Source organism: Sphaerodactylus townsendi, linkage group LG16 (assembly GCF_021028975.2).
Source record: "Sphaerodactylus townsendi isolate TG3544 linkage group LG16, MPM_Stown_v2.3, whole genome shotgun sequence".
In the NCBI taxonomy this organism is placed as follows: domain Eukaryota; kingdom Metazoa; phylum Chordata; class Lepidosauria; order Squamata; family Sphaerodactylidae; genus Sphaerodactylus; species Sphaerodactylus townsendi.
Window position 1 is genome coordinate 6567744 of NC_059440.1, and position 53175 is coordinate 6620918.

Below are 53175 nucleotides of genomic sequence, written 5' to 3' on the forward strand. Positions count from 1 at the left end.
AAATACGTATCATTGGATCTAGTAGTATCATTGGATCTAGTAGTAAACTGGGTGGAGCTTGTCAATTAGGAAAACAGGCAACCCGCAAGTGGGGTAGGAATGTAAACCTACTGGCTGAGGGGTCCTCAGGTATGCAGAAAAATATAGATTAATAGAAAAGCCCACCCCCACAAGCCTGGTAAAGACTGAACATGTTCTACGAGGGACTGAATGAAAGCAATTGAGTCATTTAAAAAGATAACGTAGTAGGAGACTTAAAGAAGCTTAAGAACATAAGAACATAAGAACAAGCCAGCTGGATCAGACCAAAGTCCATCTAGTCCAGCTCTCTGCTATTCGCAGTGACCCACCAGGTGCCTTTGGGAGCTCACATGTAGGATGTGAACGCAATGGCCTTCTGCGGCTGTTGCTCTCGATCACCTGGTCTGCTAAGGCATTTGCAATCTCAGATCAAGGAGGATCAAGATTGGTAGCCATAAATCGACTTCTCCTCCATAAATCTGTCCAAGCCCCTTTGAAAGCTATCCAGGTTAGTGGCCATCACCACCTCCTGTGGCAGCATATTCCAAACACCAATCACACGTTGCGTGAAGAAGTGTTTCCTTTTATTAGTCCTAATTCTTCCCCCCAGCATTTTCAATGAATGCCCCCTGGTTCTAGTATTGTGAGAAAGAGAGAAAAATTTCTCTCTGTCAACATTTTCTACCCCATGCATAATTTTGTAGACTTCAATCATATCAATATCCCCCTCAGATGTCTCCTCTCCAAACTAAAGAGTCCCAAATGCTGCAGCCTCTCCTCATAGGGAAGGTGCTCCAGTCCCTCAATCATCCTTGTTGCCCTTCTCTGCACTTTTTCTATCTCCTATCACCCACTTACAAAGGTAGGTGGGGGTGAGAGAGCTCCGAGAAGCTGTGACTAGCCCAAGGTCACCCAGCTGGCGTGTGTGGGAGTGCTCAGGCTAACCTGAATTCCCCAGATAAGCCTCCACAGCTCAGGCGGCAGAGCTGGGAATCAAACCCGGTTCCTCCAGATTAGATACACGAGCTCTTAACCTCCTACGCCACTGCTGCTCCTGAGAGCAAATCCACTGGCGTGGCCACCCCACTGCTCCTACAAGCAGAATCACACACACACACTTTTGGATGGGCCCTCTAAGCCTCCTTCTGCAAACATAAAGGCTAGAAACATTTGAATGTTAACTGACTGAGTTCCAGGATGCTGAATCCAACCTTGCATTTCCAGGGAACGGGGACAGTCTCAGTTTTAGTGATTCCAGGGCCCTGGCCAAAGGTATGCCCCCAAACCCACATCTATTCTCACCTGCCCCTCTCTGAACAATATTATAGTGCCATGTTTGATTAAACAAACCATGAATAGTGCTAAGCAGTTCAATCATATGTGGGTGCCATTAAAAACCTACGAGAATAAGTGAAATAGCTCATGTGTGAAGGGAAGGTAGACATCGGGGACTAACTGCTGGAATTATCTGCCATCAGAGAAATCTGAAACAGATAAAGACACTTATCAGGTTTTTCAATTCTAAACACTAGGTGATGTAATTGCTAGATTCCTCAGAAAGTTACAAAGCTTGTCGCTCCCATGAGCTGTTGGGGCCCTGGACAATTTCTCAGGCTGCCTCGTAGGTAAGAGCACTCCTGCCAGGAAAAAAACACACCACCAGGTTATCATTATTCGTTACAGAAAATTGCTAAATGTAACCAGTTTGCCAAGACCACACAACAGGATTTCTTCAGATGCAGTTTGAAACCCAGATCTTCTTTATTCAACTCATGTGAGTTTGGGATGCAGAGTTTTTGACATCCAAGAAACCGGATCTACAAGCAACCCATTAATGGAGAAAGTCAGAGGTGGGATCCAGCAGGTTCTCACCAGTTCCCGAGAGTGGGTTACTAATTATTTGTGTGTGCCGAAAGGGGGTTACTAATTGGGTCTGCTTTTCCGTTAAAAATTCCATTAGGTCCAAAAATCATAAAGTCCTGTTGTTTCCTATGTGGTTAACGAAGGTAGAAAACGGGATAATTCTCCCTGTTGGGCTGTTTAAAAAAACATGTTTTAGAAATATGGTAAAGTTCCTTGTTTAAGGAAAGTCTCTTTCTTTTGATTTCTACAAACAAAATTAAGTATTTGAAAGTATTAAGTATTTGACAGGCAGTCAATTAGAGGAGAAGTAGTTGTTTCTGTTGGCAGTAGACGATAGGACTTGCTATAATGAGTTTAAATTATGGACAGAAAGATACCAGCGGGAAATTAGGAACTTTTTTTTTTACAGTAAGAGTTTTCTACAGTAACAGAGAAATTATTAATGCCCTGCCCCCAGAATGCCCAGCCACGCCCCCATCGTGCCCCACCCATCCCTATTGGCGTTATGCCATTGTTTGAATCCCACCACCATGGGAACCTGTTACTAAAATTTTTGGATCCCACCACTGGAGAAAGTCCTGTATCTTGAACTTTGTGGATTATTCAAACTTAGCCAGACAACCTATTTAAGCAACAGACATGTCACTTCTGCTGGATATAACAAACCCGAACCCGTTCTAGACATGGGAGATCATTTGTACTGAAGTCACCAAAGATTCTTATAGATGTCTGTGAATGTTCTTTTCAGGAAAAGAAACAGAACTGAAAAGAATAAGTATCTCTTGACAATAAAGCTACTTGATTTTCCAAAGAGACCTTATTCAAGGCACAGAACCTTTTAAAAAAAAAGATATACAATTTTACATTTTGGAGCAAAACATTTTTAATGTCAAGTGTCACATTTTCACCTTTTTAACAAGAGCTCTTGGTGCTGGAAAATTGCCGCTAACGAGAAAGTGCACAGAGTATTTTGCAGCATCCTCCGCTACATGATTGATACAAAAAACAAACCAATTAAGACAGAATAGGACAGAAGGATAAAAAACCTCTAGGACGCTGGACATTTAAGCGTTCCTAAGAGATTCATCCTTCTAAACAATTAGTGCCAGGTACAAGAAAATCCAGACCGTGCCGTCCTTTTCTGGAACAGGTCACCAGCTGTTCATGTCACGTGGGTTAGGACAACAGTTAACAGAGCAATCCACAGGGGGCGTGACTCCAACGCCGGTGTTACTGCCGGTGTATACGCTGGTGTGGGGGCACTTTCACCAGTGCCGGGGAGCCGTGTGGCTCCGCATTGCTGGGTGCCATCGCAGCAGTTGCGTGGTGTTCCCCGTTTGCAGAAGCCCTGCCAGAACCAATGGGAACGATCCAGGTCGGAGCCAGTTTTAGCCGGCTTCCTCGGGCCTTCCAGTCTGAGGATGCCCCCTTTTGCTAGCGTGGACTTCCGTCAGCAAAAAGACAGGTACTGCCCACTGGGGCTGGATACATCCAGTTTCAAACAGGTGATACCAACCTGCCCCTGCTAAGCAAAGGGAAACACAAAACTAGGCAGAGCACCCAGTCCCCGACTTCCTGATCAGTTGGGGATTAGAGATACCCAGGAACTGCTCCGTCTTTTAACGACTGGGGAAAGGGGGTGGCTCAGTGGCAGAGCAACGGTATGGCATGCGGAGGATCCCAGGTACAATCCCAGGTACAAAAGGCCAGGCAGCAGGTGATGTGAAAGGCCTCTGCCTGGGACCACCGAGAGCCCCTGCCAGCGTGAATAGACAACGCCGCCCTGGATGGATTCAGTGTAAGGCAGCTCCATGGGTTCATTTTCCAGCTTTTACTCCTAGCCTTCGGGATAGGAAATCGGAATTAAAACCAGAACTTTCCCAAGCAGGCCTGCTCTCAGAAATGGGTGCTCCATACCAGTGAGTTCTATCCATGATGCTCTTAGTTTTGTGTTGCTACATGAGCCAAGGATACAAATAATCTGATAATCCCACTGCCAAATCAATGCATGCGGCACATGGTTGATGAAATGCGGGGGCGGGTTTCATGGTTGGGAGGTACTAATTGAGAACAAAGGATGCAATCTTATTTTCCTTCCTCAAAGGCAATGGATTTAGTTCGTTCAGGCTGGGGAGCAGGGCTGATTATTTGAACTTGTGCTGGAGCTGAAAACAAAATACAGTGATATCCTACCACCATAGTCTATGCAACAGCTGAATTTCTATTGAACCAGATCTGCCTCGACTCTATAGACACTGTAACAGAAACTACACCTTCGCGTACCCATACTCAATACATGAGTCATACAAGAGTAAATTTCAAATCATATTCAAACGATGTCTCAATTTTTATAATCAGGGATTATTTCCATAAATTCAACAGGCGAAGCTAAATATTGAGGCAATCAAATCTCCGGATGTGGTTTTATTTTGTTATCCTTTTTCAAGCCAGTGTAGGTTATGAGAGCTCTCTAAATGGAACCTGCTGGCATAGAGAACAGCAGTAGGTCTGAGATTAAGAAAAGCCTTCCCTCTGAAACATTACTTTTTACCAGGTTATGATCATAACCTATACTGGCTTGAAAAAGGATAACAAAATAAAACCATATCAGGAGGTTTATTGCTTCAAGCAGCAGTGGCGTAGGGGTTAAGAGCAGGTGTATTCTAATCTGGAGGACAGCTTTGAGAGGTGTACTCTAATCTGGAGGAGCAGGTTTGATTCCCTGCTCTGCCGCCTGAGCTGTGGAGGCTTATCTGGGGAATTTAGATTGGCCTGTACACTCCAACAACCGCCAGCTGAGTGACCTTGGGCTAGTCACAGTACTTCGGAGCTCTCTCAGCCCCACCTACCTCACAGGGTGTTTGTTGTGACGGGGGAAGGGCAAGGAGATTGTAAGCCCCTTTGAGTCTCCTGTAGGAGAGAAAGGGGGAATATAAATCCAATTCTTCTTCTTCTTCTATATTTAGCTTCACCTGTTGTATTTGTATGTAAATAATCCCTGATTACAAAAATTGAGACATTGTTTGAATATGATTTGAAATTTACTCTTGTATGACTCATGTCATGTATTGCGTATTTGAACACGAAGGTGTAGTTTCTGTTACAGTATCTTATATACACCTACCTTGTTAATATGGCCGACTCTATAGACAGCAGAAGAGTCAACCTTCTGATACCCTGCTTAGAGATCGGCTGCATTTTGTGCTGTTAAAAACCTACGGGCACACGACCTTCTTGAGAACTTGTCTCATTTCAAATTCATGTTGCTATTTAACATTCTACATACTCACTTACACAGCCTGGCTACAACGAGGTTAGCAGGCTTACAACGTCCACTAACTCTGTCGGGATGTGGGGCTTGAGTCTTTGCCGAGAGACTGGTCTTAGAATCTAAAAGTCACTTTATGAAGTCACGAACGTGACGTCCCTGCCCCAAGGAACTAACAATAGTTTTAAAACAGTGTGTGTGTGGGAGGGGGGAAGTAGGAGGGAGAAGCCAGCGTCTGAAGAGATTTCCATCAAGAATGCGGATATCAAACGAAATCTAAACTTCTCACTTGGGCCCACTGCGCAGTTACACAGGTGGGGACCAAAGTTTTAATTAAGGAAGAGCAGGTAAGACAAGCCTTGAGCACTACTTTGAAACAAAATCATTTTATTTATTTAATTGGAGTTAAATCCTGTCCAGTCCCCAGATCACAGAGGAGTACAGTCTGGCTCTTCTACAGTCTACAGCAAGAGCAAAGAGGACAAGACAGGAGTTTATTATGTCATTTTACTCTCTGCCAAACAGGTCCCTTCAATCAGGGCAACCAGGATTCCCCGCAGAGGCCCACTCCGCACATGCAGAATAATGCACTTTCAATGCACTTTCAATCCACTTTGCAGCTGTGCAAAATAGCAAAATCCTCTTGCAAACAATTGTGAAAGTGGACTGAAAGTGCATTATTCTGCATGTGCGGAAGGGGCCAGAGGGGCAACTGGGGTTTCCGTTCCTGTTTGCCTTCTAACCAGAAGACAGCTGCATCTTGCCTAGTGGCCTTTCACAAAAACCTGGGAGAGACTGTACAGAAGCACACTTCAGTCTGTGCGTCCCGTACTTCACAAAGTAGATACTTGAACACTCTTAACAGTCTTAGTAATCCAGTTTGCAAGCTGCCCTTCCTAAAAGGAGACCATCATGGTTCATACAAGGTTTTATTCCTTCATGGTATCGTCACAACAACCTTGTGAGGTAGATTATACTGAGAAACTGTGTGACTGGCCTAAACGTTCGAAGTCTATGTCATAAGGAGAAAGGCAAACATACACAGCTTCAGGGGACAGCCTGCTGCAGAAGACCCTGACCTGCAATTTAGACAGACAGTCCTCTCGACTGAGCTGATCTGGGGAGAACCTGGTTTTCGCTTGTACAAGGCTTCTTGCTGACCCTGTGTGTCGGTCACATAACTGCCACCCTCCTCGAGAAGGCAAAGAGCACTGATTGGCTGTCTGGCAGACAGCTCTGTGCCCTTTCTGGACAGATTTTAAAATATTGAGAAGCAGCACAACAGCCCTCAACCCATCCCTGCAAAGTACCAAGCCAGCAGGGCACAATCCAGTGACAGCACCTCTGCCTGCTCATGCAGCGAAAGGAGAGAACGTAAGAACGAGCCTGCTGGATCAGATCAGAGTCCATCTAGTCTAGCACTCTGCTACTTGCAGTGGCCCACCAGATGCCTTTGGGAGCTCACATGCAGGAGGTGAAAGCAATGGCCTTTTGCTGCTGCTGCTGCTCCCGAGCACCTGGTCTGCTAAGGCATTTGAAACCTCAGATCAAGGAGGATCAAGATTGGTAGCCATAGATCGACTTCTCCTCCATCAATCTGTCCAAGCCCCTTTTCAAGCTATTCAGGTTAGTGGCCAGCACCACCTCCTGTGGCAGCATATTCCTGTGTTCTTGCGCACAGGTTCACTTACGTTCACCCAATCTAGCAGGGAGTGCCAAGAACCATATTATTTTTAAAATCATATTGCCTTCGGGCTGCCCAGTAGCTATTTAGAACACATTATCTGCCTCTTCAAAACAAAACACAACACTTAGAATTGGATATCGTTTTCTCCAGTAAACAGCAAGCTTCAAAAAGCCTCCCGGAGACGACTTTTCCATTTGATTCTAAGCTGGCTGTTCAGAAATTCTCCTTTTCTACTGAGGGCTCTAAAAGTAGTAGATGAGAATGGAGGCATTTTTAGATACACCAGCAAAAATATTCAGAGCCAATAGCTCCAAAATGCTTCAACTAAACACGCTGTCGGCACGTCACGTTAGCGCCTTTGCACAATAAACTGGACTGGATATCCCTACGACAGCGCCACTATTGCTAGCTTCAGGAATTGCTTTTGGACAAACATACAGGTTGATAGTCTCATGAGCTATACTGGGAGTCTACCAACCAGGTGCCGGGGCCACATCTGGCTCAAGCGGCTACCCAAAAGACAAGAAAGACAGCAGTGACTGCGTTAAAAATGGGACTTACAGTATCCCATGGGGGATAGAGGAGGGAAATATCAATGGAGGCACAACTTGCCCCCCCCCCAACAAAAGCAGCTGTGGACTGGGGGCTACCCACACTGAGAACAGCACGCCAACAATGTTTCTGTGGAGTGTTGTGGGATTTCCGGGCTGTATGGCCGTGTTCCAGTAGCATTTTCTCCTGATGTTTGGCCTGCAGATGCCACACAGCTCGGAAATCCCACAACACCCCAGTGATTCCGGCTGCGAAAGCTTTTGACAATACAGCTCTAGTTTCCTGCTCTAGTTTCTTCTTGCTACATTCTCGCTACACTCTGGAGCGACCAGATAATATAGTCACTTTAGCCAGTTTACTAGAGACATTTACAATGCAATATCCCCCCCAAAAAGTGACTTCCTGGAATGTTTTCTGTGGGCAAACTTGGTGAAATGTAAGCAATGAGGTCTAAGCGACATACATGGGAAGTTATACCTACGACTTCTACAAGTTACCCTGTCTGCAGGTCTCTTTCTAGACATATCTATTAGGTCGGCGACTGAAGGCCAACCAAGCTATTTACAAAAAGAAAATAAATGTAAACTATCCCATTAAAATTTTAAAATAAATATAGCTGTATACAATCTCTATACCACGTAATGACTTAAGAATGAGGTAATAAAATCCCATCTAGTTAGGTCTGCCGTTATGGGGTGGATGCGCTGCTGGAAAGCTCGGATCGAAGGACCGCCTCCCTCGCCTCGTTCCTGTCCGTTTTCCTGCCTTTGGAGGAACCATCCTCGCCATTCTGTTACGCAGGGTAGTTGTGCAAAAAGTTCTTCAGCTTTGTTGGGTAGTCTGTCATGACCCCGGTCGCCCCCAAGTCAAACGCTCGCTTGTATTCATGCTCTTCGTTTAGTACCCAGATGTACACCTAAAGGGCAGGACAGAGAGGTAAAGAGAAATTTCCATTTCACAATGCAGCCGTCCGTATTTTTCCTCACAGCCTTTGGCTTAGACCTGATCTCCAACTGATGGCAGACTAAAGTACAAATAACAGCACCTTATGTTAATCTCTTAATGGCCTTGCCCCCCCCCCCCCCCCGGTCCCATCCCCCTCCCCAGTGAAATTTCAACTGTAGACTACATAGGACAGAAATCATACATGTTATATATATTTTATATATACATATATATCCAATAGATGGATAAATACACAAATATATCCATATACAGAGCGAAAAACACACACACACACAGTACATGAAGAATGGGAGAAGATGTTAGAAAATTCCCTCCAAATTTGTGTTTCTTCTCCTTCTGATTCATTGTTTTACCGGATGATCACCACCTTCCACTCTCTGTGGCTCTTTAAGCAATATCAGTCCTTGGGCTGGGGTTTTTCCCCCCTTCTGAGTGTGTGTGGCTCATTGTGCTTCTGTAACAAGATGCTAAGATTGGATGACATGTACCAGTGATGGCGAACCTTTTCGAGACCGAGTGCCCAAATTGCAACCCAAAACCCACTTATTTATCGCAAAGGGCCGACGCGGCAATTTAACCCGAATAACCCCCTCGAGCAGGGGCCAGCCTGCTGTAGCCTCCATCAAGTTCCACATGCGCCGCTCTGTGCCTCTCTAGCATCTCTGCCCTCCCCCCCGCCCCCCCCCCCGGGCAGCAGCCACCTGGAGCACAGGCACCAGGCCCGCCAGCTGAGTCCTCCCTGTTCGCTGAGGTGCACGCACATCAAGTCCAGCGGCCCAGGCCAGCCTAGATGTGTGTGTGTGGGGCCAATTCCCCCCACATGACAAACTCTGGGCATGCGTGCCCACAGAGCGGGCTCTGAGTGCCACCTCTGGCACCCGTGCCATAGGTTCGCCACCACTGACATATACCGTGAGGGTAGGATAAGGAAAGAGCCATAAAAATAATGTATGCAACATTTTTCAAGCATTACAAAACAAAACCCCCTCAGAGATGAGAACAGAAGACAGCAGAAACTTAAGAACCTTATATTACTTTATGAAATCTTTGTTATGCCGTACCTGAATGCCTCGAGCATTGAGGTGGTCAAATAATGCTTTCCTCATCAGCAACCTACAAAAACGGGGAGAGTCAGATCGCTTGCATGATTTGCGGTCTTCAGTGCGCAGCATTTAAACCAGCCTCACTCTGCAAGATGCGAAGGAAGCAAAAGGAGCTTTGCCTCCCAGAGACAAGCTGAACTGAGCATTGCCAACATCGGTCATGTCCCTTGAATTTGGGAGAGGGGGTGCTCCAAAGAACATGGAAGTTTCATGGGGCAATCACATTGGTGCTATTTGGGCAGCCTGATTCCACCACAGTGGGCTTGCTGTATGCTGGCAGATAACATACATACATACATACATAAAACCTTTATTAGGCATAATACCAATATAACGACCAGCATCATCCAGACAAATGTTCCATACATAAAACCATCACAGGTATTATTCCAAAGTTCCTAAAAGGAATCTAGCTACAGAATTTAAAATCACAGAAGAAGAGTTGTTGAGTAGGAATGCAACCTTCCCAGCAACAGAGTATTCCTTAAACTTAGCAGGAAGAAGAGTCAAAAGCCTGGTCCTAGCTTCCTCGTATTTGGGGCAGTTAAGCATTATAGGTTCCATGGATTGCACCACTATAGTGCAGTGGGGGCATTCCCTCTCTTGCAAGTCAATTTTAAGAAACCTCCCTTGGAGTACAGAACAAGGGAAGGAATTACAACGAGCCCTTGTGTATATCCATCTAAGCTTGGGCTCTTGGAGTATACTCAGATAGTCAGGCAGATAACATGTGAACTCTGTCCAGGTGTTAGCTTTGGAGGGCAGTCTGCTGCCAAGCCCAGCTCCCCTTCAAGGCCATAAGAGGTCTGCTGGACCATAGGAAAGGGTCCTCTACTCCAGCATTTCCAACAGCAGACAAACAGATGGTTCTTGAAAAGATAGTAAGCAAGCGGGAAGTCAGCACCCTTCCCCATTTATCCCCAGTACCCAGGATACAGCGGTACAGTTCGTTCTAACAAAGGGGCTCCCTTCAGCTACTGGGGCTAACAGCAACCAATGGGTGCACACTTCATGAATTCATCCAGTACTTTTTTCTAAAGACACAATGCCTCCATATAGTAAACATCTGTGGCAGTTCCGTGCGTCAACTGCAAGGAATTCTCCATGTTCTGTCAGGATAGGGAGGACAGTTGCTCTCGGGCAGTGGTGGGATTCAAAAATTTTAATAACAGGTTCCGATGGTGGTGGGATTCAAACAGTGGTGGCGGCGCCGCACACACACACCTCCAGTTCCTATTGGGCAGGGAGGTTGCTTTAGTAACCCCTTCTCGGCACTCAGAAAAAAAATTAGTAACCACTTCTAGAGAAGTGGTGAGAACTGGTTGGATCCCACCTCTGCTCTCGGGTCACTTCTCTCAACCAGCCCACCAAGTCATGTGTCTTCGCATGCCTTCCACTGCGGTTGTCCACTTAGCTCTCCACGTGACTCTCCCACATTCCAGCCAAGAAATATGGAATAGAGGCGCTGACAATCAACAAAAACACCAAGTGATGCACGAGGCAGGCAAAGAGGCACCACTTAACCTTCAACAGAGATGCCAAGGCAGTGTACAACTTGTGATGAAGGTTGAGAACCAGGCCTCCCATTTTTCCTGCCACATGGCTCCCCTTCAGCAGGAGCTACAGGAATCACAGGAGCCTTTGCCCGCGGGAAAACTGATCTTGTGTTAAAGTGTCTTGTCTCTCAACTTCAAACAAAAGCATGTAACAAGGTTTTGGGTAACCTTAAAGACTAATTTATTACAGCAGAAGCTTCCTGATCAGCAACCACTTCAAATGCACGAAAATGTGGCATTTATAATTGATGTCAATTTATAAGAAGCAGCGCACGAGGTGGGGGGACAGGATGCTAATACTCAGAGATGTTCAAGGTATTGGTCTTAACCTTCAAGGCCTTACGCGGCCTGGGACCCTCGTACCTACGAGACCGTCTGGCCCCATATGTCCCACGCTGGTCCCTGTGTTCAGCAGAGGCCAATCTGCTGGTGATCCTTGTCCCCTCTACGATGCGGCTGGCCTCCACTAGGGCCAGGGCTTTTACGGCCCTGGCCTTTGCCTGGTGGAATGCTCTCCCTCCAGCTGTCCGGGCCCTGCGGGACCTTAATGAGTTCCGCAGGGCCTGCAAGACTGAGCTATTCCACCGGGCCTTTGGGGAGACCAGCTGCTGATGTGGGTGCCCGAAACAAGCTAAGACCCACTGTTCCCCTCTGAAGAGGAGTTTTAATAGTCGGATGCCATCTATCTTAATTGGGTTTGATAATTGAATGCTGCATTTTAATTCTTAACTTTGTATTTATTTTGATTCTATTTGTTTGTTAGTGTTGTACACCGCCTGAGCCCTCCGGGGCAGGGCGGTATATAAATGAAATAATAAATGAAATAAATAAAATAAAATAAAAATGTCCGAATTTGTTCTCTTTAGGCACAGCCAAAAGGAGTGGTGGGTATGACAATGGGAGAAGGGCTCAAGAAACAATTACAAAAGCCCAGACAGGAATACATTCTGTTTTCTTTAAGGTACCACTAGATTTCTGTTTTGTCAAGAAACAAGAAAACCTTACATGTCAGTAAACCAGATGGTAAACCGTTGACTTCTTGAGACCTTCTCCGGTTCTTTGAGCCTAAGATTTAGAGGGGGGTGGGGGAGGGGAAGAGAGGAGAGAAGAGAAGAGAACATTCACACAGATCACAGAACTCAACTTTTGTAAAGCACTAGTTTGAAATGCCTGGCTGCACTATTTCAGAGTTTGCATTCAAAGGCAGCCTTCCCTGACTAGGGACCTCTCCCTCCATTCTGTATTTACCTATCCTTCACCCTTACACTTCTCTTCCACCCCCAGATTATTTTTTCCTGGACCAGCTAAAAGATGCCGCCATGACAACAGTCTCTAAAAAAAACCCCATGAGACAGGATGATGAAAAATCAGCAGAAGAGGGGATGGTGGCTGCAGGGGCGTAGCGAGGGGGAACTGTGCCCGCGGCACATGTGTGTGCCCTGCGCCCCTGCCACACCCCGGAACAGTCATGCACTAGCACACACCAGGGGCAAGATGACCCACCCCGCCCACTGGCAGCTACACGTCTGGGTGACTGCAAGAAGCAAAGGAAAATGGTGACCCAGGCAGGTCCTTGGATAATGGGCACGTTCTCATCCAGATCACTTGGAATACATTCGGACTGTACTGGTGTTATAAGATGGGGGGAAAGCAGTTTTGGGAAAGAGCAGGCTGAAGACAGATAAAGGACTATTAGAACACAGTTAAACCACTAGGTCAGTGATGGCGAACCTTTTCGAGACCGAGTGCCCAAATTGCAACAAAAAACCCATTTATTTATTGCAAAGTGCCGGCAATTTAACCTGAATACTGAGGTTTAAGTTTAGAAAAAGCAGTTGGCTCCGAGGCGTGCGTTACTCGGGAGCAAGCTTGGTGGTAGTCGGTGGCTTTGCTTTGAAGCAGTCGTGCAACTCTTCCAACGGGTGAATCACGACCCTAGGAGGGTTTACTCAGAAGCAAGCCCCATTGCCAGCAACTGAGCTGACTCCCAGGTAAAGGATCACACTTTAGTTCTTTGCATGAAAATCAGTGGGGTTTAACAGCGCTTAACAGGGTTACCTATACTGCTTCCCCAAAACTAGAAGGTCTTAGCTTCTTAAGCGCTACATTAATTGAGCCCAGCAGTTCCAAAGCCATTAGCCTGGATGTAGTGGGCTGGCGGGGGGGGGCTCTAAAGTGCTTGCGTCTACAGAGAGGGAGCTCCTGAGTGCCACCTCTGGCACCCGTGCCATAGGTTCGCCACCACTGCACTATGTCATGCGAGTGCTAAAAATGCACTGCCGTTTGGTACTAGAAGCAGAGCAAGACATCAACAGGGCAGCAGCCATAGATTCTAGAGAGCTCTGGGAAATCCTTGTTTCAAGACTTCAATGCCCAAAATAATTGCTGTTAGCAGAGGTGCAAAACAAGCTACTTACTTGAGGATGATTGAAGGCATCGGGATCTCTAAGAAGTCCTCTGGGATGGGAAAGAAAGGCAGGAGCCCCGTATAGAACAGGCCCAGGAGCAGCAGGACGCGACGCAGACAGAAAAGGATGGGAATGTGGGCATTCTGATGAGAGAGGGAGACAAATCAAGCTACGAAACACAGGAGAACTCATTCATGGCTAAGATCATAGTTTCATAGTTTCTTCTATGAATGAACAGAAAAATGAACAGAACTTGGCTGCCAGTGTTGAAAAATACTAAAGTCAAGACAGTGTCTAACCAGCTCCACACAAACATAGGATGACTATAGACAAAAGAAACAAAGGCCAGGATACTTCTATTCAGATGCTCCCACCAGTGACTTTGCCATCTCCATTGTTACTCCCATGCTATAGACTTCATTGTTACTCATACTTCTATTCAGATACCCTCACCTATTGACCTGGTTGTCTTCTTTGTTACTCACAAACAATGTTTCTTCACCCACCCTGGACACTCCAACAGGTATATATACTCCACTTGCTTTCCCAACATCAGATCCTCTGAAGATGCCAGCCACAGATGCAGGCAAAACGTCAGGAGAGAATGCTGCTAGAACATGGCTATACAGCCCGGAAACCACACAGTACCCAAATTCTCTTCCATGTTCTACCATAAGAGGAGAATATACGAAGTTGCTCTATGGCAGGGGTGGCCAGCATATGGTGTTCCAGATGTTCATGGACTACAATTCCCATCAGCCCCTGCCAGCATGGCCAATTGTTCCAGAACGCCATAGGTTGGCCACCCCTGAATACTATCTTGACTGTGTTAGTGGCCAGTCAGTTTGATATCATTGTGGCCCACAGGCCATTCATAAATGCAAATGCACGGTATTATTGTAATAGAAGCGTGATGTTAAAGCACCAAATAATTATAAACTCTCCACTGCAGATTATAACCACATGTGGAAAACATATCAACCAATGCTCAATTAGAATTATTAATAATGTTGATAGGCTTAGACTTAATAGGCAGTGTTACCTTCACTGCAAAGCTAAAATATGTTTTGGGGCTCCACAGTTTTTTCTTTTAGGGGCAGCCTGTCAGAACTGAGCCTGTCGGTGCCAAATGGTCTTCCGCTCAGCGCCCCAGGGTATCCTGGACACAGTTGTTGTCAAAGGAAGGTGTGAACTGTTCCCAGGCTCCCAATGCTTTGTAGTGAGTGCTTTGTAGTTTGTAGAGGAGAGTGGGAGCCGTTTGGCCTCTCCCGGGTGGGAGGGCAAAAGCGGGATATAGGTAAAGGGGGGGTTTGCACGGGGGTCATGCATTCCTTTCTTTTATGGTGTGCCATTTACGCTCAGTGGTGGGATCCAAAGAAATTTTTAGTAACAGGTTCCCCATGGTGGGGTGGGATTCAAACAGTTGGTATAGCATTAACGGGGGGCTGGGTGAAGAACATGATCAGTGGGCGTATTCCGGAGGCGGGGCATTCCTTAAGGCATCTTTTCTAGTGACTGTAAAAAACTCTTACTGTAAAAAAAAGTTCCCAATTTCCAGCTGGTATCTTTCTGTCCATAATTTAAACTCATTATAGCAAGTCCTATTGTCTGCCAACAGAAACAACTACTTCTCCTCTAACTGACTGCCTGTCAAATACGTAATACTTTCAAATACTTAATTTTGTTTCTAGAAATCAAAAGAAGGATACTTTCTTTAAACAAGGAACTTTACCATATTTCTAAAACATGTTTTGAAAAACAGCCCAACAGGGAGAATTATCCCGTTTTCTACCTTCACTAACCAGCCACATAGGAAACAACAGGACTTTATGATTTTTGGACCTAATGGAATTTCTAACGGAAAAGCAGACCCAATTAGTAACCCCCTCTCGGCACACACAAATAATTAGTAACCCACTCTCGGGAACTGGTGAGAACCTGCTGGATCCCACCTCTGTTTATGCTCCGAATTAAAGGCTTTAGAACAAATCTACAGTTTCGGTGATTTCCAGATCCGAGGTCTGACACAGCCCCAAAATACTTTTTGGTAGTAAAGGTTGATGACCCCTGGTTTAACTAGATATGCTAACAACATATCCAGTAGCTTCAGCAAGCAAAGCACATGCTCGCCCACTGAGCTACAACCCTTATGTCAGAGGTGGGATCCAGCAGGTTCTCACCAGTTCCCGAGAGTAGGTTACTAATTATTTGTGTGTGCCGAGAGGGGGGGGGGGGTTACTAATTGGGTCTGCTTTTCCATTAGAAATTCCACTAGGTCCAAAAATCATGAAGTCCTGTTGTTTCCTATGTGGCTGGTTAGCGAAGGTAGAAAACGGGATAATTCTCCCTGTTGGGCTGTTTTAAAACATATTTTAGTAATATGGTAAAGTTCCTTGCTTAAGGAAAGTATCCTTCTTTTGATTTCTAGAAACAAAATTAAGTATTTGAAAGTATTAAGTATTTGACATGCAGTCAATTAGAGGAGAAGTAGTTGTTTCTGTTGGCAATAGATGATAGGACTTGCTATAATGAGTTTAAATTATGGACAGAAAGATACCAGCTGGAAATGAGAAACTTTTTTTTACAGTAAGAGTTTTTTACAGTAACAGAGAAATTATTAATGCCCCTTGGCACTCGGAATGCCTCGGCCATCGTCCTGCCGCCATGCCGCGTCTCCGCCCAGCCCTTCACTGTGGCACTAATGCCACTTTGTTTGAATCCCACCACCATGGGAACCTGTTACTAAAAATTTTGAATCCCACCACTGCCTTATGTAGCAAGGCAGAAGGATGAAAGTTGTACAGCAAAGCGGTCCCAGGCACTTACCTCTTTGTGACACTTGTCCACAATCTCGTGACTGACATTCCCCCACACGGTCAAATGTTCTCTTTGGTACTGGCTCACCAACTGGGAAACCTGGGATCGGTATAAAAACCACAGGTCTCTTACAGATATTTACTGATGGCTTCGATATCAGGGGAATTGTATTAATGCTATTGATTGACAAGTTATTCTTCTGCAGTAGGTATCAATACATTCGTGAGGCACATGGCAAGATTATCAGTACAAACTTTCTTTTTACAGAGGCAAAAAGTACAGAATATTGGACTCATGCTCAGCTAAAGCAAGTTCAGACAAGCCTGACCAAAAAAGGACAGGAATAATTGACAAATTCTCTGCTTCCCGACCGTGCACCTTCCTTTCTTGATCATCTGCCCCCCTTCCCTAAACACGGTCATCTGTGGCATCTTCCTCAGGATAATACTGAATCCAGCATCCTTCACACTGCATCCCACTTTAAACAGCTGTTTTCAGCTGTGTCACATTCATGACTGTCACGGTGCTGGTGAAGGTTCTATACCAATCGTGCAGGAGGGCTCCACCTATTGGATCTTGGCCGATGGATCAGGCTGCTGCCTGTCAAATGAAAGAGCTGACGTCTGCCCGGTTTGACATAACTAGAGCGGACGGCCGTAGCAAGAAAAACCAAGTGAGCAACTCACCTTCTTGATCAGCATGTCGTTGTTAACTTTGATGTCTATGTTGACCGGCGTGTGGGGAAAGGCCTCAAATACTTCCTTCAGTAGTGGAATGCGCTTGTCTTCGCCTTCACAGTGGCACTCTGACAAAGACAAGCAGAATTTGGTTGTTGTGAGAGGCGCTTGCAGGCGACTCCCATTTGAAGTAAGGAGAATCTGGCCTGTTTCATGCATTATACAACAGCCAAGTTGGGTTAGTTTCTGAATCGAAACACAGCAGGGGGACACAGTCAATCCTGCCCCCCGCCCCCCAAGGAACATATCTATCAGGCACACATTCTTTCAATTTCAAATATTTAGAAGCACACTTAAAATCTTCAGGGCCTTGCACGGAGCCTTGAGGTTTTTGGCACAAATATTACATACTACCATCCTGATTCTACTAGCCTGTTAACCTATTAAACTAGAGTAGGCTTGGCTAATTCAGTAAACTTACTCTTAACTACTCTGCAAGCTAATGGCTGCTATTCTCAAATTAAAAGTGGGGGGAACGGAGGCTGAGCCACAGCAATTGTCTCCAAGTCACACGGTAAGGCTAGAGAAAATCAAGGACATGAACACACATTGCCAACGCAGTGAGAAGGCCAAGAGGTTGTAAACTAAATCAGTTTACACCTTGTATCATCCTGTCCCTCCCTCCCATCAACACACATGCACTTTGGATCCTCAAAAAGTACCTCTTCCGCTGTTATCAATTACAGTCAGCAGACTTTGACAAACAGAAGCAACTGAACTGGGATAATGGATATCTTTCTGGTTTTTACATCGCCATACATCAACCAAATGAAAATATTTCACTCCTTCAAAGAAGGTTTCTGGTAATTTCCCCTTATCCTTATCAACCCTCTTTTCTCCATATTTCTTATCTAAATCCTGATTAACAAAACCATTCAAATCTCCCATTATCATTAAATCCTCATGACTATCTATTATTTTTCTAAATACTTTGTCATAAAATTCTTGCTTCCCGGTATTAGGTGCATATATCCCAACTAAAAGTAACTTTACTCCATTTAACATCACTTCTACTATAATAATACATCCTTCTTTATCTTTATAACGTATGTTCGGTCCTAAATTTTTGTCTATATACAATACTATTCCCGATTTTTTTCCTTTTTCTCTAGCAGCTACAAAGTTCATACCTAATTTATTATTCTTTAACAAATTACTGTCTTTTTCAATTATATGTGTTTCATGCTAGCAAGCCACTTGTGCTTTTTGCCTTTCTAAAAAATTATACACCTTTTTCCTTTTGATGGGATATCTGGCTTACAAAAATTTAGATGCAAAAAATGCACATCCCACCTTAACAGCTGTCCTAAAGGTGGCCAGTATGAAGTAACTGGTCAAGTGCTGGACATGTAATAGAAAGATCTAGGCTTGAATCCTCGAGTCATGAAGCTGACAACAATCCTAAAAAACCCTATGCGCAGTAGTTGCTACCCGCACACAACCACCCTGAGCTTACTAGACAAAAAATGGGACACACATGATAATTCACTATGCTAATTTGCACATTGACTGAATCAAAAGGAACTAGTTTCCACACATCTACAGTGGAACCTCGGTTTTCATTGCCTTTGGTTTTCATTGGTTTCGGTTTTCATCGATTTTTTTCAGTGAAAAATTTGTCCCGGATTTCATTGATTCGCCTCGGTTTTCATCGATTTGCAGGGGTTTGTGGAGAAAAATCACCCGGACAAAGCTGTTGCAGGCCATGTCTCTGCAACTTGTTTAATGACAATGTCTTGCCCCATTTCAGACAAATGTTAAAGTGGTGTCAGACACAGACCTCTTTGAACTGCTTTCTGGTGCGGCATTGGTCCACTGGCTCTGAAGCTGGTCCTAGTGTCATTGCTTGTTACTGTTTTCAGCATCAAACACTATGTTTATTCACCAAAAATGTGTTTTTGGTATGTTTTTTGGAGTGCCTAGAACGGATTAATTGGATTTACATTGATTCCTATGGAAAAGTTTGCCTTGGTTTTCATCGGTTTCGGTTTTCATCGATTCTTTTTGGACGGATTACCAATGAAAACCGAGGTTCCACTGTATTATTTGATATGCTGGGGATAATTAGGAAAGGAATTAATAATAAAACTGCACAGATTGTCATGCCCTTATATAAAGCAGTGGTGCGACCGCACTTGGAGTACTGTGTTCAGTTCTGGTTGCCACATCTCAAAAAGGATATCAGAGAGATAGAAAAAGTGCAGACAAGGGCAACGAGGATGATTGAAGGATTGGAGCACCTTCCTTATGAGGAGAGGCTGCAGCGTTTGGGACTCTTGAGTTTGGAGAGGAGACGTCTGAGGGGGGACATGATTGAAATCTATAAAATTATGCATGGGATAGAAAATGTTTGGTCTGATCCAGCTGGCTTGTTCTTATGTTCTTAATGTTGACAGAGAGACATTTTCCTATCTTTCTTACAATATTAGAACCAGGGGGTATACACTGAAAATGCTGGGGGGAAGAATTAGGACTAATAAAATGAAACATTTCTTCATGCAATGCGTGATTGGTGTTTGGAATATGCTGCCCCAGGCGGTAGTGATGGCCACTAACTTGGGCTTGGACAGATTGATGGAGGAGAAGTCGATCTATGGCTACCAATCTTGATCCTCCTTGATCTGAGGTTGCAAATGCCTTAGCAGACCAGGTGCTTGGGAGCAGCAGCAGCAGCAGAAGGCCATTGCTTTCACATCCTGCATGCGAGCTCCCAAAGGCACCTGGTGGGCCACTGCGAGGAGCAGAGTGCAGGACTAGATGGACTCTGGTCTGATCCAGCAGGCTCTTTCTTATGTTCTTATGATTTACCAGCTTTACCAATAATGTTCAAACTATTAAAAATTAACACACTATTAGGGTAGCACTTCAGTTGTCAGTTGTGAAAGCTTCAAGAACAGACTGAAGCTGGAGACATTGTTTTTGCAAAGTATCTACTGTTCATGACTTTACCTTTCTGAAAAGTTACATCCAGTCTGCAGAGGTATGGCGGGAGTTCCTTTAAAAAGAGAGGAAAATATCGTTAGTAGAAACAGAGCTGTGCTGAGTTCTGCAAACTGAACAGCTGTAAAGGTGTGGTTGACTGCATTGTGGGTGGGGACTATCAAAGACCTGCTGGATCAGACCAGTGGACTATTGGGGGCATGCTAGGTCCACGGACAATGGACTCCACCCAGACACTGGATTTGCATTCACTAATACTGTTGTTGCAATAGGGAATGCAAGCACGAATACGTATGTAAATAGACTGAAAACCCCGCCTGCAATACAATGCAGTCAACCACACCTTTGCATAGCAAGTTCCACCCAAACACTTACTGACTTGGGTTCTGTGTGGTTTCCAGGCTGTATGGCCGTGTTCTAGCAGCATTCTCTGCTGACGTTTCACCTGCATCTGTGGCTGGCATCTCCAGAGGATCAGATTTTAAGTCGGTGTTGATCCTCTGATTGGTGTTGATCCTCTGAAGATGCCAGCCACAGATGCAGGTGAAACGTCAGCAGAGAATGCTGCTAGAACTGCCCCGCAACTTCATTGGATGCCCCAGGCTTCAGTATTTTTTTGAAGAAAAAGATTTTATTGCATGAGCCATTTGCCATCACAATCAGTACAAAGCGCATACATTAACAGACATAAACCAAACCAATATTTAAAATACACTCAAAAGATTAGTCTTCTAAATTAAAATTGTACGAAACTAAATAGGCAAAGTTTTTAGAAAAGTATGAATAAAACTTGCAGTTAAAAAAATTCCACTTCATTTCAAATTAAATATAGTATACTGCAAGATGTCTACGGCTAAACAAATATACTTGGCAAGTTTGGACCTAAGCTTTCTGGTGGTGAGTGCAAAGAGCACAACTCTGTTAGACACATAAAAGTCCTTGTCTGACATCAAAAGGACCAGTTTTCAATGGTCAGTGGATTTACCAGCCAAACGTTGTATTCTAATGAATGTATTTCTAGGTTCCACATAAAGTGGACATTCCCAAACGTAGTGGGTAAGATCCTGGCACAGGTGTCAAACTCGTGGTCCTCCAGATGTTATGGACTACAGTTCCCATCATACTGGCAGGGGATGATGGGAACTGAAGTCTGTAACATCTGGAGGGCTGCGAGTTTGACACCTATACATTGCCTCCTTGTCACAAATACATAGGCACTGAGAGAACATGGTTGGCATGGCTTGGAACCTCAGGTAAGAGAAAGCCATCTTTAACTTTAAGGTTGTCAAATTCACTAAGGATGGGGTTCTAGGATGATCCTTTTTAAAAAATATTTGAAGAAGGGGGTAACTTTTGACTGAGGAATGGCACCTCTATCCATTACTGCGCCCAGTATTTCGGGAGAAGGAACAGAAGTTCTCTTTCCACTCTCTACCCTGCTCCTTATTTTATGATCTTCTATCATATCCCCAACCTTAATTGTCTTTTTTTGTAAACTGAAAAGTCTCAGACGCTCCAGCTTTTCCTCCTAGGGAAGACACTCTAAGCGACAATACTCCAACCGCTTAATCATCTTTGTTGCCCTCTGCTGTGATTTTTCCAACTCTGCGACATCCTTTTGAGCGTCATCTGCTTAACTGTCCAATGGTGTGTGCCCCATTCAGTCCCCCTGGTTCTTTCACTGAGCAGCTCAGCTTTCACATAAAAACCCAAACTCCAGTTCAGTGAGGTTGAGCAGGGATATTCAGATCAAATCAAACACTTTTACTGCATTGACTCAGTCATATCAAATGACAGATGCTGATTTATAAAATCAGAGCACAGAGATACACATAGGCCCTTTCCGCACGGGCATTTTATGGCGCCCTGGGGATGGCAAAAACGCCGTCCCCAGGGAGCCATTTGCACAGGGGGCGCAGCGCGAAGTCGGCATTTCTCAACCTTGCTTGGGGAGCGAGGTTGTTGGAAAATGCTGGCTTGGAGCTGCTGCCATGTGAACGGCAGCATCTCCAAGGCACCTTCCCCATCAATTCTTCACCTGGTCTCCGGTTCAGCTGTCATCAAGCCCACTTCCGCCCCGGCGACGCTGAAGCAGGTGCCAGGGCAGGGGGAGTATGGTCCCCAGGTCTCGCGACGCTACCGGATGTAATGTGAGGAACGGTAAGTCCACCAGGTGACGGCACTCCAGCCATACCGCCTTCTCCGGAAATTTCTGGGACCATTCATGCAAACGGTCCTTAGTTAGATGTCAACGGCCAATCATCGTCACCACTGCAGAAGCGGCCATAGTTACATTGCCAGCTATAGCATAAAACTGATAGTAACAGATCAATTTCATATATTTCATAATAATAAACTACATCATAAAAATGTATCATTAACAGAATTATTCATCAGTAGGACTTATATCAAGATTCACTGACTTGAACGGAATTCAGATTGGTCAGTTGAGGACACCAGCAAATCCTTGGAATTCCCGAGAATGTCACTGATGGTCAAGCAAAAACACATTCCTCCTGTCCCGAATACTGTTCGAACACAAACAACTTTGCCCTGAGCCTTAATCTGGTTAAGAGTTGTAACTGGGGCAGAATTAATCCGAAGAGGGTGTGCATTTCCAAGGCTGGGTGCAGCAATATCCATGAGTGGCAGGGACACTCCCAAAGTTTAATCTTTAATCTTATTCTGAACAACCATGGCAATAAACTTTGCCATTTGCAATGTTATCCATTCACCTCTATTCAGGAGGCATTATGTATCTGGCAGTGGGCTCTGGCTCATGAAAGTTCACCTTGAAGTGTCACAACACAGTTCTAATGTTGCGTGTGGTGCCCCCTCTCTGCTCTCTGCTCTTGCACTATTTACATCCGGGTAACCCTCATATTGAGGGGCCCGCCGTTCCTCCTTTTTGGGGAAAGTTTTAAATGTGGGTTTTTCTGGACGCCTCTTATTTATTTAATTATTATCGCTGTTTTATATGAAGTTTTAGAAAGTTTTATTGATTTTTAATTGGATGGAGCTTATGTTATTTGTTTACTGTGTTGTATGATTTGCTCCTTTATTCAACATTGTATGAATTTTATACAGCATAATCGCCTGGAGGCTCCTTCTGGGATCAAGGTATAGAAATCCAATAAACAAACAAACAAACAAACAAATAAACAAACAAAAATAAAATAAAATAATGGCTACATGAAAGCTGAAGTCCTATTGCAGATTTTCGGCCTGGCATCTGTTTTCCCAACATTCTTTAACCAGAGTTCTAGTTTTACCAGGCAAGAAGTTTTGCAAGGACGCAAGCATGACCTGCCCTTTTGAAGATTTTAAAATGAAGTTAAATTCAGATTTTAAATCGTACTTTACGTAAGACTGCCAGTTGTTTTCGAAGCCTTCGGGGACCGGGGAGGGGAAGAAGAGAGTGCTCGCGTTCACTTACCGAGTACTTGAGATCAGATATGTTGACATCTAGTCCCGTTGACCGTTTCAGATTCTCGTCGTGAGACACCACGACTTGTTCATCCTTCGTCAAGTGGCAGTCCAGTTCCAACATATCTGTCCCCACGTTAACTGCACTGAAAGAAGAGAATAGTCCTGAGGATCTTTATACTTTAGTGAGGGGAGCATTTGTTCCTTCCTCCATTAAAAGAGAAAGAAACCACATTTTAGTCCATGTGTGCACGTGTGCAAAGCGCCTGAGTTAGATGCAGTTTCCAGGCAGTTCACACCATAGACGGCATGAAAAGGTACTTAGATGATCCACGCACTTCCAGCCCCAGCCAAACATGCTTTCCAGATTGGTTTATTGTGGTTGATGACCAGGATGCTTCAAGAAGGGCTTCCTGGGCACTGTTAGCTTGTGAAAGGATTATCTGGACAGGGGCCAGCCAACATCCAGGGTTGCCAACATCCAGGCTGAATACTTCTTGAGGTTACAGCTGATTTCCAGGCGATTGAGATCAGTTCAACAGGAGAAAATACTGTATATACTCGCGTATAAGCCGAGTTTTTCAGCCCTGTTTTAAGGCTGAAAAATGCCCCCCTCGGCTTATACACGAGTCCTGCTTACCAGCCGGATCTTCAGGCCTCTGCCGAGGATGGGGACGTGGCCGGGATGACCTCCCTGTGGCTTGTGCAGCCGCTTGTTGCTGCCCTCCTCGGAGGGTGAAGGAGAACCCTGGCTGGCTGGGCTTCATCAAACCCAGGGAGGCAGAGGGAGCTCCTTATTTGGGCAGTGACTTCCCCTGATGTCATTGCCAAATAAGGAGCTCCCTCCACCTCCTGGTTGCCTGGGCTTCCTCAAACCCAGTTGGTGGGAGCTCCTTATTTGGGCAATGATATCAGGGGGAGTCACTGCCCAAATAAGGAGCTCCCCCCTGCCTCCCAGCTTCCCACCTCGGCTTATAATGAAGTCAATATGTTTCCCGGCTTTGTAGTAAAATTAGGTGCCTCGGCTTATACACGAGGCGGCTTATACACGAGTTTATACGGTAGCTGCTTTGGGAGGGGGACTTGATTGGATGAAGGAAGGAAAGTGATCTAGGAAGTTGGACAGCTGGGAGGGGAGCAGGAGCTTCTTGTGTATCCACCACACGTCTGGAGCTCTACTAGCACCCACAAAGAAGCAGACAGAACAACATCTGCTTAGTCTTTGCAGGTGCTGTCCTAGGGTAACCAAACAGTCTAGTTCCTGGGAACTCATGTTTCCAGATACTAGGTCCATTCCCATCAGCCCCTACCAGCATGGCCAATTGGCCATGCTGACAGAGGCTGATGGGAATTGTAGTTCCTGAACATCTGGAGAGCCGCAGGTTCCCTACCCCTGGTCTAGTTCATCATCGGCTTTGAGATATGTATGCCACTTATCCAGTAGAGATGGCATCATTTCGTCCATACCAATTACAAGAAAAAGGTAAACAACAGCTACACACGGGCGATTACCAAATGGCTCTTCAAGGATTTTGAAACAAGGGATTTGAGCCAATTAAGGACTTTTGTTTTCCACTTGTAATCAAGTTTGCTTTGGTGGACTGGTACAAGTACGTCAAATGGGTAGTCATCTCTCTTAACTGGAGAGAATTAATTATTTTAATATCAGAACTTTTAAAGTGCTGCTACTACCCCACCCTGACATTCGGTCTGAAAGGAATGTGAACACGGTACGAAGTTCTGCTGGGCTTCAGAGAGCAGTAGACATTATCTCCTTTAATTCTGATTTTAGTCTTTCTTTGCTTGTACAAGACAACAGATTGATAGACCAAGATTTCTGTTCTAACTGTTCACAAGTCTTAGTAAAGCCATTAGAGAGCTGTCTGATTGAATCGGGGAAAGACAGCAGTGGCGTAGTGGTTAAGAGCAGGTGCATTCTAATCTGGAGAACTGGGTTTGATTCCCCACTCTGCCACTTGAGCTGTGGAGGCTTATCTGGGGAATTCAGATTAGCTTGTGCACTCCAACACACGCCAGCTAAGGACCTTTAAGCAGTCACAGTTCTTAGAGCTCTCTCAGCACCCACCTACCTCACAGGGTGTTTGTTGTGAGGGGAAGGGCAAGGAGAGTTTGTAAGCCCCTTTGAGTCTCCTTACAAGAGAGAAAGGGGGGATATAAATCCAAACTATTTATTATTATTATTATTATTATTATTATTATTATTATTATTATTATTATTATTATTATTATTCCTCTTCCTCTTCCTCTTCACTCTTCTTCTCCTCCATCAGCTATTCCAGGAGTTCAGATGACCTATTACATCTCCCAATATAAACGAACTCCCAGTAAGTGGAACAGTAGAACAGCATACTAGAACCAGGCATACCCAAGTACTCAAGATGCCAAGTGTATGCATAGAGTGTCCATCGGTCTTCCGACTTGTGGCAACCTTATGACCCAGAGAATAATCATAATTTAAAACAACCTAGACTAGAACCTCTCTCCTTGACGTGCTAATCGTTAAGTACCCAATCTTTACACCTTCTGGGCACCAAAAAATTCTGTACCTAACTCTCCATTTTGCATTCATGATGAAGCGGATGTCAAAATGGTTGTGGTCGGGTTTTCCGGGCTGTGTGTGGCGGGTCTGGTGGATCTTGTTCGTAACGTTTCGCCTGCATCTGTGGCTGGCATCTTCAGAGGTGTATCACAGAGGGAAGATACAAAATGGTCTATCACCACATTCTGCTGCATATGTAAACCAGGCCTGAAGTTACCCTGTATTCCGTCTCGCCTCAGAACCTAGAACCAAACTTCTTGCAGTGTTCTAGAAGGGCTGAAACCGTTCCTGAAAAGCAGAGAAGCTGATTTCCCTTCACTGAGACGCCGACTTGCTCATTTCACACAGTGTCACTGTTTGGCTTGGCAGCGAAGAAAACGCAAGCAAAAGCCGTATCTGAAGGGCTAAACAGATTATCACCAATCCTTTTAAATCAAGTTATTTTAATGATGTCACGTATGATTTATGTTTTATCTTCTTTGTGACTTTAATAACCTTGGGCTGTATGTAATAAATGCTACTGTCTGATAACAGACAATCAACCATTCCTCGTGTCTCCTTGCGCAATTCGCCACAGCCCTGCTAAAACAGAACGGGAACAGCCTGCTCTTGAGATCAAACATTTTTAATTTAAAATAAGGTCAGCGCGCTCTGCAGTCTTCCAGACACTTGAGTCATGGATACAGCTCTTTCTCCAGAGATCTGCACCAGATCTGTTAAAAAGGAAAGGATGGAGAGGATTCGGTTGTGTTAAACCCATCGTGCTTAATTGCCATGGAGACTGGAAGCCCTGGGGCACTTTTTAATAACCTTTCGAGGTTACGAAACTGTTGCCACTGCTGTACACTTTCCAAAGAAAGGGTGCCAGCTGTGTAAATGCTGTTCAGGACAAAGATTTTTATTTTTTTAAAAATCAATCCCTTGAAGTCCCAGCTCCCTCGCAAAGAATTTCACGTGTGTTTTCTTGTTCTCAAACCCTGCAGGGAAATCGTTTGTAATTTGCCATTTCATTGCAAGTAATTTGACGGGCCTTAGAAAAATACACTGCAGCACTGTACGGCCTTTGAAAACCAGCTGTTCATGTAGCCCTCTGCTGCCCACTCAACGTCAGAATGCTCTCAAAGTCAATCTCGGTATCTGAGGCGGAACTAGCGCGGCATATGTTGAATGCAAAGCGCGAGCTCCAGTGTTCACACACAGCTATTAACTACGCAGGGAGTTTCTGAGAACCAGCCTATGGTTTATTGTGCCAATTCCATTTTATAGATTTTGAGGGCCATTTTCAAAATTACTTACAGTGAATTGTTGGGGGAAACAAGGTCTTCCGAGCCAGTGTGTGATAGCACGAAGAACAGAAACCTGAACAAAATCTTAGCACATAACACAGATAACTGCCGTAATCTGCGGTATGTACGTACTTGGTAGACGGAACATGGTATCAGTGAAAAGAAGAATGTCCAGAGCTATTGTGAACGGAATGTCTGAGGTATTGTAGGCAAGCATTCCATAATTCAACTATAAAGTGTTCCCCAGTTCCACTCCAGCCAACAGGGGTCTGCAACCTGTGGCTCTTCAGATGTTCATGGACTACAATTCCCATCAGCCCCTGCCATTTTATCTGCTAAGAGGTCTCACTGAATCAGTAATAGTTTAAGTTTGATTGGAAAGTGAGCACTGCACATGTTTCAATTTCCCCTCAAATTTCCTTTTTCTGCAAGAAACAGAAAAAAGTTTTTTCTTCCATGGCTTCAAAATTTCTAGGAATTTTATACCTATAAGGAAATCCATGGACAAAATCTATGCAGTGTAGTTATTTAAAGAACATGGTTGATATCCAAGTACCATTCCTAGCCTGATATCAGGAATTAACACAAGGTTACACCTGTTAACAGGTATCAAATACCCAGTTTCATAAAATGTTTGCAGCTGGGGCTCCAGCTGTACTAAATAGTATATAAACATCTGTAAAGTGGCGTAAGAAGTGGTGTAAAAGTAAATGCTGCTTAATGTTTTGATTTGAAGAAACGTGGTCTCTTGGGCTCTACTCTCAAACCCAAGTGATTGTGGGCAAGTCACAACTTGTATGCCAGGTTTGCTCCGCCACAAGCAACAAGCTTTCGTCAAATAAAAGAACAATTCCTGGGGCTTATCCTTGAATTTCTGTCCTTGCTGAAGCACTGCCTAGCTTGAGGAAGGGGAGGACTCTCCACTGGGCCAGGTTGATGGAACAGGTTTAAAATGAACAGACAGTGATCCCCCTCATACAGTGTATTCTTGTACTACTAGCGTACTTAACTCAAGCAGATCACTACATCAGGCAGCTTTAGAATTCCAGTCTTCCTGGTGGCTTCTGATCCCAAGGATATTAGGTTGATCTTGACCAGAGCCAGGGCCTTTTTGGCCCTGGCAACAGCCTGGGGGAATTCTCTGGGCCCTGCGGGACCTTAATCAGTTCCACAGGGCATATAAGACAAGAGATTTTCTGCTGGGCTTTTGGTTGAAGCCATGCGCCTGTCCAATTCAATTCATCTTGCTGGCCTCCCAGTTACCAACACGCACATTTAATTGTGCTCCCGCCTTGCGCCCCCCTTTTCTTTCTCCTTCTTTGACAATTCCTTGATAATAGGACCATGTCAAGATGGGGAAGATATGGATCATAGGCTTGAGGTGTTGTTGCTGACTGTTTTAAGCTTAGATTTTAGTATTAGTTTTAGGGTAAAGTCCATGTTTATAAGTTGTATGTAAGCCCCCCTGAGTGTGGCTGCGGTTGGGAAGGGTGGGATTTAAATGTAATAAAATAAATAACATACATACATAAAATCAGTGAAGGGGGAGAAAAAGGAAAGCTTTCTGCACCCCTAAAAGAGACTTTACAGAGATATAAGGCCTTTAAGGCCTTTAAGGCCTTACGCGGCCTGGGACCTCCGTGACTCTACGTGGGACCGCCTTGCCCTTTGCCCCATATGTCCCAAATCGACATCTTCGCGTCAGCAGAGGCTACATCTGTTGGTGATCCCTGGCCTTCCGCGAATGATGCGGTTGGTTTTCCACCCGCTACAGAGCTTTTACAGCTCTGGCCCCTGCCTGGTGGGAACGCCTGTTCTTGGGGGGGCTACGCTGGTCTCCAGTGCGGACCTTAACGAAGTTCCCGCAAGAGAGGGCCTGCAAAACCGAAAGTTGTTCCAATCGGCTCCTTTGGGAGAGGCCGGGCCGCTGGATGCATGCCTCTTTTTTCTCTCTTCTTCTTCTTTCTATAACATCTGTGGATCCTACCGGCCCTTCCTCTCTTTTTCTTTTTTTTTGGGATCCGCTAGTAGGACGCCATCTATATATATATTTGACTGAGCTTCGCTTTTAATGGGGTGATTTGAACATTGATAGAGCCATTGCTTAATGTTTATTTAATCCAATTTGATATTACTGGATTTTTATTGTGTGCTCTCTATTTCTATAATTTTGTTCATCACCTCCTGAGTACCTTCGGGGCCAGGGCATGGTTTATAAATACAACAAGGCCATACAAATACAAATACAAATACAAATACAAATAATACTAATAATAATAATAATAATAATAATAATAATAATAATAATAATAATAATAATAATAATAATAATAATAATATCATCTGTAGGAAAGAGATAAATTTAAGCAACCTGAGAGGAAAGGGGGTGGACATAAGGACAGAAAAAGGTCCTGAAGACTATTATACATACTCCTTTGACTTCTAGGACAGCAGGGCATGGTAATAAAATGTACAATATAATTTTTTCCCATCATATTACAAACGGCATTTAACACTTCAATACAAGTGCACATTATTTAGGACAGTGTTTCCCAACCTTTTCGAGGTCAGGGTACCCTTGGAATCAATGGCCTCTCTTCATTATCTCATTCCCCACGGTAATCTCCTGTCAGCCACCTCCTCCACCTTTCCCCTCCTATTGTTCCCCTTTGCTGCTTAGCCACACCCCCCCCCTGCACCTTCCCACCCTCCCAGGGTGAAGGGTAAGCACTGGGGTGGGGTGGCCTGCTGACCTTGTGGTGCAGGCCTCCCTGCCCCATGGGCTAGCTCCATGTCTCTTGCTGGCGCCGGGTCGGGAGAGCACCCACAAAAAATGGAAGTGGGGCGGTGAAGGCGGTAGTGCTGTCAGTGGTACCCTGTGGACATGCTTCCACGGCACCCCAGGGGTACCCAGGGAACCCTGGTTGAGGAACTGGTGGCTGATTTAGGACATATAACAAGTTGGTGGTGCCGGGGCAGTCAGTGCAGCTTCAGTCGCAGGAGCTTAAACACCAGGACCACGCACTGCCTCCCTTGGCATCACTCTCCAAACTCAGGATTTTTCCAAGCAGGAGTTGGCAGACCTATTCGCCTCATGCCAGAATTGGGCCCACAACAGTGGGTGCTTCAGACAAGGAATCACAGCACATGTCTTGTTTAGCCCTTAAGTCTTTTAAGGGCTGCCCTGCTGAGGAGAGGCAGGAGCTCTTCAGTTTCCTTCTGCCTCCAGAGGCTACCTGCTTCTGTGCAGGTGTCTGGACCCGAGACGAGAAGCCTCCCAGGCTGTAACAGGAGCACAAGCCCCATGCTAGATGCCCTACTTCCTCAAAGTTATATGAGAAAGAATGTTTTGCACAGGGCTCACCTTAAGTGAAATATTAATGGCAAATAATTGATAAAGTTATCTCTTTTTTTTTTCCCACCGGTGCGGAGATGGGTGGAGTTCTCAGTCACTGCAGGTATTTAGTGCCCTGAATGAAACTGGAATAAGCCAGGGTGTGTAGCTATAGCTAAAAGCAACACCAGAGCCTCTAGTGAACTGGGGCCTTTGCTTAGTCCTCATGTGAGTCTCCCCACTAATCCTTTTCCAAAGCGAACTAGGCCAAAAGCAAGCAACAAATTCCTTTTATCATCCAATATGACTGATCGTGATAAACAAGCTCTGTAGACTAGGGGGTCCCTCAGAACTTTTTTAAACAGGGGGGCCAAGCCCACGCATGGCCAGAGCCCAGCCGGGGCCGGGACTATGTCACGCCTGGGGCCATCCAACCGCCTCAATCTCGGCCTCTGGTTGAGCCCCCCCCACCCCCATCGGTTCCCTTCCAACTGCCCTGAAGCCTCGGCCGCCTTCTCTCCCCCCCCCCCCTTGTCGCATTGGTAACGGTCCCTCCGGCCGCTTGGACGATGAGCAGCCAGACGCCTACAAGGCTTTGAGGCTGCTTCAAAACCTGGGGGTCGGGTGCGAAGCTCCAGGGGCTGCCTGAGTTTGCGAAGCCTGTACTTAGAGTTGCTAGAGCCCATTGCTACTATTTCACTGTCGCACCGCACCAATGCGGCAAGGGGAGAGGGAGAAAGGCAGCCTCTGTCACTTTCTCTCCCTTGCTGCATTGCAGGCTGGTCCCTCCTCGTCATTGGAATGAGAGCAGCGAGTCACCCGTGCTTTAATGCTGCTTGTAAACCTGGGAAAAAGTGAGATAGAGAAGGGGGAGATCCGGCTTCTGCACAGCGTGGGTCGGATAAATGTCTTCCTGGGTCCTGATTTGGCAACTGCAATGTCAGAAGTTTGGGGACCCCTGTTAGGACTGAGAGTCGTGTAACCTGCGGCTCTCCAGATGCTCATGGACTATAAATCCCATCAGCCCCTGCCAGCATGGACTGCTGGCAGGGGCTGATGGGATTTGTAGTCCATGAACATCTGGAGAGCTGCAGGTTGCAGACCCCTGCTGTAGACACACAAGCCAAATGCATTTGGTCAACAGTCAATCTTTATACTCACTGGCGAAAAGCTCCCATGGTATTTTCCAGATTCTCTCCAGCACCTGTGAGAGTATTCAAAAGACAACATAAAGTGATGTTAACTGGTGACCACTTCCTTTATGCATATGATCAACACACCTTTAAAGAGCTTCCAGAAAGACAGCTGAATTTTGGAGATGTGAATTCTAAAAGGCTCCCTTTGGTGACTCTGTGTACATTTATAGAAAGTTCCATGCATTCTGTGATTTTCTTTCCCCATTGTGAGAAGAATACTTAGCTGGCTCATCCACAAATAATTTTACAACATCTTGTGTTGTAGGACAAAGGTTGAAAAAAAATCGCTCTTAGAGTAGCATACCTGTTCATCCTGGTGTGGGGCAAGAATCTCTATCTAGCTCAGCTCAGTGACAGTTTAAAAGATGGGTGAAGAAAATAATACCCAAGACTCAGGTTTTAAGAGAGAAAAATTATTTTTACTGTGTAGATCCAATATCTATCACAGGGTTCTCTCTCTCTCTCTGAGAGTCACACCCAACCAGACAAAGACCTCTCTTCTTATACATTTATACTTATACATTTAAAAAAGCACACGTCATGATTACATACCCTTCACCTTAAAATCAAATTTGCTAGTTTGACTTTTTAACACTAAGCTGGAATTTTCCTCTGCTCTTTGTCTTGTTTGCCCCTTCCATAGATAAGGCAATAAAACTAATTTCAGCCTTCCTGGTTTCAGTCAAGACAACCAGTTTTCAACATTCCTATGTCCAAAGAGAAACTTCTCCAGGATAACACGATTTCACATACTTCTTATTTACTAAAAAGGTGAAAAGGATTGTAACAATTATTTATGATATGTGGTTTCTCTAGAATACATCCTATGCATACCTTTCATATTGTCAGGTTCTCGAACGTGGAAATAACAGAGACCGTAGGAAAGTCCTAAAGCAGTCTATTTCTAACAACGCGTAGAGTAACAAAAGAAAGCTGAATCTAAGCTCTCCAGCTTAGATCCAGAGATTATATCCTTCGACACCCCTCCCCCATTTCGTCCCAGACACCTTCAAACTGTGCCTCTCTTTACAAATTCTACAACATTTGCACTACAGAGCTTCAAAGAACCTGGGAACCGTTTGCACCTTCTTGCAGGAGAGCTGGCGCCAGGGAGTTGCCAGGAAGGGAAGAGGGAAACAGGAAAGCATTTACAGGAAAACATTTGCAATTCTTACACAGCATGACATCTGGACACTGACAGCCCTGGGCCTGACACATATATTTCACTACCATTTCAGAGTTCATTAAATATAGAAAAACACATTTTAATTATCTCATCCAATTTATCTCTCCTCTAACCTTTGACATCTTCATTTCTGTGTTTATTAACTTAGTCCCTCTTATCTAGCTGAGGATGTCTTTAGGTCAATAAGACATGCTCTATCTCACATCTTTAGTCCTATGCCAGGATGTTATAAATTCCTTAGTGATATAAGATCTTCCCTGCTTTATAACTTGCTGACCAGTTACTTTTACGACTGAGAGAGAGAGAGAGAGAGAGAGAGAGAGACTCCTTGATGTTCAGTTTATACCTCAAGTGCATGGCGAACCTTTTTGAGACCGAGTGCCCAAACTGCAACCCAAAACCCACTTATTTATTGCAAAGTGCCAACACGGTAATTTAACCAGAATACTTGAGGTTTCAGTTTAGAAAAAAATGCAGTTGGTTCTGAGGCGTGCTACTCAGGAGTAAGCTTGGTGGTAGTCGGTGGCTTTGCTTTGAAGCAACCTCGCATCTCTTCCAAAGGGTGAATCACGGAATGCACTCTAGAGGGTTTACCTGTAAGCAAAGCCCCATTTGCCAGGCAACCCAGCCATTACTCCAAGGTGATCACGCTTTTGAGTTCCTTTTGCATGAAAATCAAAGTGGGTTTAACACAGCTTGCTGTGGGTTACCTTATACTGCTTCCCCAAAACTATTAGGTCTTAGGTTTAATGCTGGATAATCAAGCTTCCAGCTGCCCAAAGGCTGAAGTTTAGATGTTTCTGTGTGGGGAGGTGATTCCCCATTACATGATGAACTCTGTGTGCGTTGCCTAACAGAGTAGGGTTTCCTGAGTGCCACCTCTGGCACTCGTGCCATAGGTTCGCCTGGCATATTATATCAAATATAATATTCAAGCCTATTTTCCGGTTCCCATAATTCACAGATTTTATTTAATTATTTATTATGTATCGTTATTCTACCCACTGTTTTGTTGTGTACCGCCCAGAGCCCTTCGGGGGTGGGCAGTTTATTAAACAAACAAACAAACATCATCATCATCGTAGCACAAATTTTGCAGGAGATTTCTTCAACAAATCCTTATAAAATTCACATGCTGCTGACAGAATTGGCCAGATATGTAAATACCACTGCCACACTACCTAGCCTCACTACCATATTGAACTAAACTGTACTGAAGAAATAGTCAACCTCAACAGAAACAGAATTTTAATCTTCTAGGTCACACCATTGTTGACCTACCGGTAGGACAGTGGTGGCAAACCTTTGGCACTCCAGATGTTATGGACTACAATTCCCATCAGCCCCTGCCAGCATGGCCAATTCCCATCAGCCCCATCAGAGGCTGATGGGAATTGTAGTCCATAACATCTGGAGTGCCAAAGGTTTGCCACCACGGACCTAGGAGTAGAAGTCCTCAAGCAAAGAAATTTCAAGGGAAATTAGGAGAGACTGCTGAACCTGAGTTAATTCACAAGTTCAGAACAACAGATTGCCCCCTTCTCTTGTCCAGCCTGAACAGGGACACAGGATTCTTATCTCACTGATAGATGCTAATTTTTTTGCCCCCAAGGATTTCCCCTCTGCTCTGATCAAGCCACTTACAATATACACTGTACCTCTGCAACCCCTACAAACATTGTGTGCGTGCTAAGTGCCCTCAAATCGCTTCTGACTCACGATAACCCTATGAATCAATTTCTAACTGGAATAAAAGGACTCAGAGATCTCCATTACTACTCGTGACTCAGGAAAGCTTATACCCTGAAACTCGACGTTGGTTTCTAAGGTGCTACTGGACTCAAATCTAACTGCAAACCTGAAACTTTCAACAAAACGGTTTCTTTTGTTTCTGCAGTAATCGTGATCCGTGAGGCACTTCCTGCTTACACTCCAAGTGTCAAGTGAGAGAGTCGTACTGGGTGTCCCAAATCCTCTTATACAGTTACGGCAGTAAGGCATACCCCTCAACAAACTCAGCAAAATAAGCTCTGTGCAAAGCTGCTCTAGGAGATGGACCAACGCCAGTTTACAGCCACTTGAAATGCAGCCTAGGTGCAGCAAATGAAAGCCACAGCATTATTTACTTTAATGTCTGAGACACACAACACCTCTGTTAATATGAATGGGACCGCAGGTTCAAAAAGTATCTGATACGGTGAATTTACTGAGACTAACTTTCCACAGTTCATTCTATAACAGGGCTGAACAGCCAGGCAAGAATCCATTCTTTTCTTTTCCCTTCCTCCCACTGCAAAAAATTCATCTATACCAATTGAGACTCCTCTGCTACACAAAAAACTGGATCAAACTATTCAATTTTTTACCCATGTGTTGAGTCCATCTGATATATTCCCTAAAACCCAATATGGAAGAAGATCTAATTTAGTTGGACTTATATCCCTCCCTTTTCTCTCCGCTGTAATGAGAGACTCCAAACTCATTTACAAACCTCTTCCTTCCCACCTCTCAACAACAAAACACCCTGTGAGGTGGTGGGGCTGAGAGATTCTCAAAAGAAACTGGTGACTAGCCCAAGGTCACCTAGCTGGTGTGTGTGGAGTACTACAGGCTAATCTGAATTTTCCAGATAAACCCTCCATGAGCAGCTCAGGCGAAGTAGAGCTGGGAATCAAACCCTGCTCTTCCAGATTAGAGTACACCTGCTCTTAACCACTACGCCACTGCTGCTCCAAGATTATTAAGAGGTCCCAAATGTTGTTACCTATTGAATGCTGGTAAACACATGTAGAAAACAGACATGTCTTCAATTTACTCTCTCTTTCTAGAAAAGAGGGCTGTGGGAACAAAGGACTCTGAAAAGCCAAAATAGGAAAAGCACAGAACTGTGACAGATGGAAACAGCTACGAGCAGTCAGATAAGACTGCCAGCATCTACCTATATTCAGAAAGGGTCTGCTACAAAAATTGAGATGTGCTGATGCAAATAAGAGCAAGAAAGTTCACCCCTCTTTGTTGTCTCCCGTACAAATGAGAACCACGCGTTTGCTCCGATGCCACTGTATTTAGAAGCAGTATTGCAGTGGAGAGGGGAAAATCCTCACTCTCTACTTGGAGGTGGGATTTTGAAGGGCGTACAGAAAGGGCACTGATTCAGCATAGTCCATCTCCCTCTCCCCCAAGCAAACTGCCTCCTACTCACACCATACCAACAAGCCATAGTGACCAAAAAGAAAACCATCTGTGCCTTTACAGGTTTTTTTTTAAAGGAGCTACAGATGGCATGCTTCCTGAATCAATAAGAGGGACAAGATGAATCCCGGAAGTTTCTCACAGAGAACAAAGACCAGAAAAGAGACAGCAGGAAGGGTCAGGTGTGCGCCACAATCAAAGAAAAATGCCAGCAATGAACTGGAAAGCTTAAGTCCGTCCCCTCTATGTTTTTGCTCCCCAGAAAAAATGGGGAATTTGAGGTAAATCATTGCAAATTCACATTCTTACTAACCTGAAGCTTATTTACAATGTTATCAGCATAAGATGCATCGCTGCAACCTAAGATGCATCATTTATAAATTAGTTGCCAGATCAAATTATAATATTGATGGAATTTAAAAGTAACTGCCTTTGTTTTCTGCAAGGGAAATTGCAGAATATACCCCAACCTAGATAAAGACCTGCCAACAGCAGCACCCTTTGCTGTTTTAGCACCTTCGTTTTTGCCATCTGAGAAATCCAAAAAACAAGATCAGAAAGAGATCAGAAACACCCACCCTTTTTAAAAAACTAAATTAAAGTATACATAAGATTTGGACAGAACATCCTCCATCTCAATATGGAGACTAGCAGCATTCTGAGTTAAATTTTGTAACACTGAACACCCCAAACTTGTCAACAGTATTTATCATCGTATACATTGTAGCATATTCATTAGCATATTCATTATGGTCAAGTAAGTTCCATTTAAATAATAAATATGATTTTTAATATAGTTGCATCTAGAGTACGTACAGGAATCACTCTCTAATGCTGCAGATTTTAATGTAAGACAATCTTTGTGCTCTGGAAAAAAAAAACCCTCCGTAAAATATTTTCATTTATGGAATGAGTTAAAGGTGTTTTCAGACAAAACTTTATTTGCACAAAATGTAGATTAGAAAATGCCAGAATATACCGGAAACATATGCAACATATTGTTAAAGATAGAATCATTGTTTCAATTAGACTTGTTTTGTCCACAACAAATAAGCTACCATATAACATGTATGACGATACAACATTGAAGAGTTGAGCGTTTCTAATGTCATAAACACAATGCTAGACTTACTGTGACAATACAAGAGTGTTTGTACACCCTTATTTACTGCAAAATTCTTTGCAGTGACATAGTGGCTAAGAGAGAGCAGCAGTGGCGTAGGGGTTAAGAGCGAGTGTCAAGTCAAGTATTTATTGTTGTTTGAGCCTTTGGCTATAACAATACAGAGATACATGCAGTTAAAACATTTAAATTAAAACAATAACTCTGTTTTTACATTATTAAAATATAAATTATTTGTAGTTCTGCAATCTCAAATTAAAATGCCCCATCAAATACTTTCCACGTCAGATGTTTTTGCAGATTCTTTGATTCCCTGCTCTGCCGCCTGAACTGTGGAGGCTTATCTGGGGAATTCAGATTAGCCTGTGCACTACCAACACACAATTCAGCTGGGTGGACCTTGGGCTAGTCCAGGGTAGGGAACCCTTTAACACTCAGCAAGAGCTTCATTTCGGGACTCCATTTTCCACGGGAAAAGAAAACACTTGGAGCCGCAAATAATTTTTGACATTTAAAATAAAGATAACACTATATATATAGGGGTTTTTTTACCTTTTACTCTGCTCATTCTGAGAAGTTGCATGGATGCTCACTCTCAAGCTGCCTTCCTTCCGTAGGGTGGCAAGGATGAAGTTGGCGGTTCGAGTCTTTGCCGGGCCAGCCAGAAAGCACCCCATTCCGGCCCAACAGGGCGGGCTAGAGGGGAATTAGCCGGCGCTGGCCCAGCCAACCATGGGCAGTTGCGTGTGCCTCGCTCGTTGCCACCTGTGGTAAGATAACAAGGAACAGGCGTTGGGGCCGCATGCTCACTCATGGGAGCCACAGTGCAAGGGCAGAAGAGCCACATGCGGCTCTCAAGCCGCAGGTTCCCTACCCCTGGGCTAGTCACAGTTCTTCTGAGCTCTCTCAGCCCTACCTACTTCACAGGGTGTCTGTTGTGGGGTGAGGAAGGGAAAGGAGTTTGTAAGCCCCTTTGAGTCTCCTACAGGAGAGAAAGGGGGGCTATAAATCCAGCTCCTCCTCCTTCTCCTCCTCTTCTTCTCCTATTTTCACCAACTATTCCCTTTCAGATAGTAAATACTGAGACAGATGTTCTAAGGTGGCACCCAGACTTTATTTATTTATTGTTACATTTTTATACCGCCCTCCCCTGGAGGGCTCAGGGCTAGGGACACTTGCTCAAGGCTTGCTCAAGGCTAGGGACACAGTGACTTGCCCCACCTGAAGCTGGACCCTGCGCACATGAGTCCTGCGCGAGGCAAGGCAATGGAGAGGCAGTGCCTGGCCTGGCCCACCCAGACCCCTTGTGAGCCCCTGGCTCATAGAGGTGGCGCAAGAGGGACCTAGCCAACTGGCTAGGCAAACTGTCTCTTCCTTCTTCCATCCCACCTTTGGGAGGGGTGAAGCGGAGCCAGGCAAACTGCCTAATGCTCTTTCCCACCCTCATTCTTTGGGGCAGAGTGGAACCAGTGTGCATGGGGGTGGGGGGGAGGAGAGGCCACAATAGCCTTCAAAGATGATTCAGCTTTGTTTGTTTTTACTGCTGCCCTTTGCTTAATTGTTGCATTCATCTATAGTGTTTACATGGTTGCAAGATACATAAAGAGTCATATTAATGCATATAATCTGGCCAGCTTGTGCCTGCAAAATGACACGGTTTTCCATGTGAGTTTACAATGCCAAGTGTTTTCTCATGCTTGCAGAGGAAAACAGGAAGTCTAGTACCGTGCGGCTCAAAACTGAAGAACTTAAACTAAATAGATTGGCTAAACCTTCACAGCAATAAGCTTAAGCTTTAGTGTCATTCAAGCCAGGAAAATTTCAAATCCCCAGTCAGATTTTGCCCTTTGCAGGCAGGCAGAGAAAATGTTCTCGCTTTCATAAGCAGTCAGGGTCTTGGAGCAGGCTGCTTCTGACCTTAAAAATGGTTTGCCTTGACAGGCCTAAAAGAACAAATACTACCGGTTGTCACCTAGAGCTCCCAGCTCAAACCAGTCCAACACCTCATCGATGATTTATACAGCCCATCCTGGATAATTACATGTTTCTTTTCACTGGCCTTTGATAGCAGACCTTTCTTTGCTTACCAACAGATCTTAATCTAAAACCACTTTTTGCCAAAGATGACTGGGCACCTAACAGGGACACAAAACCAGTGACCAAAATAGAAAATCTGCTTCCATATTTACTTTACACACCACTACAGGGGCTCTTACATGATTAACGTTCTCTAGATAAAGTTATGGATTGTTCTATCATCCCATGCCAGCATGATGCCATAGGGATGATGGGAACTGTAGTCCATAACATCTGGAGGGCTGCAAGTTTGACACCTGTGGGCTACCTCATCTTGGGTTTAGGCACACCCACTTGCCTGCCCTCCAATGCAATATTATGCGTCAGTGAAACTACTGAATTAGACTTCGTCAGGAAGCTTCACACTAGTGGCCCCCTCAAATACGCCAAAGGCTGAATCAAGATAAACAAACAGTCTGTTTTACTCTCTCTCTCTCTTCTTCCAAGCTGACATTACGTTGTTGATCAGGAAGGAAAATAACAAGAGTAAAGGAAACTGATCCAGATATGAGGTAATATAAAATGATGATAAATTCTTGGAAGTTCTGTGTACGCACAAGTCTTAATCACGTCCACAGAATCTGTTCAGTGCTACTGCTTTGAGGCTTGGGAGTCTAACACAAGAAATTTGATTGCTTTATTTTTAAAAACTGCACCTTTATTTATTTGATGCATACTCCACCCCTTCCCTTCTCGTCCTGGGGAGGTTCACAATAATGGTCCAGGCTCTCAGCATTCCCTTCACTGATACCTTTTAAAAGTAAGTGTAGGAGGGAAGCCTCACAGCGTGGTGTAGTGGTTGAGAGCAGCTGGACTCTAACCTGGAGAACCGAGTTTGATTCCCTGTTCCTCCACCTGAGTGGCGGAGGCTTATCTGGTGAACCAGATGTGTTTCCACACTCCTACATTCCTGCTGGTCTAGTCACAGTTGGGCTAGTCACAGTTCTTCAGAATTCTCTCAGCCCCATCTACCTCACAAGATGTTTGTTGTGGGGAGAGGAAGGGAAAGGAGCTTGTAAGCCACCTTGAGTCTCCTTACAGGAGAGAAAGGCAGGGTATACATCCAAACTCTTCCACAGAGCCATCTCAGGTTAGGAACAAGGTGGGTGGGTTAAACTGGATTCAGCAGGTTCTAAAATTCACTCCCCGGCCACAGAACCAAGTTGTTAAAATGATGCTTGTAAACAACCAGCTGTTAATTTGAATCCCACCACCGGAACTGGTTGTTAAATTATTTGAATCCCACCACTGGGTTAAACCCACTCTTTTCTGAGGCACCCGTGTGCCTGCTTCCAAAGGAAAAAAGGGAGGGGTTCCATTCACATAATTATGGTTCCACAAAACGTATACCTGAGGATATATGTACTAACTGGCCTCCCTCCTTTTCTTTGCTTCCTTCCCTTCCCTTCTCCGTTCTTCTTCCCCTCAACTGTTCTCTGTCTCCATCCCTCAGGTTATGGTGGCGACCCTTAGAACTCCATCCTGATGTTAGGGATTGCTATTTCCAGGAGTCAGCCCCCGCCAGAATGGCTAATTGGCAGGCTGATGGGAATTCAGGGTCTATAAACATCTGGAGTGCCAAAGGTTCGCCACCACGGCTCTAGGCTGATTAAACCTTACATTTGTCTGGTCCACCATCGTTATATTGGTGACAATCCTCCCTATGGAATAGGATGAGTTTAGGGCACCATCTTGCACTGTACTGTATTAGATTTTTTCTTTTGCCGTCAAATTTCAGCTGACTTGTGACAACCCCTGATAGGGCTTTCAAGGAAAGAGATGTTCAGAGGCGGTTTGCCACTGCCTGCCTCTGAGTCATGCCACTGGTATTCCCTGGAGGTCTCCCATTCAAATACTTGTCAGGGTTGGGGCTGAGCATATGTGACTAGGCTACCCAGCAAGCTCCCATGGTGTGGGTGGGGATTTAACCTTGGTTCTCCCAGATCCTAGTCTGACACCTTAACCCAGTGTCCAACTCTGGCACTTCAGATAGGCATGGACTACAATTCCCATCAGCCCCTACATGGACTACAATTCTCACCAGCCAATTGGCCATGCCAGCAGGGACTGATGGGAACTGTAGTCCATAAACATCTGAAGCACCAGAGTTGGACACCCCTGCCTTAACCTTTACACCATGCTGGCTCTCACTGTACTAGATTAGGAGAGGATATTGTTGTAATTGTATGTTTTAAGTTTACACTATACATTTATTTACTGTCTTATGTTTTATTTATTTATTATATTTATATACCGCCCTCCTCGAAGGCTCAGGGTGGTTTCCATCAACAATAAAAAGTTTAAAACATCATATATATAATTTACATAAAATACATAAAATACTAAAACTACAGATGGCTTCAGCTCCTCTCTTCCCCTTTATGAACCCACGGGAGGCCGGATGTTCTTATGGCAAGTTGACATCATCCCGGCTGGCCAAACGCCTGGTGGAACAGGTCTGTTTTAAAGGGCTCTGCGGAAACTTTGTAAGTCCTGCAGGGCCCTGCTCTCACCCAAAAGCCTGTTCCACCAGGTAGGCCAGAGCTATAAAGCCCTGGCCTTGTAGAGGCCAGCCGGATCGCCTTTGGGGCCAGGGATCACCAGTAGGTCCACCTCCTGATGAACAGAGGGGCCTAGAAGGGCTATATAGGGAGAGACGGTCCTCAGGATAAGCAGGGCCAAGGCTGAATGGCTTTGAAGGTCAATACCAAAACTTTTAAACATGACCCGTAATTTCATCGGCAGCCAGTGCAGTTGGTATGGGACCGGCGTAATCCGGTCCCTAGCTGTTGCTCCGGAGAGGAGCCTGGCTGCCGCATTCTGTTGCAAGCTACCTGAGCCTGAATAAAACAATTTTTAACAAAATTCCTAGTATTATACCTTGTTAAGATACTGGTCGCAAACAACAGTACAAGAGTCTTATAAAGAACTAGTCAAGGAGAGTGGGGGAAAGATCTTGGCACTGCAGCAGAGAGCTCGATGTAAATGTCTACTGAAAAAGACAAATGTCATGCTGGAAAACAAGACTGAAAATAAAATGACCAATATTATAATGCTATTGTACAAATCTATACCAAGACCTCATTTGGAGAACTGGGTACATATTTGGTTGCCATAACTAAAAAGAAGTACTGCAGAGCTGGGAAACACATAGATATTGTCAACTGAAATGATTAAGGGGTCAGAACATCTTTCCTACTTTCATGAAGAAATAACGGCTATGGGGGGATGACCATGAATATGATTCATAAAATTAAGGCTAGGCAGAACAAGTGGATAAAGAGGATTTTTCCCCTCCCTCTCCAGTAATACTAGATCTTGGGGGGCACTCAAAGAGGTTGATGGGCAAAAGATTCAGGATGAATGAAAGTAAGTATTTCAAGGCTAGAACTAGTTGAAACAGGCAGCAGGGATTCAGGGTCTCAGGTAGAAGTCGTCCCATCTGATCTTTTCAGCAGATGATGCCAGGGACTGACTCCGAATCTTTCTAGGCATGTAGCTGATGTACTATCATGGCCCCACAGGGGTGATGGCCACTAGCACATATGCCTTTAAGGGATTAGACAGAATCACGGAGAATGGCTCCATCAGTGGCTAGATGGAACTTCCACATCTAGAGGACTAGATGGAACTTCCACATCTAGAGGACTACATGGAACTTCCACATCTAGAGGTACTAACCTTGAGGTAATGTCGGGGAAAACCTTGGGCTTCTTCTCTGGTTCAGAGTCCCTAGTGTGGTACCTGTGGGTGCCACGGTGCTTGCCTAGCTTTTCAGAAAGTAGGCAGGGCCATTGTAGGGCACAGCTTGTATTGGCTGCTGTCATACAAATGCAAAGGTTTTCCATGGCAATACCAGCTGCAGCAGATGGAGGATGAGGAGGATTGGCAAGCACCAAGGGTGGTGGCTCCATTTCCACTTCAAAGCTTCTTTTTGTTTCCTCCTTCTTTCAGGCTTTCCTTCATTTCTGCTTATTCCCCTTGAGCGATTCTTTTGCAAAATGAGGAGGGAGGCAATTGTGTCTGGTTCTGATTTTTGTGGGAACCATTTTGGGGTGCCACTCACCTCCCCCCTTTCCCAAGTCCCTTTCCCAAGTCCAAAGGTGTTGCCAGGCTCAAACAGATTGAGAACCCCTGCTCTAATTTGTTGGCCATCCAAGGAAACTGGCTGTCTGCTGTGTGAAATAGGATGCTGGCCCAGATGGGCCTTTCTTACACACAAAGGTTTGCTTTGGTGGGGGCATGGGGGGGGGGGCGCAACAGATAACTAGAGCCAGCACTCTGTCAGCAACTAAGCCAACCTATAAGGTAAGTAAATAAAGAAGGTAGTAGGCGTGAATGCTTCATGGTTCCTGCACGACTGCTCCCAAAAAGAGAAGTTTGATTTCCAGCACTTGAAAATATGTAATCTAAAGCTGCATGTTCAGCAGTTTTGCCCCCCTCCCTGCAGTCCAGATCCTTGTCTTGTCTACATCTGCTCTAGAGTTAACTTCCGGCGCAACGGAGACGCCTCATCTGCACATCCTATCAAGGATAAACTGAGGGTTCTGGCATAGTATTCCAGAAGGCTCAGTTACATATCTTCCAGGACAAGCAGTTTCCAAACTCCATCTGATACGCCACTGTCCACAAATAATAGATGAGGATCTTCTATGTAATGCTTGCAAACTGAGACAGGGCTTAAAAAAAAACTCCTCAGAGAGCTGAGGTCTGACACTCAAGATAAGCAGCAGTTTGATTGCTGCACTAGATGGACGCAGCACACAAAAAGGCCTTTATACTGCAGTAACAATACAGCTAAAGGCCAGAAAAACAGCCTCAAAGGCACATCTCAACAGTCATCAGAAAAAGAGAGTGGTTACTAGTGCAAATAGTCCTTCATGTCCGAGCAACATGATCTTTCTTCAGAATACTCTGATCAAAAGAACAGAAGGCAACAGTGAAGGGAGAAACTACAGCTTGACCAAAGGGGCAGAGGAGATGGAGGAGGGTAGGTTCTGCTGTTTATGACCAGTAAATGGACAAGATGCTGTAAAGAACAAGTGCTTGTTAAGGGAAGTAGGGAGGACTAGCAAAGTAGGTTCCAGGTACTTTGCATATTGGGCAAATAATCCAGGGAAGCTGTTCATCCAGGAGCCTAAAAATTTCAGTGACAGCCAAATAATTATGGTATTTATTACTCACACACAGGACTATTAGCTTTGTTTTGAATGCAACTCTGGCACTAAACTATGCTTTGAAGGTTCTGCTGTGATTTGACTGGCCAACTGCGGAAGCTGCGAGACCGCTGCTCAGCTGTGTGGCATTTAGGCTACCAGTTTCTGGGGTTTCATGTTGTCCCCCATAAAACCACTGGGAGAGATCATAAGCAGATATGGGAGTAAAGGGCCACCAGTATGGAAATGATACCCAGCTCTGTTTGTCCTTAGTAGGTAAGTTGGGAGAAGCTCTGGAAGTCCTGAACTGATGGTTGACATAAAAGGGACGAAAACCAGTAAATGGAACCTCAGGTCAGACAAGACTGAGGTGCTGTTAATCAGTGAGTTCATACGGGTGTTGTGTGGTTTCCGGCTGTGTAGCATTCTCTCCTGACGTTTTGCCTGCATCTGTGGCTGGCATCCTTAGATTTTCTGAAGATGCCAGTCACAGATGCAGGCGAAACGTCAGGAGAGAATGCTACTAGAATACGGTCATACAGCCTGGAAACCCCACAACACCCCAGCGATTCCAGCCGTGAAAGCCTTTGACAACACAATGAGTTCATAACTTGGAAGTGCTGTGAATACTGGTCTATGGCTGGAGGCTCAGGTCTCCTCTATGCACATAGTCTTTTATTAGCATTCACTGGTACACCACCTTCTACTATTCCTCAAAAAAAGTCATCTGGCTACAGTGATCCACGTTTCGATTATGTACAGGTTACTTCCATGAAGATAGACTCAAGTGGGTAGCTATGTTGGTCTGAAGCAGCAGAAAAAGATTTGACTCCGGTGGCACCTTTAAGACAAGCAGAGCTCTGCTCTTGGTCCAAGCTTTTGTGAGCATGCACACTTCTTCAGATACACTGAAACAGAAGTCACCAACCATTATGCCTCTGAACTAAAAACTTTTTTAATATAAGTTACATTATTGTAATCTTGTCTATGTGCAGCTGCCTTTGAAAACAGTGTGAACACCTCAGCTAGTCCAAATGTGGCAGTCAGATTATTGTCAGGGATGCATCGTAGGGTTTGTATCACACCAGTGCTGAAAATCTCACTGGCTATCCATTTGTTTCTATGCACCACTCAAAGTGTTGGTTCTTACCTCTAAAGGCCTAAATGGCTTAGGTAAATCAACAGCAAAGCAGGAAAAATGTAGTGGGAACCACCTCCCCCCATATTGCCCCAGTAGGCCCCTCTGCTCCTTGTGATCCCTGGCCCAAAAATGATCAGGCTGGCCTCGACGAGGGGCAGGGCCTTTTCAGCCCTGGCCCCTACCTGGTGGAACAGGCTCCCTAGGGAGATCAGGGCCCTGCGGGACTTACAGAGTTTCCGCAGGGCCTGCAAGACGGACCTGTTCCGCCAGGCGTTTGGACAGCCTGGTTAAAAATACATCTACCATGTCATCTGGCCTCCCGTGGGCACAAGGGGCGGGGAGGGGGGTAGCCAGACACCATCCACATTTTTAAATGGGTTGTTTTTATGTAATTAATATTTAAATTATGTTTTAATGTATATTTTAACCTTGTTGTGAACCGCCCTGAGCCCTCAGGGGGAGGGTGATATATAAAGTTAATAATAAATAAATAAAAGTAACAACCCTACTACACCGAGGCTAAGGCAAAAGGAAAACATGGGCAAGGATATATTAAAGTGTTGCAACATACAAGCAACAAACAAAGTAGAACATACATCGTTCCTCAGAAGCATTTTACATTATGTTTCTCCAACACATAGTCCTGCTTATTGAATGGGAATGCCTAAAGGCTACCTTTCCTATTATGCTTGAACTTGAATCCCTGAGACAGGACATCCATTAGCCAGTTTGAAGTGATCAAGCCTAGAAGTATTAGGCAAAATGGGCTGCTCTATCTGGTTCTATTCCCATCTTCGGATTTTGTGAAATTTGTGGAATGGTGGACACCCTTTAAGATGTATGACTGACCAGTTACAGTATACTTACTTGGATTTCTCAAACTTCTTCCCAATGACAGATCACACCTTGACAGAGTGACACGAGTTCTACATTGTTTGTTGCAAATTTGCTGTTCAGCCTTGCTTCTTAATGTAATTTTCATGTTTATTTTTTCTTTTTGTTTGCATACTTTTGTTGCTGGCCTTTTGCTGATATCTGTGCCTATACTTTATTAAACCCTTGCACATAGTTTCTGTTTATCTTAGCCTGGGTGTAATAGGTTTGTTACTTTTGCTGCTAAATGGCTTAGGGTCAGGGTACTTGAAAGAGCACCACCCCTTCTTGTATTGACCAGTCCACCAGTTAAGATCTGCCTCAGAGCTGAAGCAACTATCAATCAGTGGCAGGGCTTTTTCAATAGTGGCCCCTTGTCTACAGAATGTTCTCTCCCTTGAAACTTGCCTGGCACCTACATCACACTCTTTCAAGCTCCGGGACAAGCTGTTAATTAAGGGGTTTATCTTTTAACACCAACTTTAAAGTGTGTTTTAATCTAAAAACTATTGTTTGCCTAAAATTTATCAGTGCTCTCTGTCTTTATGCTCTGGCTTGGTTTTTAATGCTGAATTTTAACAATCTCCACTGTTATTATTATGCCCTGCTCTGGCAGGTTTCCTAGACAGGAGGCATACTTTTTTTCTAAATAAATATTTCCTACCATCCCTGCTGTATTTCCTGCCATCCCTGCTGAGGTCAAAAATATTCCTTTTTGAAGGACTGACTCCACTCCCCACCTCTTCTAGGAGGGTTCACAGTCGGCTTCACACAAAAGCGGCAGCAAAAACAGGCATTTCACATCCCCCAAGACCACAGCTTTGGTATGGCCACATGTACCCTTGTACACAAAGAAAGAAAACAGTTAACATCCACTTCTTGAGAACAAAAAGCTACCACTACAGAATCAATGTAGAATTCAAAGCAGGCTTTTTAACAACTCAAGATTCACTGCAGATTCTTATAAGCACCCATCCATTTATTAAAAACCTCATGCTCTGTTTATGTGTCTAACAGATTAGAAGAGGGGCTCAAGTAAGTTCCCATAAGGGAAGAAGGCTCTTAAATGCCATTAATTGATGCAATTACCTAGAAGGGCAATCAATAAGACACACAACCCTAATGAGAAATCTCTCTCTACATGATCTCTTGCGAAGGTGGACATGATGGATAGCCCCTCTTGGGAGAAAACTTGGTACTCACATTTTATACTTTTTGGCACTGTACCAAGAACCACCTAGGCAGCTACGAGCACAGGCAGGCTTTGGCAACAGATCTGGGCACAGAGAAAGCTAAAAAGTCGCTGAACCATAAAAACAGGCAGCAGAAGGAGACTAGTGCCCCAATTTATTACGTGGTACATGGCCCCAGAAACATGACTTAACAGCACAATCCTATGCGGAGTTACTCCAGTTTAAACCCACTGAAATGAATGGGCTTAGAATGAAGCAACTCTCCTTACACTGTTACACAACTGAGACAAATGTGCATCTCTACAAGGTAGGCACCGGGATTGGGATAGATCACTTAAGAAAAAAGACACGGGGTTATGTATACATGCCTGGGTGTGATGTAATGTGCTCCTCAGCCTGCTCCTCACCAAGAGATTGGGGCATGACTCAACCCTGCCAAAGCGTAGCCTTGAAACAAAATTCAGACTCTACAATAACACCCCCAAACCACTATTAGCTTAACCCTGGCCTCATGCCCCCATCCAGCCAGACTAAACGCTTTTTGAGCAATATCACTCAAGGACACCCTTCTGAAACTTTCTGAAAGCAGAGCTGCCAGTCAACAAAACAGGGGCCCAGCAAAAGGGAGAATGGAGGAGGAGGGGAGGGGGCAGCTTTTTCAGAAAGCAAAACAGTTCTGCCATCTCTCCCAGTCTGCTCATTCTCCAAAGCAGCCCTCTGTTTTTCACATCCTTCCATGCCCGTTTTTGCTGCCCACCTCTCCTCTCCACAAGATCAGTTTCACAAACGGCATTTTGGAAAGACCAGAAAGACTGTGCACCTTCCAAGACAGTTCCCAAACTGCCCCCCTGAAGCAGACGGTTAACACGAAGGAGGCAAAAAAGGGATGCGTGGAGGGGTGGGGGGAAGAGGGAAATGGAAATATTTTAGAAAACAAGGCTGGACTGTTACAAAGCCACAGCACTTTGCTTTAGCTGCTGGCAAATGCTCACAGTGGGGCAGGGGAGAGGAAGAAGCCACCAGGCTAAGAGACCGCTGCATCTGTTCGCAGCCTGGAGTGGACGGGGTTGCTACGGAAGCAACGCACAGGAGCCGGTGCCTTTGTGGAGAAGGAGACGCAGCTTTCAAGGTCAATGCTTGGTAAAGCGGGGGGAGCAGCCACCATCATTCCTCCTCCCTTGGCTAATAGGGCACCCATTAGGCGCTTCAGCCTCAGCTTCAGGAAACCCCCCCCCCCCCCCCGCACCAGAAAAAGCTCTGTCAATCGCCTCTGCCCAAGAGGGGGACATTCTTCTCCCCACCCCTTTGCCACCTGCTCAGACCCCTCCACCTCATTGCCACCTAATCTCATCCCCCACCCCTTGGGCCACCTGCTCAGACCCCTCCACCTCATTGCCACCTGCTCTCACCCCCCACCCCCTGCTCAGACCCCTCCACCCCTGCGCCACCTAGTCTCACCCCCACCCCCTGTGCCACCTGCTCAGACCCCTCCACCCCACTGCCACCTAGTCTCACCCCCACCCCCTGAGCCCCCTGCTCCAACCCCTCCACCCCACTGCCACCTAGTCTCACCCCCACCCCCTGAGCCCCCTGCTCCAACCCCTCCACCCCACTGCCACTCTAGTCTCACTCACCCCCCCCCTGAGCCCCCTGCTCCAACCCCTCCACCCCACTGCCACCTAGTCTCACCCCCACCCCCTGTGCCACCTGCTCAGACCCCTCCACCCCACTGCCACCTAGTCTCACCCCCACCCCCTGAGCCCCCTGCTCCAACCCCTCCACCCCACTGCCACCTAGTCTCACCCCCACCCCCTGTGCCACCTGCTCAGACCCCTCCACCCCACTGCCACCTAGTCTCACCCCCACCCCCTGAGCCCCCTGCTCCAACCCCTCCACCCCACTGCCACCTAGTCTCACCCCCACCCCCTGAGCCCCCTGCTCCAACCCCTCCACCCCACTGCCACCTAGTCTCACCCCCACCCCCTGCTCCAACCCCTCCACCCCACTGCCACCTAGTCTCACCCCCACCCCCTGAGCCCCCTGCTCCAACCCCTCCACCCCACTGCCACCTAGTCTCACCCCCACCCCCTGAGCCCCCTGCTCCAACCCCTCCACCCCACTGCCACCTAGTCTCACCCCCACTCCCTGCCACATACTCTCACCCCCCACCCCCTGTGCCACCTGCCCATCCCTCTCTAGATCCAAACCCCGCTGGACCTCCCCCCCCCTTGACTGCGCCCTCCCTTTGAATGCTTCTCCTCGGAAGGAACGACCCCTCCCCTCCCATCTGACAGCCTGCCCCCCCCCCCCCCAACCGGTCAAGGGCTGGGCTCCATCGAGTGTCTCACCGCCGCGGTGGGAGATGTGCCGGCACCGGAACCGGGGCCGTTTGGGTCGGTGGAGCAAGCCCGGGCATTTGAGCAGGAGCGCCGAGGTGAGGAGGTAGCCGCCCAGCGTGGAGAGCACATAGAGGGCGGTCGACATGGCCCTCCCTCCCTCCGAAGCCGGGAGGGCGGCGGGAGCCGGAGGGGCGTCCGTCCGTCAGTCCGTCCGGAGCCTCGCGCGCTCCCCTGCCCGGACTGAGGGAGCCCGGCCGCCTCACGCCCAGACACCCGCCGCCGGCCCGGCCTCCCTTCCCCACTGCGCAGGCGCCCGAGCAGGTGGGGAAGGAGGGCGCGCCAGGAGGGGCGTCGCGCGGGCGCGCTCGCCACGCTGATTGGCTGGGGGGCGCGCGCGGTGTCCGGAGGAGCCGCTGAAGGGAGAGACGGGCGCGGAAGGAGGGGGAGGCGTGACGTCAGAAGGCTCCTCGCTGTCACTGCCGTGGCCTCCTCCCCCTTTTTGAAAATAAAACCGTCATAACCGTCTCTTCCACCAGTCTGGGTACCCATTCATGGCGACCCTACGAGTGAACCAACGCCCTCCAAAACGTTCTGTAGTTAACCAGTGACGCGCCCAGATGTAGCTTTCGGGACATCAGAAAGGATTTTGAGGCGCTGGGGAAGGAAGCTGAAGCAACTGGATGCACCTGTTGTCCTTTCATCTCTACTTCCAGTTGAAGGGCATGAGGCCCAGGCGGGAAAGAAGACTAGTGGAGGTGAATGACATGACTATAAGGTGGTGCCGCCAGGAACATTTTTACTTCTCGGACCGTGGTCTGCGGTTTCATGAAGAGGAACTACTGGCAAGGGATGGATCACACCTCCCGGCTGTAGGGAACAGCATTTTTGCGAGGAGAATGGCAAACCTTTATCAGGAGGGCTTTAAACTGAGTGTAGTGGAGACAATATTCGAGTTCACCTAGTACTAGAGAGAATAGGGTGAAGGTTACAGAGAGAACTGAGTAAATAGTTCAAAAACCCAGCAGCGAGAGGGATGAAACCTTAAATAAGCACCCCCGGGGCATGAACCAAAGCCCTAGATGTCTCCACACGAATGGGTAATAAAGCGTGGGTAATAAACAGGATGAACTGGAACTCTTAACACAGCCATCTCTGTAAATATGATATAATAGGCATCACTGAAACCTGGTGGGATGAATCTCATGACTGGAATGTAATAATTGAGGGGTATAACCTATTCCACAGAAATAGATCGACTAGGAAAGACGGGAGAGTAGCACTATTTGTCAGGGATGATTACACCCGTGAGCAGGTCCATGACTTAAATCCTTGGAACCAGGTTGAGACAGAGGCATAGCAAGAGGGAAATGTGCCCAGTACACCGGTGCATCTTCTGCCCCTGCCCTGGAACGCCCTCGCCACACCCCCACAGAAGCACCCGTCCAGTATGTCACGCACCTCCCCACCCTACATCTCTGGGTTGAGAGCATCTGGGTAAAAATTAAGGGGGAAAAAACAACAGTGATCTTATTGTGCAGGTCTATTACCTGGGGGTGGTGGCTTCCCCAAGCCAGACTGAACAGTTGGATGATACCTTCCTGGACCAAACTTTCACACAAATAGTAGTAATGGGAGATTTCAATTATTCAGGTATTTGCTGGGACTCAAACTCTGCCAAGACTAACAGGTCCAACAATGTCCTCGCTGGGATGCACCAATAAGAGCATAGTGTCTAGATTGAGGGAAATAATTGTACCACTCTACTCTGCATTGGTCAAACCTCACGTAGAGTACTGTTCTAGGCACCACAATTTAAGAAGGATATTGACAAGCTGGAATGTCCAGAGGAAGGCAACCAAAATGGTAACATTTCTGGAATCCATGCCCTTTGAAGAGAGACTTAGGGAGCTGGGGATGTTCAGTTTGGAGAAGCGAAGGTTAAGGGGGGACATGATAGCTATGTTTAAATATTTGAAGGGATGTCATGTCGAAGAGGGAACAAGATTTTTTTCCTGCTGTCTCAGAAACTAGGACCAGGAGCAATGGATTCAAGGAGCAGGAAAAGAGATTCCACCTAAGCAGTGGCGTAGGAGGTTAAGAGCTCATGTATCTAATCTGGAGGAACCGGGTTTGATTCCCCGCTCTGCCGCCTGAGCTGTGGAGGCTTATCTGGGGAATTCAGATTAGCCTGTACACTCCCACACACGCCCGCTGGGTGACCTTGGGCTAGTCACAGTTCTTCTGAGCTTTCTCAGCCCCACCCACCTCACAGGGTGTTTGTTGTGAGGGGGGAAGGGCAAGGAGATTGTCAGCCCCTTTGAGTCTCCTGCAGGAGAGAAAGGGGGGATATAAATCCAAACTCTTCTTCTTCTAAACATTAGGAAGAACTTTCTGATTGTCAGGGCTGTTCGACAGTGGAATTCGCTGTCTTGGAGAGTGGTGGAGTCTCCTTCTTTGGAGGTTTTTAAACAGAGGCTGGATGAACATACGTTAGGAGTGCTTGATTGTGTGTTCCTGCATGGCAGTGAGTTGGACTTGATGGCCCTTGTGGTCTCTTCCAACTCTATGATTTTACTTAGGTCTTGCAAACTGGGGGTGGTGACTTCCTTCCATCATTAAACCCACTGCTCATTTTTTATATAAGGTAACCATTTTTATTTCCTGGCAAAATGTATACTCAACTTCCCCTTCCCCCATCATGGCCATCAAAGCTAATGGACTAAAAATGGACATATCAAATTTACAGATGATACCAAATTAGGAGGGGTAGCCAATAACCGAGAGGACAGGGTCAGAATTCAAAATGACCTGGACAGATTAGAGAGCTAGGCCAAAAGTAACAAAATGAATTTCAATAGAGATAAATGTAAGATACTACACTTAGACAGAAAGAATGGAATGCACAGATAGAGGATGGACCACACTTGTCTTGACAATAGTACATGTGAAAGGGATCTGGGAATCTTAGTAGACCACAAACTGAACAGGCGTCAGCAGTGAGTTGCAAGAAAGCCAAGAAAGCCAATGCAATTCTGGGCTGGCTCAATAGGAGTGATAGAATCACAAGAATCATAGAGTTGGAAGAGACTCAAAGGGCTATCAAATCCAACCCCCTGCAATATTGTTCCACTCTATTCTGGGTTGGTCAGACTTCACCTGGAATATGGTGACCATTT

At 45.6% G+C, this 53175-nt stretch overlaps 1 protein-coding gene across 1 annotated transcript; it reads right to left on the minus strand.

Moving 5' to 3' along the window:
- Nucleotides 1–6696: 6696 nt before the first annotated feature.
- GDPD1 (glycerophosphodiester phosphodiesterase domain containing 1) lies at nucleotides 6697–50287 on the minus strand. The gene is made up of 10 exons (XM_048519448.1): nucleotides 50009–50287; nucleotides 31686–31728; nucleotides 23355–23490; nucleotides 19928–19973; nucleotides 16928–17046; nucleotides 16251–16340; nucleotides 13434–13567; nucleotides 12022–12081; nucleotides 9419–9470; nucleotides 6697–8307 (listed from the first exon to the last, which is right to left on the minus strand). The coding sequence occupies exons 1-10, from the start codon at nucleotides 50142–50144 to the stop codon at nucleotides 8185–8187; spliced, it is 939 nt and encodes a 312-aa protein (XP_048375405.1). The 5' UTR covers nucleotides 50145–50287; the 3' UTR covers nucleotides 6697–8184.
- Nucleotides 50288–53175: the final 2888 nt, after the last annotated feature.

Excerpts from the sequence above, each read along its gene's own strand:
- GDPD1 (XM_048519448.1), bottom strand. The coding sequence starts at position 50,144 with ATGTCGACCGCCCTCTATGTGCTCTCCACGCTGGGCGGCTACCTCCTC. Across the intron at positions 16,341-16,927 it reads ACGACATGCTGATCAAGAAG|GTTTCCCAGTTGGTGAGCCA; the intron begins GTGAGTTGCTCA and ends TACCGATCCCAG. Across the intron at positions 8,308-9,418 it reads TCAATGCTCGAGGCATTCAG|GTGTACATCTGGGTACTAAA; the intron begins GTACGGCATAAC and ends CCTGCCCTTTAG.